The 72,089-nt window shown below is 46.7% G+C and overlaps 1 protein-coding gene and 1 pseudogene across 1 annotated transcript; both read right to left on the bottom strand.

Annotated features, from left to right (window-relative positions):
- Window positions 1-15,328: 15,328 nt before the first annotated feature.
- LOC136453189 (receptor-like serine/threonine-protein kinase SD1-8) lies at window positions 15,329-18,867 on the bottom strand. The gene is made up of 7 exons (XM_066453769.1): window positions 17,333-18,867; window positions 16,846-17,222; window positions 16,532-16,742; window positions 16,187-16,424; window positions 15,939-16,089; window positions 15,551-15,852; window positions 15,329-15,447 (listed from the first exon to the last, which is right to left on the bottom strand). The coding sequence occupies exons 1-7, from the start codon at window positions 18,648-18,650 to the stop codon at window positions 15,417-15,419; spliced, it is 2,628 nt and encodes an 875-aa protein (XP_066309866.1). The 5' UTR covers window positions 18,651-18,867; the 3' UTR covers window positions 15,329-15,416.
- Window positions 18,868-19,428: 561 nt separating this feature from the next.
- LOC136450534 (G-type lectin S-receptor-like serine/threonine-protein kinase B120) lies at window positions 19,429-25,906 on the bottom strand (annotated as a pseudogene).
- Between the last annotated feature and the right edge of the window lie 46,183 nt (window positions 25,907-72,089).

Here is a 72,089-nt window from a genome sequence, read left to right on the forward strand (position 1 = left end):
TAGCCGTAAGGGTATAGGGGTTAATACCCCCACACCATTGAAAACACCTAAATAATGAGACATTAGTACATGAACACATATAGCTCAAGATTTGAACACATACACTTTGCACTTACTTCATGCTTGTTTGGACACATAAACTCCAACGTATTCTCAGGGTTTATCACAGCTCGATATCCGCAATCGCACAGAGGAGGTTCCTCGAGTCGTCTAACTACGGTTAGGTGCTTCTCCTTAGCCGTCATTGGCGGAGGGTTAGGGGGGATGGAACCCACCGCTTGAAGTGCTCACGTGGATGTCTCCCTCTAAACCAATTGTCGAAAAGGAGGTACCTAAGATCAAACTTGTCTGCACCATCGATCCACTGAAAGAAAAGCACCTCTCATGGTCCTACACAATGAGATTCCAACAAAATAATAGCATACTTACACAAGTAAAAAAAGGATAGTGGAAACAATTTCTTACATTAAAACGACTGCATGTGTAGAAGCAACGCGCCGCTGTGTCCGGATGTTTTGATTAAAAAACATGGGCCAGGAAACCACAGTCACAGTTAGGGACAGGGAGGTCAGGAGGGACGGGGGCATCTTTGCTAGACGTGTCGGGGTATAATTCTCAAGGACGACCCCGTTTTTGCCAAAACTCCTCCCGAAACATTTCTTGCATCTAACAAAATGGATGTAATTTAACAAACATAAATCAAAACATCACAAATAAATGCCAATGAGAACCATAACTACAATACAACCAATTTCGTTCTAAGAACCGAAAGCAGTTAACATTAAACCCTAAACCTAGGGTTTCCTATTTGATGGACAACAATGAACCAAAAGTGATGACGATTATTACGTTCAAAAATTCGACTAATATATACTGAATCGATGCGAAAAAAACTAGGAGGGAAGAGATGATACCTTGCTCTCAAAGATCTACGGATCAAATCAAGGTTTTCAAGGTCCAATATGCCGATTCGTGAAGTGGGGAGAGAAAAAACCCGAGAGGTAGGAGAAAGAAGAGGAAGAACGCTCGGGCAGGAAGGTTGGGCCAGGGTTAAATGGCAGGGAGCTCGGCGCCAGTGACTCTAGCGCTGAGCTCGGCGCCAAAATCTACGGCGCCGAGCTCGGCGCCAGAGTGACTGGCGCCGAGCTCCCTGCCATGTCATCCACTGAGCCCAGGACCTCGGCGCCAGGGACGCTTGCGACGAGACGTGTTAGTTCGGCGCTAGCATCAATGACGCCGAGCTAAGGGTTCATTTTCTGAATTCTTTCCACCAGAGGTCTATTTGTGAGAAACTTAAAAAAAACCTAAATTGTAAAAAATTCGGATCAGACGAGGAACAAGCGCGAGGAAGAGAGAACGTCCGTGCGGACGGGAACGGGAAGAGGCGATATCCATGTGATTTTTTATAGGTGTGGGTCCGATGCATGGAGCATGCTCCCAGTTCCAAATATTTCTGACAATAAAATAAGCTCACGTGAGACCCATCTAATGGAGCTGTGCGATCCTATGACCCAAAGAGCTTCGGGTGTGTGTGTGCAGGGGATCGCCAACGTGAATCCTTGTGCTCTGATTGGATTGTAGCATGTGCGTCCGGATCCGGCCATCTTCGTTGCTTCTCATGCTCATGGTGTTCATGACAAATTTGTTATCGTCGCTGGTGGGCCAGAGTTTAGTAGTGTCCCTGAGGATGAGTGTGTTCTTCTTTATTTCCGAGCACACCTGGTTCTGATTTTCTCTTCTTTTTATATATGTCAATTTTTTGTGTGTCTTTAAATCCTTAACCCTCTCCTAATAAATAAAGATTCTCACCACTAAATTGTTATGTAATTTTGATTGGAAATAGAACTTATTTTTATTAGAATCTGGATGAGCCAATAGTCCCGTGAGCGGTCCAAGTAATCTAACTGTAAACTCAAATCTTGAGCAATTTGTTATCTAATCCAGTCTAAATAAGTATCGTCTCTAAACTAAGCGGATGTTTTTTGTCAAATACTAATGGTGTGCTCCATTCTAGAGAAAAGTATGTTATTTTTTTCAACCATTTTTCGTTCCGTTGCAATGCACGGGCATTTTTGTTAGTACCTAATATTTGTTTATTCGAGAAAGGTCAAGGTTCAAAGAGTCATAATAAAATATTTATAGTAAATTGTGTATGTGTATTGCAATCGAACCTACAGCTTATGGTGTAGCTAGTCACCTAAACGACTTGCGGTTCGGAGATTTGTTTAAGAATCACATCATCTATCTCAATACATACCGGAGTCGGACGTTTTAGCATTGTTGGACACATCTTGTAGTCGAACACTATGTCATTATTGGACGCATGTTGTTCTAATTCATATGAGCATGTGGTTGTGAGTACAGCACATGCGGGTCGGAGTGGAGATTCAGCTTCGTTGTTGGACGGGTATTGTTCTAACTCATATGGCATGTGTCCAAATCACGAATGGGGTAGAGAGAAGCACAAAGGTATTGTGAGAAGTAAGAAAAGACATGATTTCAGTTCACGACTTCATTAGTCAGACCATTGATTGATCCAAGTTGTAATAAAAATAATTTTTATTTCTAATCAAAACTACATCAAAAATCTAATGACGAGAATATTTATTTAGTAGACTGGAGATAAAAAAAACTAAAGATTCAAAGGCTCATAATATTTTTTATTTTTTTATGTTTATATGTGTCGGTACAGAAAGTGACCAACTAGTGAATATTTATAGTTTTGCTGTACGTTGTGATCAAAGGTGGCCTAGAACTCAATGACACAGGATTTATACTGGTTCGGGCAACGTGCTCTACGTCCAGTCGGGGTCGGTCGGTGACTTTATTCCTGAGCCTAGATGCTCAAAGTTTGCTGTGGGGTTACAAACGAGAGGGAGAAAGATGGGGTGTACAAGAGGTCCGGTCGGCTCCAACCCGAAGGGCCGAGAGTGATAGGAACTTCACTATGAGCTAAGTATTCAAGCGGATACTTGAGGTCTGAACCTGGTGGTTCTGTGGTTGTGAGCTATCGATCTAAGGAACTCTGGCCTACTGAAATCGGTCTCCTTTTGTTGGAGGAAGCGCACCCCCTTTTATAGATGAATGGGATGGCTTTACAAGTGAGAGGGTGAGGGTACGTATGCTGCCGAGCCTTGTTGCCCACGCCTATCGAGCCTTATTGCCCACACCGGCGGGTATAAGATAGTGGTAGGCGCCTACAATACTGTTGTTGTCGCTGTAGAATGTCAGATGCACACGGGATATCGTGCTGCCTTTTTCAGGGATGGTGGACGTCAGTACCTGCAAATACTGTTTGATGCCTAGAGGCTTGTGAGGAGTTGCGCTATGTTCACCCGGTACGGTAAATCCTGATGCTCATACCGCTATCGATGTCCAGAGACACGCGGGGGGTCTTATCGTATGGGAGTTTTAGCGGCCCCTACAATACTGTAGAGGGAGATGTCGGCGCATACAATACTATTTGTGTCGGGTGGTTGCAGAGTACTGTTCTGTGTAGGGTATGGTCCCTGATACAGTGGTTTTGACTTGTGAGCCTTACCTTGCCTTTCTCTGCACGTCTTCTGGTTCCTACCAAGCGGGCGTCCCCAGTCGGATGGCTCCAGTCGTCTCTGAGTGCGCCGGTCGAAGAAGAGCGGTGAGCAGAGTTCCTACGAGCCCCGGTCGGAGGGACGTGGGGTCGGAGTCGGAAGTAGGGCTCGGGGCAGGCCTTCCGATCGGAGGGGCCGTCCGGAGACGGCCGGAGCCTGAATTGAGCGCTCCGGTCGGAGAGGTGGGCCGAAGTAGCTGACGAGCGGGCGTTTCTCTTCTTGGGCCTAGCCTTTCGGTCGGTTGCTGGATCGTTCCTTTGCCCTGTTGTTTTTAGACTCTTGGGTCGAGCCTTGGCGCAGAAGCCGGTCCCCGAGGGACCCCGGGTTTATGAACCCGACAGGAGCCCCCGAGCCCCTGGGTGATTCGGGTAGAATCGTCTAGGGGAATTTTTGTCTTATCGACGGGTGCGCGCGAGCGCACCCGTCGGTGTAGCCCCAGAGCCCCTGGGCAGTTCGGGCAGAACCGTCTAGGGGGTATTGTTTTAGCGGGCGTGTGTGCGTGTTTTTTAGTTTGAGACATATTTTTGTCAACCAAGGCGTCGCTGTGCAGCCGAGGCGTTTTTAGCCGCGAAGATTGGATTGAAATAGAATTTACTGATCCCGACGTCGATGCGCGCCGTAGATCAGGCGAGGAAGTTAGTTTGGACGCGAGAGAGCTCATTGATCCTGGCGTCGATGCGCGCTGTGGGATCAGGCGAAGAAGTTAGTTCGGACATGAGAAAGCTCACTGATCTTGGCGTCGATGCGTGCCGTGGGATCGGGTGAGGCAGTTAGTTTTGGATGAGATAGAGCTTACTGATCCTGGCGTCGATGGGTGCCATGGGATTGGGTGAGGCAGTTAGTTCGGTCATGAGAGAGCTCACTGATCCCGGCGTCGATGCACGCCGTGGGATCGGGTGACGGAGTTAGTTTGGACAAACCCTGGCGTCGGTGCGTGCTGTGGTTTCTAAATAGTTAGTTTAGGGGTCGGACGAGACCGAGACCGTGGGTCCTGGCATCGATGCGCATCGTGAGACCTAGCGGGTCAGAGTCGTGGATCCCGGCCTCGGCGCAGCCTGGGCGGCCGAGGTAGTTAGTTTAGTTAGTTTTTCACGCGAGTTCGGAGTTGCGGTCCTTGGATTTTTGGAGCGCAGTCAGAAGTGAAGCCATTATGCGAGTTCAGAGTCGCGGTCCCAAGCCGTAGCCGGATGTCGTAGATCCTATCGACGCGAGTTCAGAGTCGTGGTCCCAAGCCGTAGCCGGATGTCGTAGATCTTGTCGATGCGAGTTCGGAGTCACGGTCCTAAGGTTTTTGGCTGGTGCCCCCGAGCCCTGTCGGGCCTTCGCGGGGGTCGATGTGAGTTTGTGTGCATTACCCCATCCGGTTCCTCACAACTGGAGGGGCTGAGTTTCGTCGCTTGTCCCGATCGCTTGGGCTCGAAGACTAGCTCGATGAGTTCGCTAACGGGTGTGATCGAGCGGAATCCAGGTTCGTCGTTCATGATGGGGTCGGCATAGCCCTCTTGTGACATTCCACTACTCCTTTACCTGCAACCTGGCATATGCCTAGGTTGTTCTAGAGACCGACCCTTTACGTGCGATGCTTAGTTCCCGAGCCCTCGGGCGGTTCAGGGTCCAAATCATCCTGGAGGCGCGGGCGTATGGGATGAGATGCACGTATGGATATATGAAATGATTTATAAGGAAATAGAGGGGTTCGGTAGTGCTCACCTTGATGGCTTAGGTGACGGGGTTCGGAGAGCTTTAGTCGGAAATGTCCGACTGGGACCTGCGCTCGTCAATCGTGGGTGAGTTGTGTGAATAGTTTTTGTATTAATGAACACATGCTTACCTTGATGGCCTGAGTGACGGGGTTTGGAAAGCTTCAGTCGGAAATGTCTGACCAGAACCTTGACGACCTAAGTGACGGGGTTCAGAGAGCTTCAGTCGGAAATGTCTAACCGGGACCCGTGCTCGTCGTTTGTGACGGAGTCGGCATGGCCTACATGGGGCGCCCCTTCGCTTCCTTACGTGTCATTCGGTGTCTATCCTGAGTGATTTGATCGACTCAGGGGGTCAGATGGTTTCTTTCGATGGAAGATTTCGCTTTGGGTTCTTCTAGGTCTGGCCTGGGGAAGCAGGGAGCCACCCGCGTGCGGTGGCGCTTCGGTTCCTGTGCCCGTCGTGTGGTAGTGGTTGATCATGTGGTAGTGGTGGGCCATGGCCAGGCCACGTCCCTTTTGATCAGGAGCCGTTCCGTCGGGCAGAGCACGTATCATCGGTCAGGGCACGTCTTATCTGCATTAATGGAAAAGAGAGAAATTCTTGCTCCGTCATTCCGGCTTCCCTGATCGGCGCGTCCTTCCCTAACCGTTGTTCCCATTTTCCTTAAGTAGGAGAAGGGAGAGGGTTTTTCAGTTCCGTTCTTTTGCCTGTTCTTCATCTGCCGCCGCCTTCTCTCTTCCTTTTTGCCGTGAGCGTTCCTAAAAGTCACTGGAGGTTTCTAGGAAAGAAAGGGGAGAGAGCGAGGGAGGAGAGAGGAACTCACGAAAATGTCGGACTAGGAGGTCATCCACCGTGAGGACGTCAGGTGCTGGAGGCTCTCATCATGAAGGGGTTTCTGCTGCCGTAGGAGGTGGCGCACTGGAGGGTCCCTCAGGAGGGAGGAGTTCCCACAACCTAGTCCCGACGAGGTGGTTTCTTTCCTTACCTTTCATGAGCGCAGATTAGGATACCCCAGCGCACTGGTTCCTGCGCGGGCTCCTCAACGAGTAGGGCTCTAGAGCTATAGCACCTCAATCTGATGGGGGTGCTTCACATTGCTAGGTTTTAGTCACCGTCTACGAGGCTTTCCTTGGGATGGAGCCACACACGGATCTCTTCTGGCTTTTCTTCTCCAGGGAGAGCTATGACGGTGAGGAATTCGGCCGAGACCGCACCGGTGGGAGGGTTCGCCCTGTACAGAAGAAGTCGAGCTGCAGGAGGTGTGTATCCCACATACACCCCATGTGACTCCAACCGGAGATGGCACTGGGGAATGGTTTTACATCCGAATCCGTCGAAGGCGCCGTTTCCGGCGTTCATCCGGTGGGAGGCCGGTGAAGCAGAAAAGTTGGTCATGGGGTTGTGCTCTGCATAGAGAGGCACAAGGTAGAGGTCATCAAGGAGGAGCTGTAGGAAGCTCGTAAGGCTCGGCCTTGATGGGGTGCGAGGTGTTCCACACCCTCTTCCACCGCCGGGTTGCGCTGTTGGTGGAGAGGATGCGGTCGATGTGGATGTACGGTGGCCGGTCGGACCCGGACCGTGCGTCGCTGGAGGACCTACCAGACGATGAGGTCTAGAGTCGCCTTGGCCGGGTGCTGCAGTTGAGGTCCAAGGATACGGTTGTGGGGAAACTCATACCGTTCAATGCCTTGGTCGTGTCCAACCTGGTATGATTCCTTATTTTGTTCATGTTTCTTCCTCTGCTTTTGCTATTTCTTGATCCCGGGCCATCCATTCCGTAGGGGCTTGAAAGGTATAAGTCCCGGCTGCACCTTCCTAAGGGACCAGAGGGTAGGGCCCAGTAGGCCACCAGAAGGAGGCGGCAGACGCCCGAAAGAAGAAGAGAACCAGGGAGGTTCAGCAGAAGGAAGGGAAGAAGAAGGAGGTCGCCCGACGCGTGAGGGCCGGGGAACGTAGGAGCGATGTTGAGTCAGAACTCGCGTCGGCTGATCCTACGGATTTGGATGACATGGTCTTCTCCAATGAGGAGGAGAGTCAGGGGGTCGCTGTGACCTCGGCGGAGCATCGCGACCCTACGACGACGTCCGCTGGTGAGGAGCAGGAGGCCGCGCGGCGTGTGGAGGTTCCTGTGTCGAGGAAGCGTGCGGCGAGCGCGGACGCTGTCGGTGGACGGGCGATGAAGCGGACGCGGTCACCACGCCCCTCGGTGGTGTCGCCGGTCCCATCGTCGCCCGTGGTGGACGCGGCTGAGCGAGCCAGGCGGTCCGAGGAGCGGATTGGCACTCGTGCGCTGATGGGACCGGTGCCAACGCCTGGCTCGCAGCCAGAGGAGGCCCTGCCTGCCGTGGGTGTGGTCGAGCAGTCCGGGTGGTCTGAGGAGCAGACTAGCACCCGAGTGACGCGCATCTTGCAGTCGGAGGACGCTCCGTCCACTGCTCTGGTCGGGGAGTCCCGAGCCGAAGGTCATAGTGACCCGTAGGCCGGGCAGGAGCCGGTTGGGATGACTCCACCCCCATCTGAAGTGAGGGGACCTAGGTCGCAGCCTGGGAGCGGTCCTCATACTGCAGGCCCATCGACATCGGGCCCTACTTTTAGAGTCGTGCCACTCACCTTCCGGTATGTTTTTCTTTCTGTTGTTTTTTGATATTCCGCTGGTTGAGCTTTTTCGGAGGGTGACTTACCTGCACTTTCTGTTAGCGGGCCAGGGATGCTAGGGTTGAGCGTCGCTCCGACCCCCGTGCGGGAGACTTGGAGGCCTACCCTACAGTGCTCCCTCCTAGGGGTGGTGCTCCCTGGGGCGACTGCTGATAAGGCGGTAGCGGCGGCGTCGGTGTTAGCGGCGATCCCAGTGCCAATGGTGGGGGTTGCGTCAGAGGTAACTCTTGCGGCCCCTCCTCTGCCGATCGCGGTGGAAGAGACGAGGGAGGGCGAGCTCCCTATCTCACCGGGTGGAGGGCCGCACGGCTTATCCTTGCCGTCGGAGCCGAAGGCGCCGGAGGGAAGTGCGGCCAGGATGGTGTTGGGATGCCTGGTGGCGTTCCATGCGAATGAGGTGGTGGACATCCCGTCTGACGATGAGGCGGATGTCACGGTGGAGCCGCCGGTGTCACCATAGGAGCTGGCGGCATCACTGCGGGAGCTGGCGGTGGTCCAGTTGGAGGCTGGGCCCTCCGGTGGTTCACCGAAGGGTGACCTAGAGTGGCCCTGCCCTAAGGACCCATCGAAGGCATGGTTCATCCTCTGGGATTCCCAGGAGTGTCAGCTCTAGGACATTTTGGGGGGGGGGCAAGGGCATGCCGTGGTGTCCGAGCTCACCAAGCTATCTGCAAAGCTTGAAAGCACCCGGAAGCAGGCTTAGTTCGCTTAGCAGTTGGTTGAGGGCGACCTGTAGCTCACCACGAAGGTGAGTTTCTGGTACTTGTCCTTGCCCTTTGAATCTTTCATCAGTTGTTTTTAGCATGCTTGTTTTTGTAGGATATAAGGAAGATGTCTTTCCGCAAGTCTTACTTCCTCCGAGTGGAATACGCCCGAATGGCTGAGCTCGAGCATCGGGTAGAGTTCGCTCGCCGCGAGTCCCAGGACTAGGCGGTCGAGGCGGCCACGGCACGGGCGGAGTGGCAGCGTGCATCGGAGCGGGCGACTGCCGCCGACTAAGGGCTCGAGACAATGAAAGCCTGCCAGGCGGAGACTGAGGCGGAGTTGCGGGCATCCCTGGCGAGCATCGAGATGGCACTTCAAGAGGCCTTGGCGGCCCTTGAGATGGAGAGGAGTGCTCTGGCGTCGGAGTGGGCCACCCTGGAGTCAGCGTGGATGGCCCTGGAGGCGGAGCGGAGGGCCCGGTCGGAGGCGGACCAGGAGGTGCTCGTGCTCCGAGGCCAGGTGATGGGGACGGAGGAGGCGAACACCCGGCTGTGTGTGTAGGCGACTCAATAGGCGGAGGAATTCTCCACCCTTGAGAACTCTCGCGCTGGTACATACCCTTTCTTGTTTTTTGTTGTGTTGGTTTCTTTCTTCAGCTTGTTCTTGAGCTTGTCGCCCCTCCTTCAGAGCTAGATGGAAAGGTGAAGACGCTGGAGCAGGACCTAGAGACAACCAAGGCGACCCTCAGCCGGAATGCGGAGGAGCTAGCCAAGTCCCATGAAGAGCGATGTGCTCTTGAGGGGGACCTTGACCAGATCCGCAATGTTGCCCAGCTCATCATCTCGGAAGTCTTCGGGTCGGTGCCAAGCACTAGCGCGCCTATTGTCTAGCTAGCGGAGGTCCCAGACACAGTCAAGGACCTTGTCAGAAGCGGACTGTTTTACGGGGCGTTGGGGATGCTGACCTTGGTGGTGACACACCACCCGAATCTGGACTTCGCCACTATCTGCAGCGGGTATGCTGAAGGCCTGAGCATGGAGGACATCCAGTATCGGGGAGAGCTTGCTGCCGCACACGTGGTTGGTGTCGAAGCAAGTTCCCGCTGAGTGGGTGATGGACGTTCACCGTGAAGACATGGCCGGAAGCATGCGTGGGGAGGACGCTTTAGAGCCTATGGATAGCATGGAGCCTGGTTCGAGAGGGAACGTTGCCTTGGCCTCGATCAAGCCGAACATCGTGCTGCCGGGGAGTGAGCAGCCTGCGCCTTCATCGGTCGCGTCGTCAGCAGATGCCGCCGGGCCGGTTTAATAGCTTACATAATATAAGTAGTTAGTAAACGTAAAAATTTTAAGTTCATGGGGGAGCCCTTGTGTAAAATGTTCATGTGTGTTTTAATGACTGCAATCGGTTTTTGTTTTTGTGATGGAGTTGCTCCGTTCGGGGAAGCTTGTTCTCTCTCGTTCCTTAGTTCTCCCTTAGCATAATTTTATTTTTTATTTCTTTCTTTCTCGTACCTGCCCATTTGTCCCATAGGCTGCAACCTTGTGAGCCCGGGGTGTGGCCCGCGAGGCTCGGCCGCTCGTAACCGTAGGAAAAGGCAGGGTGCGATCAGTCAGAATGTTTTAAAGCAAAGCTATGTAAGGTAAATCAAAGGAATGAGCTGCCCTTTTTGTTTGGGTGGGAAGGAGTTTCTCCATATGAAAGTAAAAGAGTACTTAAAGTAAAAACAAAATAGAGGGGTAGTAGAGCCCCCTAGTGGAGCCCCCGAGCCAAAAAGTGTTCTAGTCGGAGTGCTCTTATAGGAGCGTTCGCTAAGTAAAAAAAGTTAAGAATGAAACTTAGGAAAAGAAAGAATGACATAGCTGTTCCAAGGTGCTCGGAGAGAGCGTCGTCGTCGTTGTCCTTCAGTCGGTAGGCATCCGATCGGATCACTTCATCCTTCAGTCGTCTAGATCCTTGCCCGCTACGCCCTCTTCTTCGGTTGCTGCTTCCTCGCCTTTTTCTTCCTTTGGCCTGCCAGCTTACCCCAGTAGGCGCTTGAGGAGCTGGCAATCCTTATAGAGGTGTTTGATGGAGTAGTCGTGGTTGGTGCACGGGCTCTCCATGAGCTCGTGAAAGTGACCCGAAGGGTCTTGCTAGGGCTGCATGCCCACATGATCGGCCACGGCGACCGACACGGAGTTGGCCGGTCGGCGGCGATCCTTTCTGTTCTTTTTTCCCTCTATGAGGAGGGGCCCTCGTCTTGATCCTAGCGCTTGGCCTTACCTTTGCCGCGGCCTCCATTGAAGCACGGTGGGAATGACGCTTGCTGGAGGTGTTGGACAAAGGTTCATGGTCCTAGGCTGTCAGGGTTGGGACTCCGATCGATGTTGCGCATATCTCGGTTTGGCCTGAGCTGCGCGTGGATAGGCGGTCGACGCGGAGCGGTCATCAAGTCGAGGTGAGGTGCCATTGCGGCTTCCTATGCCGCACTCTGTGGTTGTTGTGGGTATAGGGTGTAGCACCCCATCTACTGCGTCCCTGTTCCCCCAATGGGGAGCGAGGTCACGAGTCGACGTCGTGATACGGAGCACTCCGCTTGTTGAACGGCGGTGGTCTCCAGCAGTGCCCGGAGGTTCCGGTGGATCACCCGTTCATGAGGGTCGTTCGGCTCAGACAGGTCACGCAGGAGCATTGCCGCGGTGGCAATGTTCTGACTGGCCTGAGCGAACTGCGGGGGATCGGTCCCCCTAACCGGGATGTTGCGCTGGGGCTGACGGGCGCGACCTCGAGCACCGTTCACCGGTCTATGCGCACAGGGCGCAGTGTGGTGCGCCGAGCGCGCTGGTGCAGTCGGTGGCTGATGCGGCCACTATCGTCGTAGATCCTCCCCGTGCTCACATGTGAGCTCGGGGGTCTCTGTGTGAGGGCCCAGTGGGGCGTGGGTCCGGAAGGACTCTGCTTCCACTGGTGGGTGTCCCAGAGGATCCGCCATGGCGCACTCCCGGGACGGACGGTGGCTAGGTGCCATGTCACCGATGCTAGAGCCGTCACTCTCGCCATCGTCATCTAAGAGGTCGAGGAAACAGGTGGGAGCATAGCTCGCCATTCCCACGAATTCAGATGCGAGAGGGGCGGCGCAGGCATCCTTTGGAGCCCCCGGGCGTATGTGTCCGCGGAAGACGTGAGGCCGTAGGGGAACCGGCCATACGGCGGTTGCGTTGGGGACAACGGGGTTTCGCCGGGTAACCGACGGAAGATAGAGAATAGTAAGTAAATAACAGTGTGTATATTACTCACAGCGGGGTTTGAGCAGAGAGTTTGCTCGGAAAGAAGCGCAGATGCCGCGCCATCGAAGTCGCGCGTCCCGGAGTCGATGGAGGACGTCTCTCTGACGGGTGCCGGGTCGCGAGTCTCCTCGCGGAGGTGGAGTACGCCGAGCCAGTCGGCGACGAATTCTAGGCTTCTGAAGAGGAAGGCCTGGGATGGCTCGAAAACGGGTGGAACCCGCATCCCAGCGGGTGAGAGTGCGGGAAACTCCAGCGAGCCGAAGCGAATCGTATCGCCCGAGCCCGCCACGGCGAGGGTGGTGGAAAAGTGGGCCATCCGATGACCAAAAAGTGTTGAACGTACATCGTCTTCCCCACGGACGACGCCAACTGTCGGTGCAGAAAGTGACCAACTAGTGAATATTTATAGTTTTGCTGTACGTTGTGATCGGAGGTGGCCTAGCACTCAATGACACATGATTTATACTGGTTCAGGCAACAGTGCCCTACGTCCTAGTCGGGGTCGATCGGTGACTTTATTCCTAAGCCTAGGTGCTCGAAGTTTGCAGTGGGGTTACAAACGAGAGGGAGAAAGATGGGTGTACAAGAGGTTCGGTCGGCTCCGACCGGAAGGGCCGAGAGTGACAGGAACTTCGCTATGAGCTAAGTGTTCAAGCGGATACTTGAGGTCTGAACCTGGTGGTTCTGTGGTTGTGAGCTATCGATCTAAGGAACTCTGGCCTACTGGAAATCGGTCTCCTTTTGTTGGAGGAAGCGCACCCCCTTTTATAGATGAAGGGGATGGCTTTACAAGTGAGAGGGTGAGGGTACGTATGCTGTCGAGCCTTGTTGCCCACGCCTATCGAGCCTTGTTGCCCACATCGGTGGGTACAAGATAGTGGTAGGCGCCTACAATACTGTTGCTGTCACTGTAGAATGTCAGATGCACACTGTGAGGTCATGCTGCCTTTTTAGGGATGGTGGACGTCGGTACCTGCAAATACTGTTTGATGCCTAGAGGCTTGTGAGGAGTTGCGCTATGTTCACCTGGTATGGTAAATTCCTGGTGCCCATACCGCTATCGATGTCCAGAGACACGCGGAGGGTCTTACCGTATGGGAGTTTTAGCGGCCCCTACAATACTGTAGAGGGAGATGTCGGCACCTACAATACTCTTTGTGTCGGGTGGCTGCAGAGTACTGTTCTATGCAGGGTATGGTCCCTGGTACAGTGGTTTTGACTTGTGAGCCTTGCCTTGCCTTTCTCCGCATGTCTTATGGTTCCTACCGAGCGGACGTCTCCCGGTCGGATGGCTTCAGTCGGCTCTGAGTGCGCCGATCGGAGAAGAGCGGTGAGCAGGGTTCCTACGAGCCCCGGTCGGAGGGACGCGGGGTCGGAGTCCGAAGTAGGGCTCGGGACAGGCTTTCCGATCGGAGGGGCCGTCGGAGATGGCCGGAGCCTGAATCGAGCGCTCCGGTCGGAGAGGTGGGCCGAAGTAGTTGACGAGCGGGCGTTGCTCTTCTTGGGCCTGGCCTTCCGATCGGTTGCTGGATCGTTTTTTTGCCCTGTTGTTTTAGACTCTTGGGCCGAGCCTTGACGCAGAAGCCGGTCCCCAAGGAACTCCGGGTTTATGAACTCGATAATATAAAAAACAGGATATAATTAAGAAAAGAAAAACAGCAGAAAAAATTACAAATTGGACATAGAAGAAAAGGACTGAAGATACTCAAGAAAAAAATAGAAAAAAGAATGAGAAAGAAGAACAGAAAAAATCAAAGAAAAAACAGAACGGACATGGGAAATAGAACGAACGCCAAAAACAAACCTAAAGGGACACGTGAAACAACGAAGGGAAAAGCCATTGCAAACGAAATAGAAAAGGGAAAAAATGAACGGACACGGAAAAAATAGTTGGACAAAAATTACCATAGATGAGCGAACACGTGGAAAACTGGACTAAAAATTATTATTAAAAGCAAGTTTTTTCAACTTTTATGAGGACGGTTCATGTGTCCGTGTCACATACATGGCTCAATACATCTTGGAATCGAACTCCATATCGCACTAGACGCGAACTATTATAACTCGTATGAGCACGGATTATATATATAAGTTCGGATAAAAAAACTCTCCATTGTCCAGTAATTAGAGGGGTGACAGACGAAAAAAATGGATGGATGAAAAAAATAGTCGAAAATTTTCCTCTTTATTATTAGGTATAGATATAGATATAGACGGATGCGGTGGGACTTACCATACCGTGCTGGTACTGTATGCTGGTACTGTATGGTCCTCTTGTGTTTCATATCAGATGCAGACATGCGAGATAGGTTGCGGTATAACATGGTAAGTCTTTTCTTGGGTCCATGATCCATAGCATGCTGGCACATTTATGTCGAACTGCCGGTTTAAGCACAACTTTCAAAATTTTACTTATTTTCTTTATTCGTTCATGACATAAAAAAGAAAATATTTTGTATGTACCATTTTCATTAAAAAATTTGATACTATTACAATCTATTTAAGAATTTAAATAAAATCCTATCAGAATAGTAATAAACACTATGAAATCGCGTTGTAGCATTGTAGGTGTGCTTGCGTGTGATTTTCATTCCGTGCTGGTCTAAGTACGGCCCAAAGTACAGGGTCAGGTCAAGCAACCCATTGTGTCGACGTCTTAGGCACGACATGGTACTTGCATTCGTATCATGCCGGTATAGTCCAAAATATATCGTGTGGTACGGTCCAAAATATTCGTGTTGTGCCGTGCTAAAAGATCGCATCGTGCCATGATCTGCCGTGAAATGGCACGATCCTACTCCAACTTGTGTCACGGCTCTGTGCTCTGCCAGCACAGACTGGGGATAGAGTTTACTTTCATCTACTCCATGCACTTAGACTGCATTGGCATCAGAGTCGAATTTAAAAAACGTGCATTGGATCTCGATACGTCTGTGGGACTCGAGCTTGCTGATTTGCATTCCCCAGCAACCCCAAAGTGGGAAAGGTTTGACTCATGGATTGTTAATTTACTCTAATCTGTACCATCATCGTCTATACATTGCGATGACCACATAGTTGAAGTCGAAGAACAAAAACAAGCTCCCGACGTTACCATCATCATTTATCACTACCAATCTCCCATCATGCTGAACGATGCCTCGCCAACATCGACTAACGGGGACCCAGCACAAAGCAGCTGCCGGCGCCCAACCAGGACATGCCAAAACTTCCTGAGACGCGCGGTGGATAAATACTATTATAATTTCTATATGCATGTATTATTCTTTCAGCTATTTGTTTTACTAATGTGGCAAAGGATTTATTTGAAGAGAAAATGAAAAAATAATAATAAAACCTTCAAGTTGCATGTAAATCTGGGTTTTAACCCTCATCTAGAAACCGGATAACAAACACCCTCCAATTGTTCAAACTAGATAAATTTAGTCTTCGGATTGGTCTCAATGCAGGAGCTTCTCAATGCAATATGTACTCTTTACAAACTGTGCAAACTTTACAGGGAAGAGTGGCCAGTGGACGTGGACCTGAAACAAACAACAAACAAAAACGAACATACGTTTATGCACAGTTTCAACCTTCGCAAGTTCGCATTTCGAAACACAACAAATGTGTACAGTCCCAAGCTACCTCGCCTCTAATCTGGTGAGCGTCACGTAGTTGGCGGTCGCGCTTCGGGTCCGAGACGACTCCGTGTCCGACGACGTGCTCAGCCCTGGGTTCACCCCGGGCTCGTTGGGCTCGGGGAGCACGGCGTTGTCGCTGGCCAGCATCGTGACCACCGACGACATGAGCGGCCGATTCCTCGGCTGCGCTTCGACGCACAGGAGCGCCACCTGGATGCACCGCAGCACCCTGCTGTGGTGGAAGCTGCCGCCCAATGCCTCGTCCAGTAACTCCATGCTCCGCCCTTCTCTCCACAGCATCCATGCCTAGAACGAAGATCAACGACGACAAAGTTCGTTCAGAATTCCTTCTGAAGAATTGCTTGTGACAAGTGTTGCTAGCTGCTACTTACATATCCTAGGAGGTTGACATCGAGGTCAGGTTCGTAGGAGCCTCGGTTCCTCCTGCCGGCGATGATCTCCAGCACCAGCACGCCGAAGCTGAAGACGTCGGATTTTATCGAGATTTGGCCGTGCATGGCGTATTCTGGAGCCATGTAGCCACTGAAACCCGTCTCACGAGTCAAGAGAATTAAGGTCAATTTTAATTTTACAGTACTGAATATACAACTGGCACAAGGGCTAGGAAGTGGACACTCACTATGTTCCGACGACCTTTCGGGTGTATGCAGTGGTCTGGTCACCCCCAAACATTCTTGCGATGCCAAAATCTGAGATTTTGGGGACCATGTTCCTGTCCAGCAACACGTTGCTAGCCTTGAGGTCCCTGTGGATGATCCTGAACCTTGAATCCTCGTGTAGATACTGCAGACCCCGTGCAATCCCCAGAATGATCTCGAACCGTTTCTGCCATCTTAACAGCCTGCGCTTTGCTTCGTCTGCGTAAGTAATGCATGGAGTAGTGGCATATAAATTACCTAATCACCTCATACGGATTCAATTCAAGGTGCTCTTCTCAAGCATGTAGAAGTAGAAATGGACTAACCAAATATAGATGTGTCCAAGCTCTGGTTGTGCATGTACTCGTACACAAGCATCCTCTCATCGTTCTCGATGCAACAGCCGAGCAGCCTCACAAGGTTTCTGTGCTGCAGCTTCGCGATCAGTTTCACCTCGTTCATGAACTCCCTCACCCCTTGAGTTGATCCCTGGCTCAACCTCTTCACAGCTACTTGCTGTCCATCCTCAAGAGCTCCCTGCCATTGGAAATGATTCGTTGCAGTTACAGTTAGTAATAATTACATAGAACAACCAGCAAGATCAATTACAGTATTACTAGGTAAATTGTGTGTTTTTTACCATATAAACAGGGCCAAATCCACCTGCTCCAATCCTTTTGTGCTCCCCGAAGTTGTCCGTGGCGGCCAGAATCACCTCCAGCTCAAACAATGGAAGGTCAACATCTTTGTCGGAGTATCTCGTTTCCTCCGAGACATCAAGAAGCTGTTTGTGATCCCGTACTGGGCTCAACGAAGGCTGGCTCCTGATCCTGTACGGAAGCGCGAAATCTGCAGTACTTGGAGGCAAGGACGACATATCCTCACCTTCACCTTTCCTGCTTGCCTTCTTCATCCAGAAACAACGGCATCCAACCGCTGCTAGCAGAAAAAGTACACCGGAAATAGTAGCGACAATGATGATGATCAGCTTGCTCTTGTTTGAACGCTGATGGTTACCTGTAATCAAGAACAAGAGGTGTGGTCAAGCATCAATCAAGAAAGAAAATTACGTACAAGATTTTGAACTGCGGAATCAAAAGAAATCTAAAAAAAATCAGAATCAGAACCTGCTGCTGCAGCCTCGAGGGCGTCAATGTCCGACTGCGCGAGCCGTATGTACACGTCCTGCACGACGATCGGGTACTGCCGCATGTCCAGCAGGTCGACGGTCCAGATGACGCACCCGACGCCGACCCCGCCGCTGTTGTTCGCGGCGGCGTACGCCCCGCAGCTGCAGTTGCCGAGGCACGCCTGCCTGCACTGGTCCAGCGTCATGCCGGCGTACACCGTGGCGTCCGTGGCCTGCGGCAGCTTCATCCGGTTCACGACCCAGAACCCGTCGCCGCCGCCGCCGTCGCAGCTCAGGTTCGTGCTCCTGACACAGCCTCCCGACCACTCCCTCTGGTTCCACTGGTCCGGCGAGCGCGGCACGAACCCCGGCAGGCAGCTGCACGGCGGGGAGCGGTCGGTGTCGCAGTACCCGAACGGCCCGCACTTGGCGTAGTAGTCGCACTGGTCGGTCGGGTAGTACCAGAAGCTGTTCCACGCGCCGTTGTTGAGCGAGAACCGCTTCAGCTGCGTCGCCGCGCCGTCCACGACCAGCCGCGACAGCAGTGACGGATCGCGGATGAAGTAGCTGTAGTACGTCTCGTCGGGGCTGTACACCACCTTGAAGGTGAAGGCCTGCGCCTTGAGGTACGGCACGCCGGTGAGTATGTCTCCGTTCCACGGCCCGCTCGTGTACACCCTCGTGCTGCCCCGGAGGAGGAAGAACTGCGGCAGGCCGCCGATGACCAGCTTGAACGTGACGTCGCCCGGCGACGGGTCGGACGCGCTGCGCCACGCCGTGATGTTCCGGGTGATGCTGGCCCTGGTGTCCACCCCGAGCTTCATGCCCGGGAGCAGCGTGTCCGTCGGGTAGTCGAAGCTCTGCCACGCCACGCTGGGCCCTGAGCCGCTGCCGTCGGCGCTGAGCACCAGGTTGCCGGTGTCCAGGAGCTGCGCGGCGGCGCGCGCGGTGACGTTCCCGACGGTGGGCGCCGCGGAGGACCACACGGTGTCGTTGTTGCCGTCGAGGATGACGAGCCGGCCGCCGGCGGAGAGCTGGAGAGCGGCCGGGGAGTTGACCACCGGGTCCCTGCGGTTGGCGACCCACACGACGGTCGTCGGGCCCGGGATGCTGGCAAACCAGATTCCGAGGTACGTCCTGCCGTCGGCGCCGGCCGGGCTGAAGAAGCCCAGCGCGTAGATGCCGCCGGCCGAGACTAGCGTCTGGTTGCCGATGAGGGACGTGCTCCGGTAAATGGTGTCGGTGGATGTCGAGGGGGTGAAGGAACTGGCGGCGGCGGCGAGTAGGAGGAGGAGGGAGAGCGTGCGCGCCCTCATGGTACTCGTCCCCTCGACCGAACTGGGCGCGCGCCGGAAACCAGCCGTTGACTTCTCTCACGACATGGCCTTATGCCTTGCGTGATCGCCTGCACGGTCAGCCGATCGGGTGGTGGTGGCTGTCACTCGTGCCAACAACAATCAGCAGCAGGAAATGCCCGCCCGCGGCGGTGTGAGAGTGCGAGGCTGTTCGCGCATTTGTTACGCCCACAGGGCCACGTCGTCGCCGGCTGCATATGGAGCAGCGGCCGCAAATGGATGCGGCTCTTGTTTGCGGTTGGGAACCCGGTCAGATGCTCTCGGTTCCCAACTTCCAACTGGATGCAAGTGCAACTAGGCATACCATATTTTCGCTTGACCACATGAAGATAAGATATACTACGAGTATACGACACGGCAAACCTGAAGAAAAATGGACTTTTGGGTGTTTGGATCTCCCTCGGTTCGTAGCTGGATGCAAGCTGTTAACTTGCCCAACAGCCCTGTTACTCTGAATAGCTAAATGCACGGTCTTATCTATACCATCGTCATGTTGTAAATTGAAATATGCACCATAAGTCAAAGTCAAACAGGAACTAATCAAATCTCACCAACCGCCATCGTTGTCATGCATGCAACGGACAAAGATTGTTTGGGCAACTTGCACACATTAGAACGCTTATTTTTTTTACAACTGTGTGCCACAAATCAAACACCCCTTATATAGGCCTTAGCTCGCCAAACCAATCAAAAGTCAAAATGAATGAGCCATGCATATGAACATGCCGCGACTGACATTGTCCCCATCATCTAGAGAGGGAGAGAGAAGGCAATCCTCCACCGATGAAATATTTATGCCAATTCGTTTGTCGCTCAATTGTGTTGAATTTTGACCTAACAGACTAAAAACTAGCATATAGTTGCCTTTGGCACCAGCTGAAATCAGAAAGTCATAATGTCAGGTTGGCATCAGCAACAACCATATGTCCATATGTTCCTCTAAGGACTCTTTGTAACGATCCTAATATATCATTAGCCTCGATGAGAATATGTTATGACTTATGAACAGGTTAAAACTTTGTAAGACGTGCTAAATTTCAGGTTCCCGCAATATAACTTTGGGAAATACCATGCAAATTCATGCAATGGTAACGTATGCATTGACCAAGCAAAGAACAGCAGAGATTTGTATTAGTACTATCTTCCGTCAAGGATGGTGACTGAGAGACCATTCAGGGAGCATGTTTCTTCAGCGATATCAGTTTCATTTGGGACCAACATGGAGAGGAAACCAGGTTGCTTTGGGTCTGGTAAGGTGGCACTTCCATTGGTAATCATTGAAATGACTTCAGTCATGGAGGGTCGATCCGCAGCTTGCTCCTGAACACACAACAAGCTGACATGAATGCATCTTAGCGCTACATTCTCAGGACACCTACCGTGTAATGGTTTGTCAATGAGCTCATGGCATCTGCCTTCGTTCCATAGTTCCCATGCCTGCAAAGTTCAGTTCCAGCAGCAACCAAGTTAGAAGTGCTCCACTTACAAAATAACATACTAAGAATTTTTGTTATCTTTATAACATGCTTACGTAACCAAGGAGGCTAACAGAGTTGCCATGTCTTCGAGATCCAGCATTTCTCATTCCACTGATAATCTCCAGAAGCAAGACTCCATAGCTAAATACATCGGACTTGGTGGAGAAATTGCCTGCCATAGCATACTCAGGAGCCATGTAGCCACTGGAAGAATAGAAGTCATTTAAAATCAATATCCATTTTTCAGTCTAATCAAAATTAGCTTCATAGTGTTAGAGTGTACCGAGTCTTAGTGCTATAGATAGGGTTAGAGTGTACCGGGTCTTAGCACTATAGATAGACTAGGTTGCTCTTAGCCATACATCTTAGCATGTAGGCATGCAGGCACTCTATATGTACCGAGAGTCTCATTGCAATACATCCATTCATACCTTTGTTCACATTCTTACATGGCATCAGTCGCGTTTTGATCCTAGCCACCACCGCCAGCTTCCGCAACTGCGCGCCCCCGGGGAGAGATCGATCTTCGCCGGGGGCAGCGCCCCTGTTTAGGCGCCCGATCCTATTGATCGGGTTGCCATCCTTGTCGTCGTAAGCAGCAAATCGGGCCTTCTCGCGATGCCGCACCACCTCGTCGCCCTCTCCGCTCTCGCCGTGGAGGACGCTAGGTGTCACCTCATCCCGCGCCACCGTGGTGGTTGCCCGGGCCAGGTCGACCCCAACACCGAGCCGCCATGGTGGCGACCGGTCACTATGAGCCATCCTCGTGCGACCCCAGGCAACCACGACCCGCCGTGCGCCCCGCGTCGCGCCGCCCCGTCCGATTTCGGTAGCTCACCCCGCCGGCTGGGACGAGCCGCGCCGAGGCGCACTGTCGCTGGGGGCGCCGCCCGATCGGGCTGCGCCGCTGCCGTTGTGCTGTCTCGGTGGGTACACCCGATCCCCTATTGTTGTATCACCCGATCCCTTGCTGTTGTATCTTTTTAGTTTTGCCCGATCACTGATCGGGGTTGAGTCGCCCACCGCCTGTCGACATCGCGCGTACTACTCTGGCATCGGCATCGACTTCACCAACATCTACATCTTCGACTGTGCGGCTTGGTCGAGGCTTGCGATGCCGAGGGGACGCCTTCCTGCATCGCTTCTTGGTTATTCAGCCTGCACGTCTACATCGTCGGTTCGTCATCGCCACCATAGATCGGCTCCTGTGACGTCCACAGCTGAGTTCTACGCGCATCTTCTCCGAGCAACAGAGCTATTGGCTTGTTGTTGTGTCGCCTCGTCGGGCCATAGCACCGCCGCCCGTGTCAGCTTCGCCGTTGCATCTACATCGCCGTCCCCTGTGCATCGATGATTGTGCTGCACAATCTTTGCCGCGCCATCTGTCTGCACAAGGTCTTCGTCCCACTGATCAGGTCTTCGTCATCGAGCCGCCGCTACTCGCGCCGTCGCTGAGCCCTGCTCGTCGGCCGCCCCCTCGCATCGTCGTTGAGCCTACTCGCCGATGCATCCCCTCCCGCACTGCTTCTTCTTCGTCCAGCACAACCACAGCATCAGCATCGTTATCTCGTCCCCACCTACTTCGTCTACTCTGACAACCGTGTGCTGCGCCTTCTACCCCACTGCTCCGCGCACTGCAACCGTCGTCGAGACCTTCTCTGCTAGTCCCGCAGACGTTGATGCATGGTTGGGGCCCTCTGCCTTGTACGTCCGATATTGGCAACACCGGTGCGTGCGTTCGTCCCTGACATGTTGCTAGGTCTAGCAAACCCAGCCACGCCTCGTCTCAAGCGGCTTAACTGCATCGACTTTGGCATTGACCCTCCCATTCCCACCTAGTCTAACCCTAGTCTATCTATAGCACTAAGACCCGGTACACTCTAACCCTATCTATAGCACTAAGACTCGGTACAATCTAACACATAAATCAAATGCAAAGCACAAAGTAAGCAAGAACTTACTATGTTCCGACAACTCGTTTCGTATTAGCTTGTGTTCCTTTGGGATCAAATATTCTCGCCATCCCAAAGTCCGAGATCTTAGGGTTCATATCAGTGTCCAACAAAATGTTGCTTGCTTTCAGGTCCCTATGAATAATTCTAAGTCGAGAATGCTTGTGGAGATAAATAAGACCCTGTGCAACCCCTTCAATTATGTTCATCCGCATTTCCCAGTCTAGCAAAACTCTTCTTGATTTTTCTTGACAAGGGGAAAAAATAGACTCACTGGTTCAAGAAGGCAGCTGAGAGAAAATAGGAAGAAATAGGAATAAGAAACGAAAATCAAACATACCAAATAAGAAGAAATCCAAGCTTTTGTTCGGCATGTACTCATACACTAATAACATCTCTTCCTCTTCAATGCAGCAACCTAACAGCTGGACTAAATTGCTGTGCTGAAGCTTAGCAATAAGCAGGACTTCATTCTTAAACTCAGGTAACCCTTGCCCTGAATTTGCTGCTAGTCTCTTAACAGCAATCTCCCGCCCATCTGGTAAGTGGCCCTATAGAATGGTTTTCAATGTAGATAGAAATCAGATAGTATTGCTGCACACAAAATGTGACTAATCGTCTTGAACTCCTTGAAATGTCAAATGGTGTGCTAAACAATAAATAAACTGAAAGTGAATGCAGACGTAAAGGACAATAAATAGACTAATTGTTTAACATAGGTATGAATAATGATACAACTAGTACGTCTAGATGCCAAGCAAAGTCAAGATCCATTGTTTAACATAGGTATGAACATATATAGTAGCGTACTTATGTAGGTAAATTTGAAAAATGAAAACAGCGCCTTCATCTCCATGTCATGACATATATCCCTCATGTCTAATATCCCCTCTTTAGTTTACCTTTTCCATGTAAATTATTTGAATTTGAATTATATGGCAACAACAAGATAGGGGTATAGTCCTGTTCTTCTGGAGCAGTTCGAAGGAAAGGAATGATCTGATTTTCAATGGAATTCAACCCAGCACGCAAAAATGCAAGCACAACTTCAGGAAGGAACTTCACCACTAAATGTGGAGGATCAAGAAGAAATCTGAACCATCTTTTGTATCATGGATGCAGAACACTTTTCATTAGTTCTTCTTCTCTTTATTTTCTTCACCTCCTTTTTTTGTTTCTTGAACTTTCTCTTGGTTGTAGCTTCTTGTATTTGCTTTTATTCTTTTTAATATATTTCAGTAGGGCTCCTGCCCCTCCTCAAAAAAAAAAAAAAAAAAAAAGGCAAAGCCATTTGCCATCCTTCCAGGAAAAAAAGATAGGGTACAGCCATAGATACGTAACCTCATGCTTCCGTACCAGCATTCTTATCTAGTTTGTGAAATGCTGACAAGTATGTGAAGCAGAGGGATTGAAGAACATATGGTACCTTGTACACAGGGCCAAACCCCCCTTCTCCAAGCATGTTTTCTGTTGAAAATTTGTCTGTAGCATTTCTTATTTGTGAAAAGGAAAACGTCGCAAAATAAGAGCTTGTCTCCTCACCCTCCCAGAGTTTGATAGCATCCGAAGTCATTACGGAGTGATGACCATCCTGTTTTCCTTTCCCTGATTCATACACAGACTTATTGTTATGTTTTCAACCACACTGCATATAAAAGGTTGGAATTTTGTTTAGCTATCAAAGAGTTCTCATGGCTTTCTAATAGTTACCTTTATTTTTTGATCTCCTGATCCAAATAAACAAGATTACACAAAAAATAAGAAATCCAACTGAAGGAAGTACACCAGCTATCCAAAGTAATTTGTGACCTGCATAAGAAGAAAGAGAGTTTGCCACTTGACTTCATGGTTCATAATACACTTTCCTTTGTGAAAATTTTATCTTTTGGAGAAACAGTTCGTACTTCATAGTACTTTCCAAAACAGGGATTGATTACTTCTCTTTCAAGTAGCTATACTGTCCAAAATATCACTAATTTATCTTAGAATATATTACCAATTGTGAAAAGCTTTAATACCATATAAAAGGTATGCGAAATATGAATCTACTGGTACAATTTTTACACACTGAACATGCATATAATTTGACTACTTGTTGGCCAAACTTCTGGTTGGACCATTTCATATCCTAATGATAACCCCTACATAAAGAATAGGAGGGAGTACTTCCTTATGGTACACATTTCATACCTGAACTATTGGTTGATTCTAACTCAGATGCAGCAACACGAAGATATAGAGTTCCTACTCCACTCCCATTATATCCGTCCTGCATATTTGTTAGATTGCCATACCATAGGCTGCAACCATCCAATACAGAATATGCAGTACAGGAGCACTTTGTCATGCATTCCAATTGGCATTTGCTCTCTCCGATAGCAGAAAGTTTAACACTGGGGTCAGGGAGTCGTATACTAGACATATTAATAAACCTATCCCCATTACACTGCATTTGGATTTGCCTCGTGCAACCTTTCCTGGTATTTCCTGGAAAGGCTTGTGCGAAGCCTTTTGGACAGCGACAGGGGGATTCATATGCTGTACTGTCATATGACATACTGTTGTTGCATATACCAAAAACACCACATAAGTTAGACACCTCGCAGCTAGCAGGCTGTCGCCATAAGAGAGTCCATGACTCAGTTCCACGACTAAATTGGGCAATGTTCAATGAACCATCCGGATCCAACACAATCTTTGTCATTGTGTCTCTAGGATTGGGAGTGTATGTGCATGTAAGATTGCCACATTGAAATGAAACAGGGGTGATGGGAATATTTGTTAGCTCTGGAATCAGAGATTTCATAGAAGCGTTCCAGGGTCCAATAATTATTACCTTTCCACAAGATAATGAGTTGAAGCGCATTAGTTTTGTCAAGTCCAAAAGAATAATCCCCGACTGATGGGTCATCATAGCTCTTCCATGAGGTCAGTTTACTACCAAGAATGTTCATTTCAGGGAGCCATGTATCTGTAGGAAAGTCAAAGCTCTGCCATATGATCTTATCTTGGTTCGTGATGCTCCTTAGGACAAAGTTGCCGCTATCCAGTATTGCAGCCTCCACATCTTGCACTCCTTTCCCATAAGCCACTGTGAATGAGTTGCCCCTCCCATCTAAAACAATCAGATTACTATTGTTATCAAACTTAAGTACCCCAAAAGTATCTTGTAATGGATTATTCCTATTAGCAACCCAGACAGCTCTTCTTTCTGAAACATCGTTGTGCCATATACCAACATACCGGTTGCTCGAAGCTCCAGGGCTGAAGAAACCGAGCACAAATTCTTTTCCCATGGACACCAGGGTCTGCCCAGGGGTCTGCCCATCTGAAATTGACTGGTTCTGAAAGATGATGTTTGTTCTTGCCGAGGGAGCTGACAAACATCTTGTTGCTAATGCAGATAGAATCAGCAAATCAACAAGCATGCAGTTCCTCCAGAAGCTTATTTTCCCAAACATGGATATCTGCTTAACTCCGATTATCAAACTAGGTTAATCAAAACAAAGTAGTAAGAGAGATATACTGACATAATGATGAGGAAAGGGCATAAGCATTTCTCCATACCTCTCTGAATTCTCCCAGACAAGTGAAATGTTTCCTGCAATCACTGTGTTGGGGGTGGGGAAGCGATTGTGTGGTGGGGAGTGCCATGTGGGGAAATTGTTCGTGCAGATATCTCCAACATTCCGCGTGTTCGCTGTTCTGAAACTTGGCTAAAACTGACTGGTTTTATGAGAGGAAACACTGTTTGGCTGGTTTTGATGAACAGTGAAATGAGTGGGCAACCAGCTGGCTGGTCTGATTTTTTCAGACCAGCGAACACGCATTATGAACATTCAAAGTTACCAGTTTTGAAAGTTCCATGATAGAACTATGAAGAAGCCAATTTTCTAGTCGTCGGTCAATACTGGCGTACTAAGCTCTATGCACTGATTGGCAGCCAGGTCTTCCACTTGAGAAGGATATTTTGACAGGGAACTGACTATCTCTCAACTCTTGCAATCATGCTCCACATTTTCCATCTGTTAGACTTTGACCTAACAATAATCAACCCTATAAACGATTCAAGAAAAAAAAGTGTAGAGGAGAGCAAAACATCAAAGGGACACAGTGCAAGTCCAGCTTCCAGGCAAACAAATTGAGTATGCTGCATATATATTACAAGAACAAAATTAGTTTTTATTAATTCCTGCTATGTGAAATGATGCATCTGATAGCAATTAGTAAAGTCTAATCACTTACATGTATGGCCCTGGAAAAAATATATCTTCCTTGTATGGCCCTTTTTTTCTTGGACTTACCTATATGGCCTCGAAACGAAATTTCCTTCCTTCTATAACCTTCCGTCCGTTTTTGCCACTTGACGGTGTTAAGTCAAGAATAAAATGATCGTTTTACCCCTAGCGAAAAAATAAAATGCATAGTTTTGTTTGTCTGTTGTATATTTGGAGTAATATTAAGCAAATAAATTCACACATAACATTACATAATAGGACACATAATCAAGTACACAAATATAGTACAATAAAGTGAGCTTATCAAATGCATAAAATTTTTCACAAATGCATATAACCATAGGTTTACACAAAAATTGTTCACAAATCCACCATATTTTCCGTCTCACATAAATAAGGTCACATAAAAGTGTGAATTCAAACATACATTGGTTTCACATACAACGAACGAACAGGTCTTTGTTTTAGCTCTTCAGCAGAAACGTCACAAAGGGCGGTGAAGAATTCAACAATTGAATCACTTGGCAGTTTACACTGTTTACAAAGATTTGTTCAGCAGGTTTTCCAACCAACTCTTTCAGCGATTGGACTACAGAATCCCTCAATATTTGATTTGATCCCAGCATTACAGTTGCATAAATTGAAGGATTTGAAGTTGCCAAGCTCCTTGAAGCATCCTCTTCACGAGATTCAACAATGCTACCTTGCTTTGAGGAATCTCTTTGAAGTTGCTCCCAATCATCCAATGACTTCAGAATACTCACCAAGCACTGCAATAAAAATCTTCATGTCAAATTAACAATAAATAAGAAATCATAAAGGAGGCTCGAGTAACCTGAATCATAGTAACCTGGAGAGACAAGCCTTTTACAGAAACTGTTTGGGATAACGCAATGAAGTTAACATCAGCAATTTGAGATCCTTGTGCTATTCTTGAGAGTGCACTAACTTGGTAGGAGACATATTATCAATCAGATGTGTTACAAGCCAAAGAAAAAAAGACTAAGAAATTCAGAAGCTATGCTTTGTGGATATTTGAAAAAAACATATAATTACCGTGCGTTTAAAAAGATTTGGTCCCTCAAGATCAGTCATAGTTCACAAACACGTATGCTGGGTGCGGACTGGCCGTGGGAGGGGCTGCCTGGTGGCTTGTCGGGCTTGCTGCTGGAGGGGCCACCTGATGGGGCGCCGGGCTGGCCACATCGAACCTGCCTGGCCTCGCTCGCGTTACCAGTCGGGCGGCGGCGCCTCTTCCACGCGGAGCTCGCCGGTTGACGACGGGAGAGAGGCTGGTCGGCCCTGGATCCGGTGGCAGAAGGGCCGGCGGCGACGTCCATCTCCCCTATGTACGCGGCGGCAGCGTTTTTTTCTCGATCCTGGTCGGGTGTGGCGGAAAGGAACCAGAGGATACGAAGGAAGAAAGTAGAAGGGCATTTCAGTCATTTAGCATGTCATCCAGTGGGGAAACTAATAGTACACCCTAACAGATACGACGGAAGGCCATATAAGGAAGATAAATTCGTTTTGAGGCCATACAAGGAAGTTCGAAAAAACGGGCCATACAAGGAAGATGCATTTTTTCTAGGACCATACAGGTAAAAGCTCAATCAACTACCTGCTGCTGCTACATACTATCAACTACCTCGAAGGACAGGATGCCCACCTTGCCGTCGCCAGCGGCCGCCGCCTTGACGCCGCTCTTGGCGCTCGCCATCGGCCACACCTTCTTGGAGGAGGATGACGTCGCCATAGAGCACCTTGTGCACCAGTGGCTCCACCACCATGTGTCTGCCTCGTCGTCGAGCGCTCAACTCAGAAAATCTAGGAAGGCCTAGTAAATCCTTTTGCTTTTGCAGCAAAAACACAGCCAAAGTCAGCAGGGACGGACAAAGGACATGGCGAGTAGCAAAAGAGCAGGGGCAGGAGGGACATTTCACATGCCCTTGCTGACTTGGATCCGCACTAGGGCGAGGGTTGTGGTGCCACTCAAGCAAAAGTATTTTTTTCGTTTTCTTTCTCGCGAAAATGAGGATGTGCCAATCGTTATAATGATACAAAGTTAATAATCCCTTTCCATGAGATCAGTTTACTACCAAGTGTAATGTTCATTTCAGGGAGTGTAGGAAAGTCAAAGCTCTGCTATATGATCTTATCTTTGGTTTGTGATGCTCCTTAGGACAAAGTTGTCGTTATCCAGTATTGCAGCCTCCACATCTTGCACTCCCTGTCCATAAGCCACTGTGAATGAGTTGCCCCTTGTCGATGAAATCTAGTCGGCAGTCTACCGAGGGATATGTCCACGGTAGTAGATGAATCGGTGGAGGTGCGCGTGAGGGAACCAGACAGTGACACAGAACGCAAGAGACAACGATTAGGCAGGTTCAGGCCGCCGACTTGTTGTAATATCCTACGTCCTGTGTCTTTCAGTGGGTTGTATTGCGTATGATCAAATGATAACGAGGGGGGTCCCTACCCACCTTATATAGCCTGGGGTAGGGTTACAAATCGGTTGTTTCTATCCTAATCAATTTACAAGATAGGAAGTTACAGATATTACGGTATCTAGCATATCCAAGTGGGTTTCCTAGATCACCAAGAATCTTCACGTAGTCTTGCGAGGCACACCGACCTGTGTCATGCTTCACGCGGCGGTGTCTTGTAAGCTGGGCCTCCACTAGTAACGCGACCCATGCGTAGTCTTTGTGGGCTTGGCCTCCCCTAGCGGCTCGGCTATGGGTATCGGGGGTCATACCCCCACAGCTAGTCCCCGAGCACCTTGCATCCTCTGAGCAACACCATCCTGAGCTTGTCCGAGCTGATCAACACGCTGCTAATTGTCAGGAAGAGGCTTCTGACCTATCTGACTGGGAGCCAAGCTATTGAAGATGTCCAAGCAATTAGTTAGGCGTCCGAGCTGTTGAGTCAAGCGTCCTTCTTGAGCCCTAGCTGCTCTAGAGATCTAGCAAAGAGGATGTTGAGGGCGCTTCCTCCATCGATGAGGACCTTCTGGAAGCGCACATCATTGATTATGGGATCTAGGACGAGTGGGAAACGCCCTGGGTATGGGATGTCCGACCACTGATCGGCCCTAGAGAAGGTGATCGGGTGCTCCGACCAGTCGAGGTACTTGGGATCAACAACGAGGCCGTCATATGTAGCGACCGACATGACACACTGGGCTACAAGCTTCTGCTCCCACTTGTCTTTGGAGATAGCTCTCCCACCAAAGATGGTGGCGACGATCTTGGTGGGGTCCTGGTAGGTGGGGGCCTTGTTCTTGCCTTGTTCTCTGCCTTGACCATCTTCGGTCTCATCGTCATCACGCCGTGGCTTCTTCGATGATTCGCCACTGAGCGTTGTCTTTAGGCATCTGCACTCTCGCATGGTGTGCTTGGCATCCTTGTGGATAGGGCATGGGCCATACAGCAGCTTGCCGAAGTCAGTGTCTTAGGTGTGCTTGTCACAGGTATTGACAGTGTTGATCGAGCTATCAGGTCAGTGACGGCGGCCTTGTCTGCCTCTCGAGCTATCCAAGCGGTCGTCACGCTGGGGCTCATGGTCATCTTGGTGGCGGTCGCGGTTGTCGTGGCAGTTGCGGTCATCGTAGCGCTTGTCTTCACGACGGTTATCGTCGCGGCGCTGGTGGTGAGTGGAGCGGGAAGCCCGTTTGACTTCTTCGGCATTGGCGCATCCGTTTGCTGTTTGTATTAGTTCATCGATGGTTGTGGGCCTCTTGCGATACAGCTTGCCACGGAGCTACTCGTGCTGGAGCCCTTTGGTGAAAGCGGTGATGGCCTCGGCGTTAGTGATGTTGGGAACAAAATTTCTTGTCTCCGAGAAGTGCCTAATGAAGTCACGCAGGGACTCCTCGGAGGACTAACGAAGCTTCTCCAGGTCATACTTGGTGCCGGGTTGCTCGCACGTAGCCATGTAATTGTCGGTGAAGACTTTCTTGAGGTCGTCCCAAGATCGGATGGAGTTCTCCCATAGGCTGAGGAGCCAGTTTGTTTGCAGACTAGTTAAGCATGACGAGAAGATAATTCGCCATGAGGTCCTCGTCTCTGCCTGTGACTTTCACGCCGATCTCATATAGAGTTAGCCATTGAGCGGGGTTGGCATTTCCGTCCTAGGTGTTAACACCAATAACCTTGAAACCCATAGGACATAGGACGGCTTGGAGCCTTTTCATGAAGGGGCAAAGTCCTGATGCGCCGGCAGGGAGTGGTGCTTGATGGCCAGCAAATCCCTCTTGTTCGGCATCAAATTGCTGGCAACGCTCCATCTCTGCTTCGTAGTGCTTGGAGCTACTGTTTTTGATGCGGCCGCGGACATCTGCACCGACGTTGATGTGGTCACGAAGGTCGTGAGGGAGGGGTTGATTGACGTCATGGTTGCAGTTGCCGCCCTGACCTCTCTAGGGGTGTGGAGGGTGGTTGTCATGGCATGAATGAGCTTCATAGTTGCCTCTAGATCCTCTATAGAGGTAGGGACCTCTAGCCTAAGGTCGGGGGCCCTTGGCATCGTGATGCTGGCCTCCTCCATCACGGTGAGAGCGGCGGCTATGAGCTGACGTGGTGGAATAAGATGGGGTGTCATTCTGGAACTCGTTGACTTGGACTTGCGCGACTCTGATATGTGCTCGAACCTTCTCGACCTCTAGAGTGTGAGGGAGTTTGTCGAGTTTGTTGAAAGCGATGGCTAGATTGGAGCTTGGAGTCTGGTAGACTGGCTGGTCAACCACCATGTCAAATGCCTTTTCCAGATTACGTTGATGGCAGGGCGGGCCGCGACCATCCTCGTCGACCCCTTGGGCCACTTCTGCATCTCGACGACGCTGGCGATCGACGTTCTTCGCTAGACGAGCTTCGCGCTCTTCAGCGGTTTCACCGTCCTTGGTGATGTTGTCGTGGCTGATGTGGAAAATCATGCCCCCAAACCCCGGAGGGAAAGTAGGCAGCTTGATGCGGTCCTGGTTGAGCCCTCAGAATAATTGTCGGGGCTCTTGTTCAGAACGTTGTGGAGGGATTCAGCCGGAAGAGGGGAATCATCCGAGAGCTGGAGAATAGCCACCATGTTGACCACGGGCACGGGCTGACCGGAGTCAGTCGAGTCGATCATGTAGAGGTTGGTGACATGGTCACGCTCGATGTGGTCGACGAAGAGGTGGTGGATGGCGTTCTGTTACGTAGATCCCACACCCTCTAGCCCAAAGGGATAGGGCCTCGACGGGTTCTCCATTGAGACCTCGTAGTCGGCCAAGTGCAGAACGACAGCGGGAAGTGGTCGGCGCCATGCCGTGCGCCCCTCTAGAGCAGCCGTGATCATCATATCAGAATCTGGCCACCTCGAACGGTGTGGCCGAGCAGGTCGCTTGGTCGCAGCGGCTTAGTGATCTTGGAGTGTAGAAAAATCGTCACTCGCTCTAGATTGATCTAAGACCAAATCCACGAGGAGCTGACATTCCGTTAAGCGGACTGTGACCCGATCGATGGATGCGATCAAATCATCATTGCTGATAGATCTCCTAACCCAGTGGCGGGGCGCCGGGATTGGAGATGTCGTTGCAGGTGTTGGCACGATCGGCGTAGGGTGATCCTGCACCGCCTCCACGATCTCCCCGTTGCGGTCGGGGCCGATGATCCAGGTCATGGATCCGACCGTGAAGATCTGGCCTAGCTTGGGAAGGGCCATGGAGCTCGGAAAGGTGACCATCTAGCTCACCATGAATTCAGCATGCACACCCCCTACCTGGCATGCCAGTGTCGACGAAATCTAGTCGGTAGTCTACTGAGGGTTATGCCCATGGTAGTAGATGAATCGGTGGAGGTGCGCGTGAGGGAACCAGATAGTGACATAAAACGCAAGAGACAACAACTAGGCAGGTTCAGGCCACCGACTTGGCGTAATACCCTACATCCTGTGTCTTTCGGCGGGTTGTATTGTGTATGATCAGATGATAACGAGGGAGGTCCCTACCCGCCTTATATAGCCCGAGGGGTAGGGTTATAGATCGGTTGTTTCTATCCTGTTCGATTTACAAGATATGAAGTTACAGATATTACGGGATCTAGCATATTCGAGCGGGTTTCCTAGATCACCGAGGATCTTCACGTAGTCTTGCGAGGCACGCCGACCTGTGCCGTGCTTCACGCGGCGTCGTCTTGTAAGCTAGGCCTCCACTAGTAGCACGATCCATGCGCAGTCTTTGTGGATTGGGCCTCCCCTGATGACTCGGCCCATGTACAACCCTGTGGGTATCGGGGGTCATTACCCCCACACTCCTCCCATCTAAAACAATCATATTACTACTGTTATCAAACTTAAGTATGCCTGAAGTATCTTGTAATGGATTGTTCCTATTGGCAACCCATACAACTCTTCTTTCTGAAACATCGTTGTGCCATATACCAACATATCGCTTGCTGAAAGCTCCAGGGCTAAAGAAACCGAGCACAAAATTTTTGCTCGTGGACACTAGTGTCTGCCCATCTGAAATTGACTGGTTCTAAAAGATGATATCTGTTCTTGCCGTGGGAGCTGACAAACATCTTGTTGCTAATACAGATAGAATCAACAGATCAACAAGCACGCAAAGCTTATTTTCCCAAACATGGGTATTTCCAAGCATCAAATCAAACTAGGCAAATTGGAAACTAAAATAGTGAGTGGGAGGGAGAAATGGAGAGATAGATCTTATGGTAGAATGATTAGTAGAAGAGTGCATAAACATATCTTCATACCACTCTGAACTTCTCCAAATAAGTGAAATGCCTTCTGGAATTGCTGCGGTGGGTGTAGAGCAATTGTTCCAGCAGATATCTCCAGCACTATGAACATTCAAGCTTCCAATTTTGACCAATTCCATTGGAAACTTATGAAGCTATTTTCCAATTGCCAGTCAACGGCAGCAGTCAATGCTTGAAAGCGTGACTCAAATATATATATGGCCATTGGGCTGGCCCAGCACGCCCCGGCCCCCGCATGGGCCAGGCACGGCCCGCAACTTCTCGGGCCGGCACGGCACGTCGTGCCTGCGGGCCGTGCCAGCACGGGCCTCGTGCCTAGCATTTGGCCCAAGCATGGGCCTGCGGGCTGATTTTCGGGCCGTGCCAGCCCGACCAGCCCGGTGAAAATATCGGGCTATGCCAGCCCACAGCCCGCAATTCTGTAAACACACCAGCAAATTCAGCTCTAACTTCAGTTTTTAAATTTGAAATCAAATTTCACAGAAAACATAAAGGATAAGAGATCACAGATTCACAATCGCAAGTTCACAACTAGACCGGATTTAAAGATAACAATTAACAACTAGACCAGTGACCAGTGACCAGTCACAACTCACAAGTATGAAGTATCTTAACAGATTCACAACTCACAATCACAAAATAACAATGCACAAACAAGACTTAAAAAGATAATTGAGCTGTGTGCAATGCTGCCTCATTAAAAACCTTTCTAGGTAAAACTCACCCTTATGAGAAATCCTAAAAAGAAAAAAAGAGTGCAGCACAGCTCTTATAATGATAAGTTCAAAGTTCAGATACAAATGTCACTCTCAATTTCATCTGAACTCTCATCTCTCATCTCTTCTCTCAATCTCAAATTCTCAACTCACTCTCATCTCTCATCTCTCAACTCTCTCAGAATAGAGAACACTAAGTACCAGCAGAAGTAGATGCAGAAGCCACTAATGTACTAGCCGAAGGAGCCCCAGATGCACTCTGAATTTCTTCATCAAGATATTGATGCTCGAAGTAGCTTGCCAACTCTTGGTTGTCTGTTGAATGCTGCAGTCTTCGTTCTCCCAACTCCCCATCCTTGATGCAAGCAAGCATCTCCACATGTTCTGGCAACAAGCGTCGGCGCTGCTCTTCAAGTATCCTTCCTGTCAAGCTGAAACATGATAATGAAGACACAGTAGACACTGGAACAGACATTATATCTTTTGCCATTATAGATAAAACAGGAAAGGTTAGTTTGTGGTCACGCCACCAGAGAAGCAAATCAAAGTCATTTTCATATACAGTGACATTGTCACTGTCCAGGTAAACTATGAGGTCACAACCAACAGATGCAGTAGATGAAGTTGGGGTAGAGGATGGACCAATAACACCAGAGGCTCTAGGGCCTCCAAATATTCTTCCCCAAGCCTGTTTTCTCTTACCAGTTTGGCATGCAGGATGTGCAGCCCTTCTATTCTTAGCTGCACCAAACTTGCTGTCATACTTGGCAAACAACTTATAAAGTTCAGTTTTAACAGAAGCATAATATGAACTGTAATCAACACCAAGGTTTTCTTTTAGAATTACCAGGACATTAAACAAACCTCTCATCTTAGATCTTGGATCAAGAATGAAAGCAAATGAATACAGTAGAGGTATATTTTCCCAGTATTTAAGAAATTTTAGTTTCATCGGATACACAGCAGCTATCAGATTTTGATCATTTTCACTTTCATGCAAATGAGCAGAAATCTCAAGCAGATGATGCAAAACAAGAGGGCTAGTTGGATAGTACACACCAGAAAAAACAACAATTGATTCATAAAATACTTCCAGGAATTCCAATACCTTTGCAGCTATATGCCAATGCCTTGGAGTTAACAATTCAGTCCCAAAATTAGCATTAATGAACACAGAAAAAACTTCCTTATATGGCAGCAGGTGTTTAAGCATAAGGTATGTAGCATTCCATCTAACATCCATATCCAAACCAAACTTCCTAGGTCTTAAACCTTGAGCATTGCAGTAGTTTTTAAACATGGCAATTCTATGATTAGAAGAATTCAAGAAGTTAATAGCAGTTCTAAAATCTTCTCTGTAAGGTTTGAACCTCTTTAAACCAGATTTAATAATCAAATTTATGATATGACAAGCACAACGTTGATGAACAAGATGCTAAGTTCTTTTATTAGGATCAGAAGGTGTAGGGGCTGGATCAGAACCCAAGTATCCTGCAAACAAAGGTGTCAAAGTTTTCATTGCTTTTGCATTAGAAGAAGCATTATCTAGAGTAACAGAAAAGATCTTGTCAATCAAACCAAATTCCCCAATCACAAAACCAATTTTTTTTAGTAATGTTCTGACCAGTATGCTTCACCTCAATCAATCTCAACCCAATTACCTTTTTCTGTAGCTCCCAGTCAGCACTCACAAAATGAGCAACTACACTGATGTAGTCCTCCTTAGCATTACCAGACCAAATGTCAGATGTCAAACCAACAGATGAAGCACCACACAAAATATGATTCTTAAGCATATTACGACGTTCAGTGAATAACTTACTTAGGTCTCTAGTGGTGGCCTGCCGGGAGACCCTAGTAAAAATAGGGTTATAAGCGACATAGCTCCTGTCTAGCTACATTAGGTTTATAGTCCCAGTTGCGCAAACCATCAGGATTAAGCGCAAGCCTAGACTGAACAGCAGCACATCGATTAGTTTTTTCCATACATGATTTCTGGTGCCTCTTCAAGTGCCCAGTTCTAGAAACAGATCTAGCAGACAAAGTAGCCTTACACATTTTGCAAACTGCTTTAGTGCAAATTCTACTGCCGTTCACATCCTCATAGATCTCATCAAAGTCAGCCCAGACAGGAGATTTGCGCTTACCAACTCTGGTTGCATTACCAGAAACAGATGGAGCAGAGCTGTTGGTGTTGGAGCCAGTCCTAGCCGTCATCGCCCCTTCACCACCGCCGCCATCCAGATCGATCGGAGCCTGGCTAGCTCCGAGATCGACACCAAACAAGGCAGCTGCGTCCTCTCGAAGGTCGTTGTCGTCCTCGCCCTCGGGGGCCATGCCCGGTAGGATGACATCATCATCCGCCATGGCAGTGACCGCTCCGACCCCGTTCCTCGACGGTGTGGGTGGCCGCCGAGCTCGCTCTACGCCGTAGCTAGAAGAGGAAGCATCGGCTACCGACCTGCAGATCAAGAAACACATCAGATGACAGAATCAGATCAAGAAAGAAGATGCTAGCATTAGGGTTAGGGTTAGGGTTTACCTGCGCAACCAGAGCCCGGTGCCGGAGAAGACGATGACCCCCACAGAGAAGACGACAGACCGTTAGCAAGGACAGCGAGCGGCGGAGGAGGGATGACACTGATAGGAACACGGACTCACATATCACCAAGAGGGGAAGGGAGAAGGGGAGAGGAAGGAGATCAGGGAGGAGAAGGGAAAGGCTAGCCGGTGGCGGAAGGCAGATCAAGGTCACAGGAGTCGATGAGGTCGGACGCCGAGGAGACGGCGGCGCGGCGAAGGTGAGGCAAAGACGAGAGCGGTGTGGGCGCTGCACGGCGGGTGGAGTCGAATGGATTAGCCGATTAGGGTTAGGTGAGGAGAGGGGGTGGCCGCGACGTGTCCCTTATATATGAAGGGATGGGCCGAGTGTGGGCTGATGATGGGCCAAAATGGCCGTTGGGCTGGCGCTGGCGGGTAGCAGTTGGGGGGGGGCTGGCTGCCTTGGGCCGTTGTCGGGCCTCCCTCCATTTCTCGTGTCGGGCCGTGCTGGCCCACGGGCTTGGGGGTCAGCCCAAGCACGGCCTGAGCAGCGGGCCGGGCCAGCCCGGGCCTGAGTTTCATCGAGTCGTGTCGGGTTCGTGTCGGGCTTTTTTTCGTGCTTCGTGTCGTGCCGTCGTGCCTCATGCTGCATGGCCAAGTATAAATACAGTAGATACTCACTGCAGATGTTGACACACACGACACGACACAAATAATTGGGCAAGCAGTCCTTCCAGTTGAGACCGAAAAAAACACAGGGAAATTACAAAATCGAAGGTAAAATAGGTAATCCTAGCTTCTCTCTGAATCAAATTTGAGTACGCTTGCAGGTAGTACAAGGAGGAGACAAATTTGTGCACCCAAAAGAATTACTGCAAGGAAAAACAGATCAGTCATGCTAGAACTTCGAAACAATAGCTGGATTCGATCGGTAAGTGGCCGAATCACCACCGCTATCTAAGTTGAGGAATTTGTCTCCCTGTGGATCAGAATCCAAAGCATCCACCTCATACCGGACGTACGAGACTCCATTGTCTGGAGATGGACAGCTAACGGCACTTACTCCACCAGGTCAGCTTATAGGATAAAATTCAGAGGTTCCTATGGGGGCTTCCGGAGCAACCTCATCTAGAAAGCTCATGCAGAGAACAAGTGCAAAGTGTTCGTTTGGATTCTAGTGAGAGAAAAAATCCTCACGGCGGATAACCTGCAGAAGAGAGAATGGCCCCATCAAGACCACTGCGCTTTGTGCAACAGACCGCTTGAGACAGGACTGCACTTATCGCTACTTTGCCCATTCGGCGTAGCAGTATGGAGCCTCATTCTATCATGGGAGCACTTCGATGCCGAGTCGATCCTACCATCTTAGGACCAATCCATTTAAGCTCATGGTGGGAGGAGGCCGAAACCAAGATAACAAAGGGGTGAAGAAAACGTTTCAACGGAATGGTGATCTTCACATTATGGAATCTATGAAAGGAGAGGAATAGAAGATTTTTCAACAATGCTTACGAATCGGCAATCCAAGTGGCTTCTAGAGTCAAAGGGGATATTGAGCAAAGGAAGAGGGCATTAACTTGGAGGGGGTAATCAGCAAAGAAAATCTATAATCATTTATTTTTCTCTCTGAGGTGGGCGTGCCCCCTCCACCTGTGCATAAACTTCTATTTCCATCCTTAAAAGACAGAGCTCCTCAACTAGTCTGGCATGGACTCAGTGATGAGTCAATGCCTGTACGGCTGATCGGCTGCACGACTGGCTGACCGAGAAAGGACGCCGAGGGCCTTGGCTTGTCCCAACTCACAAGGAGCCTGTAGGCCCATATTGGTTTGTGAAGTTTGTGGCGGAAGAAGGATGGTCCAGCTGGCTAAGCCGCACTGGATGTACTAAACTCTAGAGCCGGTCCGGGCGAGCGAAAGATGTTGGGCATTCTACTGGAACGAATGGATAGACTGGAAGTCCCATACTTTTTTGAAAGAAAAAAGAAAAAAGTGCAAGTCCCCTAAGCTCCATTTAAAATAGCTATACATTTTTTTGAGAAGTCAAACTTCTATGAGTTTGGTTAAACTTAGAGAAAACATCGTTAACATATGTGTCCTATTTTATTATTAATTTAGTGTTATTTATTACATATTATAAATAAATATTAATATACCAGTGGACATGCACGTGTGACACGCACTTGGCTATGATTTTTTTGAATTAATAATAATAACTTTCTATATCGTATACTAACAGGATTAAAAAAACAAAGTTTTACTGTTCAATATAAACTTCATAAAAAATGTTGTCAACATCACTCGTATAACAGGGGATCATCTAACTCAATCTAACCTGCCCCGCCAAATTTAAAGAACTTGGAATTGTACTGTTCCTGTAGCATTAGTTACAGAAATAGACTTTAGACAATATGATAGTAAAAGTTTTTGAAAAAGTACAGTTCTCACTTGAAATAGAACCAGTGTTATATTTTACTATTTTACCAAAATAATTCAGAATTTTTGTACAATTTGCCCAAGGGGTTGGTACATATTTATAGGGAGAAAAACTTCCCACATCTACATCAACTAGCAATATGGTACTAATTGATGTTGCACCCTTCAAATTTACTAATGTACCTAAATAATCATTAAAGCCCATTAGTAAATAAATGCATGGGCCTTTGAGATTTATTAGGATTATTGCACATGGGCTTTGAGAGTTGGTTGGAGAATGAAATATATTATTTATTTTTGAAATTAATTAATTTCGTGAATAAAATAATTCTAGAAAAGTCCATAATTGATATTTAAGCCACGAAAAATACTCCGAGACCTCCGAAAATTTAGGAAAAAATTTCAGAGACACTTTGGAACATGATGAACCCAAATAAAGTATTTAGGGCTCATGAAAAGATTGTTGGAACATATAAAGATTAAGGTGAAGGAGGTAGAAATTAAATTCTAGAAAGAAGCTGAAAATTCCTAGAGATAGATATTCGTCTCCTAAACGTATTTTAAAAAAACACATTTTGCACATAGAAACACAAGGTGCGACCGGCATGAATGCAACAAACACGTTTCTACCTTAAGATAAATTTTAATCAAATGAAAATTTATTATTTTCCCATGTTTTCATGAGTATAAAAATATAAAATTAAATTATTTTAGCTCTATTTCAAGAGAAGCAAATTTTAGAGTGTTACATATGTCTGGGTTTGTGTTAGGAATAAATTTTCAGCTGGTTGAAATCGATTCGAATCGCTGTCTCTCTCGGACAGTGAGAAACTTGGCTAGCTCCAACATCGTAGTAACTGTGTTATGAAATGATGGTTATGATGAACATGGAATTACTACACCGGCTATGGTTACTATTGTATGCTACTAAATGATATCCCACATGTTTGGCACAGGTTAGTTGGTAATCTAGAGATGAATAACTATAATTAACTTGATGACCGAATTATAACCGTATACTTGAACTGGTAAGCTTTTTATTCAAATTGTTGTCAAGTTAGCTCCACTTATAAAGCCTTGCATAATCCTTGGAGTCACTTGATTTTTAGTTTATGATGGGTAAGACTAGCGGAGTACCTTCTCATATTCAGGGTTTTATTTCTATTGTTGTAGATGGTACAGTTTATCATGGCTATTGCAAGAACTGCTTCTGTCCTGCCATGGACGAGGAGTGAGCCCTGGGCAGGCATCTCTTACTAATACTTCTCATATGCTTTTATGGATGTGATCATGAGCTGGCACTGTATTTGAACTATGAGGGCAGATGTTAGTTTCAAATTTTAATTTGCTTCCACTACTATTTTACTGAACTTGGTTTGTAATAACCTTAATTCATACGCTGATGGTGAACTGTATTTGTAAATTTTATATAACGTGTGACATGTATGTTGAATCATGTACGATCTTGGTTGTATGTTAATGGTTAATTGAGACCCTTCGTGGTACTCAACGGACTACCGGGTTTATATGGACTCAAGTATGACAGTGCGACCGCTTGCGGGCTGCCATTGTACTTGTGCTCTTATAAATTGGTCGGTTCTGCTATAGACTTCGCAGAACAAAATCATCAATTACTCAGGTAAATTAACTTATCTTCCCTCTTAAGATGATATTTAACTTCTAATTCAATTCCTTTCTTGTAGTCATCGACTATTGCATCTCAATCTGCTTTGGGTGCCGAACTACTGTCCTAGACACTTAAATCAGCATCTGCTAATCTTTCATCGACTAATCCTCCTGAGGAGCCAATTACAATTAAAGCAACTGATGTCCCTAACAGATACCAGACAACAGAAGATGAGAACCTCTCTACTTCACCACCTGATACTACCAAGGTATCTCCTCAAGCCTTCAATCTCATGCAGTCCTCACTCTTCTCTGATCCTTTTATTTTATCAAACACCACCTAGGAAAACATCTCCACAAGAGCAAAGATCTGACAACTCACCAGTTGAAGAGGATCTTGTTGACACTAATACTCAAACTATCGATTCTCTAGCTCGGCAAACAATCGATGGTAAGAAATTCATATGCTTATTTTATCCGTCTATAGCAATCACAAAATGAAAAGCTTCTTGATGCCTGCAGACACTAGCATTGAAAGTCTAGAGCCGATTCAACCGGATGTTGAAAAGGATGTTGACACATCATCAGCTATTCCTTCTCCACAGCCAGGATCTCTTTTAGAAAAGGTATTATCTCCCTCTCACCATCCATCTCATTGTTAACTCATTTGCTATTTCTAATAAGACTCCTTTTGTTCACATATAGGCACTTAACTCTCCAGCTTTGAGCTATTCTTTCAACTTTGAGGAATATATAGATAAAAGCAAGATAAGGTCATCAGCCATTTCTTCTCAAGAAATCTTATCAGATGAGACCAATAATTAGCTAAAAGATATACTGCCAATGCTTGAGAGGAACATAGCCAATTTGCTCTAGGATGCAGATACAATGAGAAAAATCTTCTTAGCCATTAAGGATGATATGCCCCCAAATCTTGCTAAAGGCTTGATACCTCTATCCAACATCGAAGATCAAGCTCCCAAGCTAAAAAAGGCTCAAAGAAACCTGACTGGCCATGAAGTTTTGATGGCTAAGAAGAACTCTAACAAGCAGGAAGCCAAAGAATTAGCACAATTGATCGATAATCTGAAGAATTCTTCTTCCAAAATTGAACCAGAACTGACTCAGCTGAGAATTAGGCGTGTTGAGCTCGAATAGGAACTAGAAAGTGTGAAAGCTATCATTGACCGTCATGAGTCTAACTTGACTCAGATCCCCAAGGCCATCAAACAGAAGAAACAAGAGATGTTGACCAAGGTTAAGGAAGGCAAAGCTATTCGCAGCAGTCTTGAGAGCATTCCTAGATCAGCCGAAGAAGACAAATAACAAATTGTAGAAGTTGATGTTGTTCAACTGAAAGCACTAAGAGCAATTCATAATGCTCTTTACTTGTAATATATGTTCTAGCATCTGTAGTATATATTCTGTGTAAACATGATGATAATTGTACTCTTTTTGTTGGTCTACTGTACTTCTTGGTTTGGCTAGAATAGCCAATTTAAATTAGTCGATTCCTGATTCTGACTTTACTTTGACTTAACTGAATCTAAAAATGGCCCTTATTGCAAAAACCCTTCAAATTCCTTCTTAGTCATCAACACCTCGTTCCCCTTTTTATTAGCGAAGCGGCGCTTTCCCTTCCATTAATTGGGGTTGCTTCCACACATTCCAAGATATCTACCATCTTGCCTTCGTGGCTATGAATACCAGCCAAAGGCCTCAGCCTCAAACACATCTATATCTGAAACTATTTCTCATTCTCTCACATCTTTCTACCTTCAAGAACCCTATAGCAGTTTCTTCTTCCCCTCTCAAGATCCAAACCGAAACCCATGGTTGGCGAAAACAACCATGGCAAGCACATGGCGAAGGAGGTCCCGAAGGAGAACATGCCGATAAGCCAATGCCTCCACCGCATGAGGTAAGATCAAACACCTTCTATTCATGACAACGAATCGTCTTCTAACTTGTTTACAGGTTCATCCTGAATGATAGACTCCAACCTCTTCCTCCTAGGGCCGATGGGCCCTCTAATGCTGCACCTGCCGCCACCCCTACGCTGGACTCGTCGTCGGACTCCTCTGACTTGTACACCGACGATGATGCCCGTTGCTTCCTCTAGGAGTGGAGGGCTACCAAGGACTATTATTCTGAGGCAACTCGAGAAAACGGTCAGCTTGAGATCCATCTTGAGGCCTCCTAGGCCGTCCTCCTCGCTGTAGAAGAGGAAGCCAACGCCGCTCGGGCGAGGTTGGCCGAGTCCGATGCCATGGTGGTGGGTAAGCCTAGTTCTAAGAAAACCCTAATTCTTATCTTCACTGCCCCTTTCTTGACAATCTTCTTGCCTCTTTGATTGCTAGCCCTGATGGTACAGTTGGAAAACCTCCAACAAGCGACGAACGTAGCTACGGTGGCTGTCAATGCCTAGGGCCCTCTGCTCTTCAACCGTCTACACAACATCACGGCGTAGCGGTGGCTCTGGCCACAGCGCTAATCTAGACCGGGCACAACCTCCGCACCATGGAGCCGGGCTTCCAAATGGCCGATGATCCCAACATGCACCATGAGCTGATTAAGGATTTTGACGATGCCACGGTGGCCACACCAGCTCAAGATGTTGTGAACAAGGTGTTCGATTAGTTTGTACTAGGAGCAAACGATGAACGAATAAAGTTTTTGCCTTTTCCTTATGAATTCATCTCTGAAACTGCCATAATATGAATCATGATTGTCCTTGTGTGTGTTTTTACTCTATAGGTGATACATATCGTATCGGCTTTTACCTCTTCGGTTTAATTTTTTTTGAACTAAAGGCAATACCCTCCTGGTACCGGCTATTAGAGCCGATGACTAAACAAATCGGCTATCAAGTATTAATCCAAATGCTAGGATAATACTTCTTTAGAAATTTTCCATTGATTGCTCTATCAAACCCCTCTTCCCCTTCTAGCGTTTTCAAAATATAAGCATTGTCAGGCGCACAACGTTTAATATGATAAGGATTTTTCCAATTAGGCGACCATTTGCCAAACCTATTGTCTTTAGACCCAATCGATAATCTTACTTTTCAAACTAACTCTCCTTCACAAAACTATTTGTTCTTGACCTTTTTATTATAATGCCTTGCAACCCTTAATTTATTAGCCTCAATATTTTCAAGAGCGCCCAGGCAATGACAACTTAAGTCCTCCAAATCATCCATCATAAGGTTTTTATAGATTTCAGTTGTCAAATCATTTTGTAATGTAACACGTCTTGATCTAATTTGAATCTCCCAAGGAAGAACTACATTATACCCATATACTAACTCATAAGGTGATGATTTAATCGATCCATGGCAAGCCATCCTATATGCCCACAATGCTTCATTAAGTGTCAGGTACCACTTCCTTGGTTGCTCTTCAATTTTCTTCTTAATCAACTTAATCAAAATTTGATTAGTCGCCTCTGTCTAGCCATTAGCTTGAGCATAAAAATGAGAAGAATTTAGTAATTCAATTCCCATACTGGTAGCAAAATCTCTGAATTCTTCTGATGTGAACATTGTCCCTTGATTAGTAGTAATGGTTTGAGAAATCCCAAAACGATAAACAATATCCTCCCTGACAAAATCAACCATATTCTTTGAAGTTACTGTTTTCAAAGGAATCGCCTCCACCCACTTGGTAAACTAATCTGTTGCTACCAATATAAACTTGTGCCCTCTACTTAAGGTGAAAAAATCTAGCCAATTAAATCAATTTTCCAGCCTCGGAATGGCCATGGATTGATTATTGGGTTCATAGCTGATGTATGAGATTTCTGAACATTACTAAAATGTTGACAATCCTGACACTCTTTGTAATATTAAAACAATCTTCTAATTTTGTTGGCCAGAAATATCCAGACCTACGAATAACCTATTTCATTTTATAAACCGATTGATGAGCTCCACATATTCCTTCATGCACTTCTCCTATCAATACTCTTGCTTCTTCTTGACTTAAACATTTAAGCAAAACTCCATCGACTGTTTTGTAATAAAACTGATCATCTAACAAAACATACTTAGTCGATTTATATCTCAATTTTCTGGTAACCTTCTGTGATGGATTCTTGAGGTAATCGGCTATTTTAACTCTCTAATCATTAGCTAAGGTCTCACTACTTAAGATTTCTTGGAACACTCGATAACCTGACGCATTCTGAGCTAACTGATTGGCCTCTTGATTTTATGCTCTTGGAATATGCTAAAGAGAAGTAAGATAAACTCCTCAAGTAACTTTTGACTTTCATCATAGTATCCCTTCATAATATCATCTTTACATTCATACAGGCCGATCAACTGATTTAATAACTAGCTGTGAATCTCTAAATATTTCAATTGACTCAGCCTTTACTTCCTGAAGAAGTTGAAGTCCCTTAAGAATAGCTTTATATTATGCTTGATTATTGGTGGTCATTGGTTTGGTTTCAAAGGCAAACTCAAAACTTGCCCCTCGAGGCAAAATAATAACAATACCAATGCCACCACCTTGCTTGCACGATGATCCATCAAAGAACAATGTCCAAGGCATATGTTCCACATAGCCGATGCTTGGTTTATGGCGTTGAGTAATAAAATCGGTCATCACTTGCCATTTGACTGCTTTAGCCAATTCATACCTCAAATCAAATTCTGATAATGCAAGAATCTACTTTCCCATTCTCCCATTTAATATCAGCATTGACAACATGTGTTTGATCACATCAGCTTTAGACACAACTGTACACTCAGTCGATAATAAATAATGTCGCAATTTAATGCAGAAGAAATATAAACATAAGCATAACTTTTCAATAGGAGAATATCTTGTTTCTAGATCTAAAAATCTTATACTTAAATATAAAACAACCCGTTCCTTTCCTTCAAACTCTTGCATCAATGCCGATCCAATCGTTTGGCTATCGACCGACACGTATAACTTGAAAGGCCTACCTTGCTGAGGAGGAACCAGCACAGGTGGAGATTTCATATACTCTTTTATCTCCTCAAACGCTTTTTATTGTACGTCAATCCATTTAAATTCTTGATCATTTTTCAACTTCAACAAAGGAGAAAACAGCAAAAACCTTTCTGACATATTTGAAATAAAACCTTCTGATAAAATTAATCTTACCAAGCAGAGATTGTAATTCTATTTTATTAGTTGGAGGTACTACCTCATCAATTGCTTTTATACTTTTCTAACCAATCTCAATTCCTCTCTCGTGGACCATAAAACCCAAAAATTATCCAGCTGACACTCCAAAGGCACACATATTAGGATTCATCTTTAAACCATATTTTCTTGTGCACTCCAAAGTCTCCCGCAGATCCGCCAGATGTTCTTTGTACACTTTGGATTTCACCACCACATCATCAATATAGATTTCAATAATCTTGTCAATCAACTTATGAAAAATATAATTTATTGGCCTTTGATAAGTTGCACCAGCATTCTTCAATCCAAAAGTCATCACAACCCATTCAAATATGCCGATTGCGCCGGGGCACCTAAAGGTTGTTTTTGTTGTCTTCTTCAACCATAAAATTTTGATTATAACCTGTATTACCATCCATAAAACTAATTACCTTGTGCCCGGCTGCTACATCTACCAACATATCAACTATTGATATCGGATAACCATCCATCAGTGTAGCCTTGTTCAAATCTCTAAAATCAATACAGACTCCCAACTTCTCATTTTTCTTATACACAAGAACTACACTCGATATCCACTCTGCATATCGGCAAGGTCGGATAAATTTTGCTTCTAGTAGTCTTTCAGTCTCCTTCTTAATATCATCAAGGACATTTGGATTAAATCTTCTTGGAGCTTGTTTAAATGGCCGATATCCAGGTTTGATTGGCAAACGATGTTCAACAATTGATCGATCTAAGCTAGTCATTTCATAATATTTCCAAGCAAAACAATCTTTAAATTTCTTTAACAAATCTATCAATTCTTGTTTATACTCAGGATCCAATTTAGCACTTATATACATCGGCCTAGGCCTATCTCTAGGACCAATATCTATTTCTTCTAACTCATCGGCTGACGCAAAGCTATGTCCTAGTTTACCATCTATACCATCTATTAGATTATCCATTAAAAGAAACTTTTAGAGACTACTGCTCGGATTGGCTGTTGGCCTTTATCATTGATTCTAATGAAGCCTCCTTCCCATCGCTTGCTAGAAAAACACTCAAAATCTTCTAGTTCCCAATACATTAGATTAGCTATTGCTATACTCATAGAATCATCAGCATGAACTAGCTCAATATTGTCTCCATACCACTAAATCAAGCATTGATGCATAGTCGATGGTACACAATAATTGGCATGAATCCAATCACGACCAAGAAGTAAAATGTATGGACCATTTCCATCAATGACAAAGAATGTTGTGAGAAAAGTCTTACTTTCAATTATCAATTCAACATTTATTGCCCCTTGGTCTTGGACGCATTGCCCCCAAAATCCTTAAGCATCATGTCAGTCCCAATCAGATCTTCTGATCCTTTACCATTCTTGTAAAAAGTAGTATAAGGCATCAGATTAATAGATGCACCTCCATCAACCAATATTTTACTCATCGGCTTCCCTTCGACAAAACCTTTCACATATAAAGCCTTCAAATGCCGATGCTTAACTAGTTTATCAAATATAGCTTGATGTATCAATGTCAACTAGGCTACCATCTCTTCATACTCTGATTCATCAAAATCTGAATAGACTTCTTGATCTGCTAGAGCTTTAAATTCAGATGGTAAAAGAAAAGCCATTCGAATGTTAGCCGATGGTTGACCCTTATCGGTTGTTTGTTTAGCACGCCATAATTGAGGTTTACCAAATTTTTGAGCCTGTTCTAATTCTCTGCTCCTTAGGTGTTGTACTCTTCTCTTCTGACTTCTTGTTAAATCTCCTAGACACCACTGTCCTTTCTGCCAAACATACTCTTCATCATCTTCTTCTTCATAATCGGCCTAGTTCTGATCAACAACTCGCTTTTCAAGCCAATCATGAATGCTTCTATTTTTCAAGCACCGATCCACATGATTATGTTGATATTCAATTCAGTCATGGATAGACCGATGGTTGACTTGAGATTGTCCAAACTCCCAATATTGTTCGCTACATTCTAGACAATTATTTCTAGTAGGTAATTTCAAACCTTTATTCCAACAATGTCTGAAGAAAAGGCAATTCCAATGTGACTCAGTTTGTTCTCTTTCATATCTCTCTTCTTCTTGTTGACATTGATATTCTTTTTCTTCTAACCAGCATCGATAATCTTTCTCCTTCTGCCATTGCTATTTATTCAATAGAATTCGAGATGTAACATGTGGTCTCATTGCACATCTCTCGACGTTTCTCCCTGCTCATATTGGCTCTTTTGTTGGTCACGAAGCCTCTTAATTTCTCTATATTCATCAGTCGATATTTGTATCTCCGGATCAACTGTTCTAGTTTCTCTTGCCCCAGCTGATGTCAAAACTTTAGTTTTCCCTTTGAACAACTTAGCATCAACCATGTTCTAATCCTTTGGGAAATGATTATCATCAACTTTTATTTTCCGAGTTGTATCAAATTTAAGCTTCCCTTGTTGAATAGCCCTCTGAATATGCTGCCGAAAAATCCTGCAATCATTAGTAGTATGAGAAGTAGTGTTATAGTACTTGCAGAACTTCTTATTCTTCAACTGATTGGGAGGTAATATAACATGATTGGCAAGCCGTTTAATCTGTCCCTTCTCAAGCAAGAAATCAAAAAGTTTGTCTGCTTTTATAACATCAAAATCATAACTTTCTTCAACTTCTTTTCCCCAAGGATTTGGAACCATTACTATCTTTTTACCTCAATTCCATTCAGCTATGACAATTTCCTCTTCTTCATCATCATCATCGACTAAATATGGATTATAAGCTTCAGTGATTGCAACATTCTTCTAGAATCGGGTATCTCTGAGCATATTCTGGAATTAGCTATTAAGTGCTGCCACTCGTTGAGCCAATTGACCTAAATTATCAAATTCTTGCCCAAACAACTTTTCTCTACATGTTGGCAACATTCCTAGAACGACCAACGTAACTAGCTGATCATCAATCAAATTCAACGAAAAGCATAAGTTTCTTGTTTCTCAGAACCTCTAAAGGAACTCAACACCTGATTCATTAGCTCTTTACTTTATAGTTGTCAAATCTGTGATCTTTCTTTCCCCTATCCCAGTGTAGAAATATATATATAATTTCTTTTCAAGATCACTCCAATTGGTAATAGAATTAACCACTAGTGATAAAAACTAAGTGAAAGCTGGTCCTGACAGGGACAAGGAGAAGAAACAAACTCGATGCGCTTCTTCAACAGAAGCTTCACCCAACTGAGTAAGATATTGACTCACATGTTCTATTGTACTTATGCTATCTTGACCAGTGAACTTAGCAAATTCTAGAAGCTTGTAGTTCATAGGAAGGGCCACCAAATCATACCACTCTAGATATGGATGTTTGTACGAAAAGGTCTACCCTTTCGATTTTAAACCAAACTGATTTTTCATCATTTCGATTACTCTAAGCAACAATTCATCAGTATTTGAGTTTGGATTTTTTGGCAATTGTTGATCCATCTACACATTGAAAGTCTGAGTGCCTTGATATCATGGATTTGAAATTGTATTGATGGTATTATAATTTAAACCGTAATGATATCCTTGTGGAATATCTATCTATCGGGCCCCTTGTTTATTTACTATTTGAAATCTCTAATTGAAAACATTAGGATTTGTATCTCTACGAATCTTTTGAATCGATGGTGCTATTTTTTGAGCCGATGGTGGTATTTGGCCTGATGTACCAAAATTAACCATCTGATTCTGAACTTGCCCTATCGGCTGTTGCACATGCTGCACCGATGATCTAGGATTATATTGCGTTTGATTAGTAGTAGCACCTGAATTCTGAATTGCATATGCATCATCACACTTAGCTAGTGTTGTTTCTTGATGGCTAGTACTGGTTTGATTAGTCCCCTGAGTCAACAGATGCGGAATATTGTAATAAGCCAGTCCAACCTGATCAAGTGGAAATCCATGAAACACCTCCTTCATGATATTGTAGAATGTATTCAAGAAAGCTGTATTATGATTCAACATTGCATCATAAACTGATTTGTTGATAGCTTCTACAAAGAAATGTCTATCATCAGCTTCGTCTGTATCTGATCGTCCATGCATCAAAACTCTCGACAATGGATATTTCTGAACAACTTTATTGTCATATGTTTTGGTGTATGATAATAAGCACTTGTTCTAAAACTCCTCTATAGCCTTACCAATGACATCTTTATCCTCATTAGGTAAGTCTTCATAAGGTACCATAAGAATGTTCTTATTGTTGTGAACCACCATGACGATTGTGGTGCCACTGGGTGTGCCAAAAAGTGTGTTGACACAAAAATATAGCAATGTGATCAACACACAGCAAGCCGGATGATCTAAGTGGAATGAGACCAGAGATCTGCTTGGCTTCAACACAGAACCAGCCGATTCTGAAAACCCAACGACATGCCAGTTAATTTGACCTGCAATTGACAAGGAGAGAAAATCTTATCAGTAATTTAAAGTGAAACATGTCGGTGTTGCACCAGACAGTTCCAAATGTATGGCTAGATAACCGATTCAATAAAGCTATCAACTAAATAGTCGATATCCGATGAATCCATAAAATGAAGACCTTTAAATCAAGGATTATCGACTAATATTAAATAATAATGATATGAATCAAAATAATCGATGCTCATAAAACATCAGAAAGCATCATCGGCTAAATGGAACATGATCGATATAAAGCGTCAAGCCGATAAGTTTGATGAAAAGAGTATAACATGCGAACAAATCGGCTGTCTAAAATAAATGAATCTACAAACAGTTTGAATCTAATCAATTATCATCAACAGTGAGGTTTGATTGGATCGATGCAGCCATGATAATGATAACAAACTAAAGCCAAAGAATATATAAAACCATCTATATGTTGACAGATTTATGAAAACATACTATATGCGAGTATAGGCAAATCGGCTAAAATAGCCGATGCAGTCATAGCAAACAAACAGAGTACATTTCTTGATCATGAACAAGACCACTAATCGATAATTTCTAATCTAAAGTCTTACCAGTGAGGTTCGACCAGATCGATGCAGCTATGGTAGTGTCATTAGATTAGATCTCATTAACTTGTGAGTTTATTCAAGATTGAAACATATCTTTGGATGCATAATATGTTTGATTGGAATAGAAATAAAATAGCCGATCTAGCGGAATTAAGCCATCAATTATAAGATTTAAAGCATGACCAGATCAAAGGACGACCAATTAAGATGATATGATGTCGATCTATCTCTATCTCAATCGGGTGATTTTGTTATAATTAATAAAACATTAATTATAACAAGATCGATAACTAGTGAATCAACCAAAAAATAGCAAGGAAACTCTTACTAATCTTAGCAGATTCGATAACTGGTGATATTGTATTAAATAAGTTATTTAACACAAGATCGAAAACTTTGATCTATATTATGATTCGTAAGAGAACAATCAGCTGATGCAGCCTTACAAACTACGATACATATCGATAACTAACTTATATTATGGCTCATAAAAGATTAATCAGCTGATGCAGCTTTATAAGCACAACACAAGTCATGACGGTACTCACAAGCAAGCTAGAGGTTGATCAGTCGATGCAGCTCTGTTTGCTGAAGAACTCATCGAGATCTACAATACTCCTACTCCTAATACAATGGCGAAAGCCGGAAAGATTGTATTGATTGAGTGTTTGTTTTTTTACAATAACTAGGGTCTAATATTTATACCTAGAATCTAAACATGAATCCTACTCAAATATGACTCATTATAATTCTTAGAATAAAAGAAAGCTTCCTAACTTAATAATAACTTGGACCCTAATTTTCCTTATTTGTAGAGTCCGACACATCTTCCTAGTGCTATTCAAGCATAGACCATTGACGCCATCTGCTGACATCATCTATAAAATAGCCGATTCTGACATCGTATCTAAATGAGCTGATACCGATTCATGAAATACCGATGACACAATCCTAGAAGCTTCAAATTCTCACGTTCTTCTTCCCAAATTTTGGTGTAAACGCATACACAATGGTAGGTAAGCATAGGACATGAGATGGCCAGCCTCCAGCAACAACAGCAACAACAAAATCAAAATTGGGAGGCTCTATTCCAGCACCTCTACATTCGGTCACCTCGTTGAGCAACCACAACAACAACCAGCTTGGGGGAGAAGGCATCCTCCATATATCTAGATAAGTATTTCTTTTCCTTTTATTATTATTCTTAGTTTGCTTTAAACAAAAGATGAATAACTAGAAATGAAATAAAAAAAGTTATCTTTATAGAAATATAGTTATAATGTGTGGTCTAAAAATAAAAACAAAATAAAGAGAGTGTGTCTAGTTTGCTTTAATTTGTTTTTAAGAGCTGAATAAAATAAAAGGACTCTAAAGATAATCGCTTAAAATGAAAATGATGAAAAGTTACTCTGTTGTAATTCTTTTCAAGTACCTAGTTTTCAGCCTTGAATTCTCCCGATTTTGGATAAGATTGTTTTGATATAAGGATTTACTCTAAACTTGAAACTCATGGGTAACATATGCTTGATCTAAGTCTAGGTAATTGATAGATATGATATGAAAAGGTCTGAGCTGTTGTTTATCTTGTTCCAAGTGATACTAAAATTCTGGAGATTTTTTAAACATAAAAAAATGCTATGATGAGTTCCTGTATGACAAAGCTTGAATTCCCACCAGAGCCATACATGTTATTTAGGCTAAAAAGACTTCCACATATATGTTGCTTGCTTTTACATTGAGTTTTGTCAAGCTTTGTTGACCCTTATGAGAGATTTATCATGCTCTTAAAATCAGGATCACGTACACCACCCAAATATGCACTACTCCAATACTGGGGGTAGGCGCAAAAACATTCCATTCCATCTAGATCCACACAAAAATATTTTTTATTTTTATAGTTTTTTATCCACCAAATATATGCTTCAAGTTCTTGTTGCTATCTCTCAAAAGTTTTACTATAGAAAAGAGACATGGGCTATGCAAAAGTTATTCATAAAAATGATAAAAAAGAAGAAGAGAAAAAATAGATAAGTGACCAAGACATCTAAAATAATGGGTACTTGATGCCCGTTTGAAAAAAGAGAGATGAATAAGATAGCCCCTATTTTCTTGTAGAAATATTTCCAAGTTTCAAAAGAGATAAGTTTTAAGGGAGCAAAGTAAAATTAGGATAGCCACCATATATATCTACCATATATCCACACACATGCACATCTTGATTTGATTGAATGACTCATTTCTCTTTGGATCCGCTGTTTGACTTTACAATATAAACATTGCAAGTATGCTCTACCTTTGTCCCTACCTATGAACTCCACATAAGCCTTAGTGGTAGGAAGAGAAAAAGGCATAACATATTTGTTGCTGTTGTGAGGATCCACAAATACCACATATATTGAGAGACTTGAGAGTGTCATATAATAGAATCTCTGAGTTTTATTTTCAAAACTTATGAAAACTCTAGAACAATGGTGGAATAAAAAACTTGAGACATAGTGCTTGACTTGATCATTCTATCTTTCAATTGCTCAAGACCCAAGGGAAGGCTAAGAAGCCCCATGATTAAAGGTAATATGGGTAAGTTTGAAAGTCAGATCAATTTATTCTAATCTGGAGGAGAATTCTTGTTTGAACGCATGTGTACTTTTGAGGAGTGAAAACATTGTAGCAACTCCTGAGCCTTTGCTGAGTTTAGCTTTGCTCAAGGACTAGCAAAGGGTAAACTTGGGGGAGTTTGTTGACAGTAGTTAATGTTCATCATAAACCATCAATATAACTTATATAATTGTATAAATATGATCACCAACATAGGTCTAGGGGTTTAAACTAATAAATTTCACAAATTTTGGTGAATATGTGAATGTAGGAGGATTTATCTAGAAAACAAGCAAGGTGGACCCAATCGTCAAATCAAATCATGTTTATCTGCGACGAAACCTACTTAGGAAGACTCTAGAAGCATCTAGAAGACAACTCACCGAAGATTGGGCCAAATGCTGCCGATAGTGGGCCGGTCGGCCCAACCCCTAGGCCGGCCAGCCTATGGGACCCGCCTATCAACCTCTTCTTTATATGTCGGTTGTCCACCGCCTCCTAGGTTCAATCTATGCCGTTGTTTTAAGCGGTTTGATCCAAGGGCTCAGAATTGATGGTTCCCCCTATATATAGCAGCCCCTACACCCTCCTAGAAGACATCCTAAAACCCTCATTCATATCTCTCATTTAGATCAACACACACCAGAAGGATTAGGTCTAAAACTCTCCAATGTAGTAGATTAATAGCTCGGGAGTGAGGATCGAGTTGGGCTCATGCTCAAGTTTCGGATCTAGTCTTGGAGGCTCGGCAAAGTCTTGTATCTTCACTTCTACATCTTATAAGACTTATTATCAATTTATCATATTCCTATTTACATGGCTATGCTTACTTTGAATATATATCTTGCTTAGTTAAGGTTATCATTACTTTTGTGTGCGGGTTCATAGGGCGCTTAGCCTGCTAGTTTATCGATTGGGCTATGTAGCTGAGTCTCGTGTAAGCATGGTGCTTATACAATGCTCTGCCTGTGATTACACCCTATTCCCTAGTTGTGTGGTAGCAGCAGGAGGTGATAGCCCCGTCTATCCTCTATAGACCACTCTGAATTGAGCAGGTTCTTAAATTATAGAGCCATAGTCGTGTCAGTAAAGTTATCTTTTGTTGTGCTCTATCGTCTAGCGGCGTCCCGAAGTGCACAAGAGTATAGTAAATCTTAATTACAGTTGGGTATACTTTGACCATGTAATAAGAACATCAAAGGAATCTACCCCACCTGTTGTTCTTCCGAGTTAACTAGTTATTTATCTTTAATGATCAATCCCCTAAGTGTCATTATACATAAATTCATATCATTACATTAACCCCTACTCTAGTTATGCTGGTATGTTGATTAGTACTTACGTCTTTGTTATTTAATAATATTTACTCTATTGTTTCTCTATGGTAAAAATATAAATAACGATATCTAGAATACTTCTGGTAAAATGCTTGTCGGGGACCTAACACTAGGGTACCCCAGGAGGTGGAACCGATAACCATCGAACATTAAAAACTTCTGGACGGACAAGGGCGCTGCTGCATTTCTTGTCCGAGTGATGGGAGTTTGGTTCCACCTCGCCCGATGCCTTTGGGCCAGCCCCACCTCGCCCGAGGGTTTAGGGATAGACTCCGCCTCGCTTGACCCCTGAGGGCCATGCTCAGTCTCGCCCGAGGGATAAGGGCTAGCTCTGCCTCACCCGAGAGCTTAGGGATTGACTCCGCCTCGCCCGACCCCTGAGGGATGGGCTCGGTCTCGCCCGAGGGATAAGGACTGGACTCTGCCTCACTCAATGTCTGAGGACGAACCTCGCCTCACTCGATGTTCGAGGACTAGTTTTGTATTGCCTGACAACCTCTCCCCGTTCCCTCATGATGATAGGTGCAGGGTAGGACAAGACGCTTGGGTCAACCGCGGCTTCAAGGACCATACCCTGTGCCTCAGCAGGAAAAGTACTGCTAGGGAACGATGGGATGGGTGCTCTAGACCCTCCTGGACATAGCAGAGTCTAAAAAGTGTTGCGGGTGTGTGCTCTTCGCCCTGTAGAGTTGTAGGCGCCGCCTTCAGCTCTAGGATAGGGAACCCAACGTAGATATGCGACAACCCCTATGGTCTAGGAAAGGACTCGCGTCCACCACAAATGACGGATGCATGGTCACCATGTTATGATCATAGGGGAGTGGCGTCCGCTTCTCGGCCCCTCAGGTCCACCAGATCGGAGAGCTCGCTTTAGCCTCCGGACGCCCTCTCCAATCGGAAGACCTTGCCCACAGCGCTACTCCGGACCCTGACCCCGCGTCTCTCCGACAGAGACTCATAGGAACCAGAAGGCGTGCGGAGCAAGGCTGGGCTAGGCTCATAAGTCAAAACCACTATACCAGAGTCCATACCCTGCGCGGGGCAGTACTCTGTAGCCATCCTGACATTCTACAGTGGCATCGATAGTATTGTAGGCGCTTATCATCCTTTCACACCCACCGGCATGGACAACAAGGCTGGGTAGACGTGAACAACAAGGCTAGGTAGCGTACGCACCCTAGCCCTCTCACTTGTAAAGCCGTCCCCTTCATCTATAAAAGGGGATGCGCTTCCTCCAAAAAAGGGACCGACTCTTGACAACACAACACACATCACACACAGTCAAGCAGCTACCAAGCTCTTGGCATCCTTTCGACCCTTCCATCAGAGACTTGGGACCAGTCCCTCTCTCGACCATTTGTACCCCCTACTATGAACCATTTTTCGATGCTAATAACACGAGCAGCAACAGACTGAATGTAGGGACATTCAGCCCGAACCAGTATAAATCTTGTGTCCTTTAGCGCACCATCCGGGCCTAACACGCATCACTATAAATTTACTTGCCGGTGCTTGTACGAAACACCGACAATGCTACAATGGTATTCTATGCGCTTGCAGAATCCTTCATATTTTTTTGCGTTAATAAATACCAACAATAGTTATAGTCATGGGTGCCTCAAACGGTAGAATGGTCGACATTTATAGGACAAAGCACAGACTGAGTAGGCTGAGACCCCCGCACCACGTGGCGAACCATGGGAGGTCATAGCCAATATCAGATGCCCATGTGAGGTCAAAAAAATCAAGACCTTCTCAAGGACAGGGCCGGTACAATGTCAACGAGACAACTCGGCACCGTCTGGGTCACGAACCCTGAGACACAGCACACGGACACAACAGGGCTGAGCGGTCACGTACCACATCGTCAAGGCATCTTTATGGGGCAGAGCACAATGGCCACCTACCGCATTGAATGCACCAGCCCGCAAGGGGTCGAGTGATAAAGCTCGAACAAGCCATGAACTACAAACCCACATTCGATATGCATGCAACATAGCGCTTTCACGATCACTTTGTGATCACAAAAACGCTCGGGGGCTACTGTGGGGGTATGACCCTGGATACCCACGGCAGACCACATGGGCTACGCCCTCAGGGGTGGCCCAGCCCACAAGACAAAGCCTTGTGGGGCATGACTCTGGTCGGCACCTTCCGCAAGACATCTGAAAGATATCATGAAGATACTACGAGATCTATTAGGATATGTATGATCCCAAGATTTCTGTAATCAGTTATTACTTTCCGGTTATCTCTCAGATCTAACCGACTTGTAACCCTGCTCTCCGGACTATATAAGGCGGCCAGGGAACCCCTATAAACTTACGCAATATCATACGATAGCTAATACAAACCAATAGACCACAGGAGTAGGGTATTACGTCATACTAACGGCCTGAACCTATCTAACTCGTGTGTCTCTATTACCTTCTTGTTCTTGAACTCACGCTCCTCTGCCGATCAATCTACCTTCGTGGGATACTCCTCGGAGGACTACCGATGATATTCTATCGACAGTTGGCACGCCAGGTAGGGGACTGCATGTTGTTTCCTTGTCGAACAAGATGGTTTTTTCTATAGGCTCTTTGACCCTCTCGTAGCCCGGCTAGATCTTCACGGTCGGATCGATCTCCTAGATCATCAACGCTGACGGAGTCAGAGAGCTCCTTGAGCCAGCGTAGATTGTTTCTACGCCGATCATCCCCGCACCTACGACTACAGATCCAATCTTGGAACCACCTCTGAGGTCACCTTCATCAACAATTCGCTGCCCGCTTCCTCGCTACTAGAGAAGGCAGATCAACAACGATGATCTGATCGAGTGCATTGATCGGGTCGGTCTGAAGCTTGCCAATTGCCTCTCCATCACCGAATCAACCTTGGACACTTTGGTTCAGCGTCGACCACCCTCCGATCCAAATCTATCAGAGGCTGCTCGGAAAACTCCAGGAGCTGTGGCTCTACCCTTTGGGCTCACCAATGTCGTCGCTACTTACCAAGACGCCCTGAGGAGAAAATTCGCTGACCAGGTGGGAGACGCCCATCCACTCGTAGACCAGCTCACCATCCAGCCTCTACTAGCCGTCAACATGCTACACATAGGCCGGTGCCCTGGAGTGTCCCTCTAGATCATCTTAGAGGAAAATCCAGGCTCTATGGAGACCCTCGCCGAAACCTTCACCGAGCAACTCCTTCTACCACCCTTCTAGGGTCACGTGATCTTCAATGTCAGCGTTGACAGCCCTCCTCGGAATGGCGAAATCAAGGAGGAACATGTCGCTCATGAGAATCGAAACGTCAACCGCATGCAGTGTTGAGAAAATGAGGCAGCCATTACGAGGGCCGAGGCTGCTCAAAATAATCGGCTCGACTCACAAGGAAGGCCACTCCCGCTCCACCACGACCTCGATGAAGAGTTTCCACGTTGATGGCCACGACGTCTTCAAGACTCTAAGCATCAATTTGGCGGTGGCCACCAACGAGCTCGCCCGCCTCCCGCAGACGCCCGAGCTCACCAAGGTCACCGCCATGCTTAAAGCGGCACACTGTCAGGTTAATGAAATCCATGAGGATCAGAGACCTTTGTGCTCTATGAGCACGATTCGTTGATCAGCTACGCCAAGGTCCAATCGCCACCCTAGTCAAAGCCATTTCGCTGACCAATCACTACCACTCCAGGGGGGAGCTAGGGGCCACCACGTCGAACACCATCACCAACATGACCAGGAGGTCGAACAGGATGCTCGAGTACACCTCAGCAACCTCCAGGATGCACGACGGCGTATCGAGCAATGTCGCTTCAGTCGCCATGAAGATGAAGTACGCTGCCGCTAGGAGTACAAGTAGGAGTACGGAAACCCAGACTTAGCTCTCGAGCCAATCAATGCCGGCAACGCTGCGGCCGATGCCGACCACAACCCCGAAGGGCCCCCAACATTTATGAGGGCGCTCCAAACACTTTAGTGGCCCTATGGTTTCAAAATCATTGGGGTCGAGCCCTATGAGGGAAGGATGAATCTAACACAGTGGCTACAGGCTTACGCCACTGTTGTCCGCTCCGTCGGAGGAGACACTAGTGTCATGGCAAACTATCTCCCCGTCATGCTCACTCCACTCGCCATGAGCTGGTTTACTAGCCTTGCCCTGCACTCCATCGGATCCTGGGAAGAGCTAAAAAAAGTTTTCACCGACAATTACATGGCTACGTGTACTCAGCCGGGCACCAAGCATGATATCAATCGCACCAACTAGAAGCCATCCGAGCTCCTCCGCAGCTACATTCAACGCTTTTTCGAGATGAGGAATTCTATTCCCAACATCATGGAAGCTGAGGTCATCACCGCCTTCATCCGAGGACTCCACCATCGCGAGCTTCGCTCTAAGTTCAACCGCAAGCCACCCACAAGCATTGGCGAGATGATCACTACTGCTAACCAGTACGCCAACACCGAGGAGGCCGAGGTGCGCTTCAACAAGGATGCGGGCACTCATCGCCCACCTCACTGCTACGACGACTGCCTCGATGACCAATGCCACAATGACCGCTGCTTCGATGACCGCAGTTACCATCATGACAGTGGTCGTGATCGAACAGAAGGACCCAAGTCTAGCCAAAATCACCGCCGTCGGCCAGACCACATCATCGTTGCCGTCAGTCAACCTTGCGCCAAGTGCAATGTCATAGAACCAACCAATTTATAAGAGCACAAGTACAAAAACAATCGCCGAAATGATCAAATTCTCGAACTTGAGCCCATATAAACCCGGTAGTCAACTGAAATCTCGAAGGATTTCAAACCAACTTGCATACAACCAAGATCACAGTAGTTCAACATAACATATCATATGTTACAACATTTCACAGACGTTTGCAATTAGATTACATCATCACAGAGTCATCGTTATTACAAAACAAGTCTTGTAAAGTACGCGGAAGCAAATAGTTTAACTTACACACCCGAGTTCAAATACAAATACTAGTTCGCTGATCACAACCCGCAAAAGCATTCAGCTAAGAGAAACAGAGATCATGCCCATGATCTAGTCTTCATCACCCGCCGGGTGGAGACAATACTTACAGAATCCCTGATATAGGAGGTCATCTGCAACAAGAGGGAATAAACCCTGAGTACGAGAATATACTCAGCTAGACTTACCCATCGAAAATCAAAACAAATGACACCAAGGATTATGCATAGCTTAATTTAGTGGATCTGGCTGGCACTTTCTTTTTGCAGAATGACCCACGGCAGAAAAGCATAAGTAATACTGATCAACTCTTAACCTGAACTAGTAGTGACTTTTAGCCATTAACCTATCATCTATATTAGCATCTATACTAAGCAATCATTTTATTAGGGTGCAAACATTAATAACCATATCAAGTATACATTGTGGCAACCTTATCATCATCACTCGGGCAACTCCTCCGTGGTGGCTGCTTCGTCGGCTTTCTGCACCTCGGGCTCCTCCTCCTGGTTGGCTCCCTTGAACTCCAGCAACGTCACTCCCTCCGGCACACCTATTGCATGAATGCGCAAGATAAATATCATGGATGCACATGAACGAAGTCAGGGATGCTCGGGGAATGCACATGTTCGCTGTAGTCTGCATATTCCACTTAAGCTCTATTCAAATCACTTTACTTACCAAGTTTATACAACCTAATGTACAATTGCGCATCTTCAGTTAATGACCTAGCACCTGCACCTAAGCATGTTCTCAAGTTAGGCTAGCCCTTAAACAATCAACGAGGGCGTAGCAACGAAGCATACACTCAAGCATTTGTATTTCAGCAAAATGGAGACTATATAGCGACACAGTAAACTGGCCATAACTGGAGATTTATAAATCCAAATGACATGCAACAAGACAATTTGGAAAGCTTATGAAATTGTGTACAATTCATTTTCAGACCTCTAAGCATGATTCCAACCTTTACCAGGTTGAATTCTTTAATCAACAGAACTATATCCTATAAGACAGAGAGTAGACAAAACTAGAACCTAACTTTAAACAGCTGTAGTTCCTAAACTACTGGGCCAAATGCCATCAAATTTTGACAGGAGCTAGATACATAAATTATCTACAACTTTTGTATTCATCACATTCACAGCAAACCAAAATATCATGGGGAACTTTATAAAGTCCCCAGATCTGTCCAGAGGGACATAATGCCAACAAATAATTATTAACTTATGATGTAACCACACAATTGGACCAAACTAACTTTACTCATATATTACACATATCACAAGAACACCAGAAAGTAGGGTGTTCATCACCAAAACATTTCTTTTAATACTTTTCTTAATTTATTTAATTAATTAGAGGAAACGGTAAACATATATGAAAACTACACTATTAAATCTACAACAATTACAGTAGATACTACATGCTCTAAGTAGACCACTATAAAAATTTCACACCATTTGAGCAAGTATAACAGCCTACACAAAAATGATAAGACATAATGTCTTAAAATGACATAATTAGGAAACCTTAGTAAAAAGTGTTAAGTAACAGATTTCATATTTTTCCTAACATCCATAAGGTACTAGGATACCCCCCACAAAGTTTCATGGTCAAAGGATTCTTAGATAATTTACAAAAAATTATAAAAGTATCAATCAATGATAAAAGGAAAATCTATAACTCAAAAACCATACATGCAATGACTCTCAAATTTTTACCAAAGCTTCTACTAAGCAAGAATAGCTTACCCACAAAATTTCATAATTTTTGGATCACAGAAACTCAAGATATAATTTAAACAAGTTTGCATGCATTTAAAAACACATTTCAAGTTTCTATTTAATTCATCCAAAATTTCTACATCATGTGCTCATGTCATATTTTTCTTAAATACTAGACTTCACTGTGAGTCTACCAAAATTTGAATCACACCATTTGGATCTACACATTTGGAGTTACAAAATTTACAAAACAGCATAGAAATCTTTAAATTTGAACTATCCTACAATAGAACTGTCACTGACGCGTGGGACCCGTGTGTCAGCCGGGCCCGCTGGTCAGCGACACAGAACAGGGGAGACGGCACGCGACGGCGCGGCAATGGCGAAGCTTGCCGACGGCGGCTCCTCCGGCGAAACCGAAGGCACCGGCGTGCTCCCCACAACGATGCGCACCCATCTATACCCTCACCACCATCTTTACCAAACTCAAACACCGACGGCGACGTGCAATGGCGGACAGCGGAGGAGTCCGGCGACGCTCCGGCAGCGTCTGGCTGTGTAGGTTGCGGCTAAACTCGGTACGAGCTCCTAGGGCATGCGGGGAAACTTAAGGAAGCAAGAAATGAGGACGAGATGGCTCCTAGCTACCCTGACCACGGCGGCCTCGAACTCCGGCGAGATCACGCTCATGGCGGTGGTGGCGGAAATGGCCAATGTGCCCTTACCAAGACTCAATCGGCTCAGCTACGAGGTGGAGGAGGTAGAGGACGACACGGCGGAGCTGTTGATGAGCTGTGGTTCACGTTTTTGCGGCGGCGAGCAAGCTATGCAATAGCGGAGCTGCTCAGCAATGGCGGAGCCGGCGCTGCTCTGTTGCTGCGTGCGGTGGAAGGCGAAGGAAATGAAAAATGGCCTGGTGAGCTGGTCGGGCAGGCGCGCGGGGGTTCAAGCAATGGCCTACGACGCCAGGACATCTGCGACGCGTGGCTGCACGGTCAGGCGGCCGGCGACGAGTGTCACCCATGTGTCGGTCGTTTTCTAAAACCGAACAGTCACTGTAGCTTGCCATTCAGAGTTCCTTCGACGCCTGACGGTGAAACTTCGTCGTGTTGAAACGGCTAAGTCGTTGCTCAAAAGCGAAAACCGTCAAGATGAAAGTTGTAGCCCGTACTCCCATCTTCCATTTCTATTCAAGCACCAAGGACTAATTCTCAACATATACAGAGGAAACTCACGCCAAAGTTGAGTTCATGAAACTAAAACTCAGTTACAACACTTAGAAAATTTTCAAGTGTTGAATCAGCCTTCAATACTGACTTGTGGGACCATTTTGAGCATGTTGTGCACATTTTCATGACTTGGCTTCTAAACAAAGTTTGTTCCTTACAAAATTTGCTACAACTTTGTTTTAGGTTGCTCAGACATGCAAATACTCTAAGCTACACTTTTTAAATAGTCAAACAAAAGGGTTCAGGAGTCAAAACAAGTAAAACCCCTATTTAAAATCATAATTAGGCAACATGATCAACATGAACAATGTTCCAAATGACATTCTAAGTGTCACTAAGTTGTTTAATAGAATTATTAGCCACACCACACATTGGTCACACAAGAATCAAGCATCGTATGTATTGAAACAATGAAAAACCAATGAAATGTTACACTTGTTTCATAATCATGTTTCACATGTTTCATGATCTTGTTGCATGGTACTAACTAACTTTGTTTCACTAAAGTGAGTTGCACATGTTGCACTTAAGTGTTGCACACTATTCATTTCATAAAAGAAACAACACACATGAAATATGCAACATGTTGCAATGTTTCGAAATCATGTTTCATGTGATATAAGCTTATGAATGGATGAATGATGCTCATGTTCATGACATGCAAGTGCAAATGTGGAAGCCAAACACCTAGGGTGTTACATGCAACTACGACGAGAAGTACCAAAAGATCCTCGATGGCTCGTGCCCTTTTCACAAGAACGCCAAACACAAGATGAAGAACTGCCTCGGCTTGGCTAAGGAGTTTCTGGACAAAAAGCTAGAAGACGACGCGAACGACGGAGCCGGAGGCTGTCGACCACCTGGGGACAACCACAATGCCTTCTAGGACCACGACAAGGTGGTCACCACCATCTTTAGGGGCCTCGCCTCTACCAAAAGCAGAAGAGAACGGAAGCTCGCCGCACGGCGGGTGCTCTCCGTCACTACGGAAGACGCCACCACCAACCCCAGTTATCACCCATGGTCTGAGGTCCCCATCACCTTCAGCAGGGCCAACCCATGGGCGAACATCCTCTATATAGGGTGTTTCCCCCTCGTCCTCGACGCAACCGTCCAGAAGGTGCTTTTTAGAAAGGTGCTCGTCGACGGTGGGAGCGCTCTGAATCTCCTCTTCATCGGAGCCCTAAAGGACCTGGGCCTCGGGTTATCAGATCTCACACCCTTCGACTCCTCCTTTTGGGGTGTGGTACCTGGCAGGGCCTCCAAACCACTTAGAGAGATCACCCTACCAGTATAGTTCAGCACGGTAAGCAACTACCACGTCGAACACATCAACTTCTACGTCGCCGACTTCAACACCGCCTACCACGCCATACTTGGTTGGCCAGCTCTGGCCAAGTTCATGGTTGTACCACACTATGCGTATCTGGTGCTGAAGATGCCTTCGCCTACAGGAGTTCTGTCCTTGCGGGCCAACCTCTCCATCGCCTACGCCTATGAGACAAAGAGCCTCGCTCTCGCCGAAGCCACCGACCTCTCCATCCAGATGGCCAGCGTGGACACCGAAGCCAAGACATTGCCCGCCGACAACATGGAGATCCTAGAGCTAGGGCCTCCACGTGCCTCCACCAAGTCCAAGGATATAAAAGAGGTCGGCCTCGGCCTCGATGACCCCTCCAAGACCGTGAAGATTGGGGCTCACCTTGACCCCAAATAGGAAAGCACGCTCATCTCCTTCCTACGTGCCAACACCGACGTGTTTGCTTGGAAACCTACAGACATGCCAGGGGTACCATGGGAGAAGATTGAGAACTCGTTGAATGTCTCGGCGATCGCCAAACCGATCAAGCAGAAACTCCACCGATTCGTGCCAGACAAGAAGGAGGCTATTAGGGTAGAAATAAAATGGCTCTTAGCTACTGGATTTATAAAAGAAGTGTATCATCCTGAGTGGTTAGCAAACCCTATTCTTGTTCGTAAAAATAATAAAGAATGGAGAATGTGCGTTGATTACACTAATCTTAACAAACACTACCCTAAGGACCCCTTCGGTTTGCCTCGGATAGACGAGGTTGTAGACTCCATTGCTGGCTGCGAACTGCTCTCCTTCCTCGACTGTTACTCTGGCTATCACCAGATATCTCTCAAGGAAGAAGACCAGATCAAGACGTCGTTCATCATGCCCTTCGGTGCATACTGCTACACCACCGTGTCCTTCGGACTCAAGAACGCCGGGGTGACCTATCAAAGGCCATCCAGATGTGCCTTGATCAACAGATCGGCCACAACGTCGAAGCTTACATCGACAATGTGGTTGTCAAGTCTAGGACCACCGACAATCTTATTGCCGACCTCAAAGAAACATTCGCCAACCTGAAAAAGTACCGATGGAAGTTAAACCCTCCAAAGTGCATCTTTGGAGTTCCATCTGGTATACTGCTGGGCTACATCGTCAGCGCTCGTGGCATCGAACCCAATCCTGACAAGGTCTCTACCATCACCAACATGAAACGACCAACATGCGTCAAGGATATACAGAAGCTTACAGGCTGCATGGCTGCCTTAAGCCGCTACATATCGCGCCTTGGCGAAAAAGGGCCACCTTTCTTCAAACTCCTCAAGGCCTTCGAGCGCTTTTCCTGGTCAAAAAAGGTAGACACAGCTTTCGAGCAACTTAAGTTGTTCCTAACAAAGCCTCCGACCATGATGGCGCCACGGCCAGACGAAACTCTCCTGATCTATATCACCGCTACTTCTCGCGTCGTTAGCACAACAATTGTGGTTGAATGTGAGGAGGCTAGGCACGCCTATAAGGTGCAACATCTAGTATATTTCATTAGTGAGGTTCTTAATGAGCCCAAGACTCATTTTCCTTAGGTCCAGAAGCTGCTGTACGCCGTCCTGATCACGTCGCGTAAGCTCCGTCACTACTTCGAGTATTACAAGATCGCCATGGTCACCGAGTTCCCTTTGGGGGACATCCTCCAAAACATAGAGGCCAATGGCCATATCATAAAGTGGGTTGTCAAGCTCGACACTTACTCCATTGAATTCAGAAGCAGGCCTACGATCAAGTCTCAGGCGCTTGCTGATTTCATCGCTGAGTGGACCAAGATCCAAGAGCCCATCGTCGCCACCTGCCCTGAGCACAAGGTGATGTACTTTAACGGCGCCCTTAACATCAATGGTGCTGGTGCAGGCATTCTATTCATTAGGCCGACCAAGGATAAGCTCCGATACGTTCTCCGGATACACTTTTCGGCCTCCAACAACACCGTCGAATATGAAGCATGTCTCCACGGACTCCATATAGTTGTTGAGCTCGGCGTCAAATGCCTCATGGTATATGGGGACTCTGTGCTAGTCATCAACCAGCTTAACAAAGACTGGTCTTGCTCCAGCGAGAAGATGGATGCATATTGCACCGAAATTAGGAAGCTTGAAAGACAATTCTATGACATCGAGTACCACCATGTGGTACACGACCAGAATCAGCTCACCGACCATTTAACCAAGTTGGGATCTTCTCACACCATGATTCTGCCGAGGGTCTTCATTCAAGATCTCCTGGCGCCATCCATTAAAGAAGATATGGAAGTTCAGGAAGTTCCCCCCGCCGAGCAGCTGGTACTGGCGGTAAATTCGCCAGCCGCCGATTGGAGGGAATAATTCATCAAGTACCTTACCAGCACCAAAGTACCCGCCAATAAGACTGAAACCGAATGCCTAATCCATCGAAGCAAACATTACATGCTAGTGGACGACAACTTGATGAGGAAAAGTGCCAAGGAAGGGATTATGCAAAAATGCATCATCCAAGAAGACGGAGTGAAGTTACTTCTCGAAATTCACTCTGGTTCCTATGGCAACCACGCAGTTTCGAGAACACTGGTCGGCAAAGCTTTCCGAGCTAGTTTTTACTGGCCCATGGCCATCTTTGATGTAGAAGACCTCATCCGACATTGTGAAGGATGCCAATTTTTCGCCAAGCAAATACATGTGCCGGCACAAGAACTACAGACTATTCCAGCTTCCTAGCCCTTTGCATGCTGGGGACTGGACATGATTGGCCCTTTTAAGCTAGCGCCAGGTGGCTTCTAATATGTATACGTCGCCATTGATAAGTTCTCCAAGTGGATTGAGTATAAACCGCTCGTCTCAGCTACTACAAAGAAAGCAGTCGAGCTCTTCGAAGACATCATCCACAGATTTGGTCTCCCGAACAGCATCATCACTAACCTCGGAACTACATTTATTGGCCATCACTTTTGGGACTTCTGTGAAGACCATTGCATCTCTATCAAATACGTCTTCATTGCTCATCCTAGAGCCAACGGCCAGGTCGAACGGGCGAACGACATGATCCTTGATGCCCTCAAAAAGAGACTATATCAGAAAGAAGAAAAGCACCCGGGCAGATAGCTCAAGGAGCTACCAGCTATAGTCTAGGGACAGCATACTCAAGCTAGTCGTAGCACCGGTGTGTCTCCATACTTCTTGGTCTATGGCTCAGAAGCCATACTACCAGCGGATATTACCTTCCAAGCACCTAGGGTGGAAAATTATGATGAAGAGCAGGCCACAGCTGTTCGGACAGAGGACGTCAATAGGGCTGAGGAAGAACACCTAATCACCTATGTCCACACAGCCAAATATCTGGAAGGCTTACAGAGGTACTACAACCGCAATGTCAAAGGTCGTTCATTTGTTGTCAGTGACCTCGTTCTCCGTAGAAAACAAAAAACCAAAGGGATGCACAAGCTCTCCTCCCCTTGGGAAGGACCTTACATCGTCAAAGAGGTCACCCGACCAGGGTCTTAACGCCTATGTGACTTAGATGGAATCGATGTTCCCAACTCATGGCACATCGAGCACCTTATACGTTTCTATCCTTGAAACGCTCCAGATATGTACTCTCCACTTTATGTTGAAAAAAGTTTTGATCTCCATAATTTGTCTCCATTTTTTCTCCATTATGGTTTAAATCTCCACTTACGGTCACCGGGCTCTATGCCACTCCATGACGAACTCCAAAATGAAATCACCGAACACGTATTCTATGAATCGCCGAACAAGTTTTTCCGAATCGTCGAACACATTTTTGTCCAAATCGCCGAACATGTTTTCTCCAAATCTCCAAGATCTTTCACCGATCAGCGAGCAGCATACGTTCTGTTCTGTTCTCTATGGAAAAGACCCAGTCTCCAATCCCTCCCTACATGTGCCATGGGCTCTACGCTCTGCGTTATGGGTGGTCGGCTGTGGTTCCTTGGTCACGCCTATTCCTCCTACATGTCCACAGGCTTCGCGCTCGACGTTATGGACTATGGGCTAACCAAGGCCAAGAGCTTAGCATAGAACTAATTGCTCGGACACCGCTTATACTACCTATATCTCCAAGTTATTTCGATAACCACCGAGCAGCACCTGTTCTGCTCTATTCTCTATGGAGAAGACCCAGTCTTCGATCTCTCCCTACATGTGCCACGAGCTCCGCGCTCTATGTTATGGGTGGTCGGCTGTAGTTCCTTGGTCACGCTTGTTCCTCCTACACGTGCACGGGCTCCACGCTCGATGTTATGGACTATGGGCTAGCCGAGGCTATGGGGTTCAGTAGCAAACCAACTACTTGGACGCTACTTGTACTATGTATAATTGCGTTATGGTTAAAACTACAAAGATTTTTTTGCCGAAATACAAGCTAACTGCATACACATGCACCTTATAACATTTATCATATACATAAGTGTTTTTTGCGCTTTTGCGTGTTCTAACTACACTGTCTAGAAATTACAGGTGATAATCTCCAAGCATATCACCGAGCTTTGCCATCGCCGCTCGTCTCACCAAACAAGTCGATGTCGTCGGCCAGCTTTCTCGCCGCATCCTCCACCTCATCCTCCAGCTGCTGGGTCTCCGTCTCACTTAGCCCTTTGGCAAATCCGCCCCCTATCACCTGAAGGTCAACGGATTGATAGTGGGACTAGACCACCGCAAGGGCATGAGTAATGCCAGTAACAACGGTGTCACGATTGAAGTTCTTGAAGCTCTCCCATGCCGTCTTGCACTTTTTGATGTCGATGTCCGGGCGCGGTGGCCTACCATCGGGTTGAAGAGCCACCTCCAGGTCGATGCAGTCGAGCACTGGTTTGACTCCAGCAACTATGGCGTCAAACTTGTCCCTCTATGTTCGGGCGTCCTGCTCCAGCACATCAAATTGCGCTTTGACCCTCCAACAGTAGTCTGCAAGCATTACAAAGTCCTATCAAGAAAGGAAACTACTTCAGCATTAACTCTGACCAGGGAGTACTTACCGTTCAACTCCTCGGATAGTTTATCTGCTCACCCTATCTCCTTCGCCTTCTCCTCTCAGAGTTGTTTGAGGGCTTTGCGTAGCTGGCCGAGCTCCATGTTTTGCTCTACAAGCACAACAGTCATCGCTAAAAATATGGTTGTTCAGCAATACAAAGCACATTCGCCGATATACCATACCTGCTTTCTGCTTAGGTACACTTCTGAGCTGCTCGAAAGTCTATTCTAGTTGCATGGAGGCACTCGCCAGCTCTTCAGACTTGCTCCATAGTTGCTCGAATGCAGCCGCCAGCTGCTCGGATAGGACCCCCTTCTGGTGTTCTAGATCTCGCGTGTTGGACTCAGCAAGGTCTCGCTCTCACCGGGCTCTCTGAATGTTTCTCTCCATCAGGTTCATCGCCTCTCTAAGTTTTCCATTCTCTTCGGCGAGGGGTTCCATCCTCTTTATCAGCTGGTGCCGCTGCTCGGCAGTCCGAGTTATCCCCTGCAAATACACAATTATAATGATGAACTTTGATCTCCAACGTCAAAGATGACCACTCCAGATGCAGTACTGACCTTGATTTGTTTCATCACTCCGACGAGGGCGGTCTTCAATCTCCTCATCTCCCTGGTGGTATCTTCGTCCTCAATAACCACCACCTCGTCGCCATGCTTGTGGAGGATTCAGACAGCTTGGGGGTCAAGGTTTAGCACGCTTGATCTCCTCCACCTCGTCCTCTTCCGCTGCAGCTCTAGGCACCCCCGGGGGGCTCTATGGCCAGACAGCGGCTCTGACCATGCCCTGCGACACCTCAGGAAGCGTCATTTGCTCCTCGAACACCACCGGCTTCACCGCCCTAGACTCCGATGCATTGCCGGTAACTCCAGCCTCTGCTCCCGAAGACCCGGCGGTTCTAGCCGTTGCCTCGGGCACTACCACCGATCTATCTGTTGCCAACACCGCTCGTTTGTTGTTGCAAAGATCGCCAGCAGCAGCGGTTGACTCCTCTTCCAGCTACCGAGCCCTCAGGGACTCTGGGACAGTAGCTGCCGGCGTTGCTTCCACCATGGGATCAACCCTCGATGGTGTGGTAGTCTAGACTGATGGGGTCAGACCCTCTGCACATTTTGCTCTACATTAGATCAGTTCATCAAGCGCCAAAAAAGCTAAGAAATGATAACAAAGTAACTCCAAGGAAAGTATACTCATGGTTTGGTCTGCCGGAACAATTTCTTGAACCGGTGACGCCTACCCGAACACCGAGGCATGGCCATGGGGTCGACTCCCATACTCTAGGGTGGAGGTCCGGTTTCCTCCACCATTGGCCTCTGTGCTGCCTGCTATGCAGGGACTCCTGTCGTTTGCTGCTTGGGGACTCCCATCGCCTGCCGCTTGGGAACTTCTTCGCCTCTCGTCGCTTGTTCCTCCACGCGAATGCTGCGTGGAGGTGCTCCAGTGCTCGGTGGAGGAGCCACTGAAGTTTCATCATCGTCCGACCACTCGAGCACCGTGGTCCTCCGCTGTTGAGTGGTCTAGTCACCACCAAGCGAGATGTCGCCCAGTTTGAGGGGACCAGCGGCCGCCATCTTCCTCTTCTTTCGGGCCGGCTCATCTGCTGCTGCTCTTTTTCCCCGGACTTTCTTCGATACTGGGGCGAATTTTTTGTCTGACCATCCCCAAGCTCTGACGAAGCACTGGCCGCATCTGCCTCAGGCTGAGCTGGTGGCCGGGCGTCTACACCCCTCAGCCAATCACCCCTCGGCACGCCGGAGAAGTACACTGCTCTTTCCTACGAATGGATCTTTGCATAAGTGAATCAGTTCACTGCTCGATAATGCTTCACGATTAAAAGTATCAAAAAGAACAATCGAGATGGTTACCTGAGGGGGTGGATTTGTATAGTTGAAGGCCCTCGTTTGCTTTGGCTAGCTGAACGAGGCATTGGGAGCAAATAGCTCTACGGCTCGCTCTAGGACAATTTGTTTCATTAGCCGTTCCGTCCTCTCTCGGGTCCCATCGTCATCACCTCTGTAGTCAAAGCCTGGGTGGGCCTCTCCTTATAGGGCTCGATTCAGCGCACTATGAAGCTTGTCGCCACTAGTTCACCGCTAATCTCTACGCCTTCAAGCAGGTTGAGGAGCTCCCTTACTTGTTTCATGTCAGCACTGTTCGGTTTCTCCGACCAGCTTTTCTGGTTCTCCGAGATATGGTGGATGTCGCAGCAGATTGCAGGGTGACTCTGTTTCATGTAGAACCACTTGGAGTTCCACCCTTTCAGAGAAGTGTTCAGCGGTACATTAATGTACTCGCTGGCCATTCCATCTCGGAGCTGAAGATATACGCCGCCGACCACCTTAGATCCACCGCCGCCCTTCTTCTTCAACCAGAACATGTGTCTGAAGAGGTTGAAATGCGGCAGAACCCCAAAAACATCTCATAGAAATGAATAAAGATTGAGATGTGTAATATGGTGTTGGGGTGGAGATTGCACAGACTAATCACCTAGAACTCCAGCAGATCCCGCAAGAAAGGATGAATAGGAAACCCCAACCCACGCTAGAAATAATCCTCGAAGACTACAGCTTCATCCATGTTAGGCATCGGGAAGGGCTCACCATTGGCTGGCCGCCATCCGGCGGTGATGCGGTCAGGAAGCACGCCCGCCTCCACCAATCTCTCGAGCTTCGCTTCCCCCATGCGCGATGGCACCCACTCTTCGTCGCGACTAGCTCCTGCTCCTGCCTTCTTTGGGCTTGCCTTCTTTGGGTTCACAGCTCTCCTCTTCGGCGCCATCTCTCAGATATGGATGAGGACTGGCGTAGGGAGCATGCGTGGATGCGAATCTAGAAATGTGAGGGCTGAGAATGAAGACGGAATGGCAAAGTGGCAAAGGTATGAACGAGGGATGTGGTGGCGCAGTTATAAAGCACTTTCCCCACCCTTTCGCATTCAAGGGTTTTTGGGAAACCGTTCCCGCAATTTGCACCCCTCCAAATTCTCTAACGTGGCTTGTTGGGCTGTAACATGGGCTTTCACGCAATCGCATCCCTCGTCGCTAATATATCGCTACCGTTGGTTATCACTCGCCGAATAAATTGCCGACTTCTTCGCCATTTATTGAGGCTCGGTAACAGTTACTGTACAGCCGTTACTCCAGTTTTTTCTCCACAGTTGGGTTTTTTAGATATCTCCATAAATAGCTCGGGGATTGGCTGCTTGCTCGGCTGGTCTTTTATTATTTTTATGTTTCTGACCCTAGCACCACGTGACTGCATCACCTACTATCAGGCTCGGGGACTAAGTGGGCACACTTCACCTTGCGGTGAATGTGCTCTCTCTCA

Source organism: Miscanthus floridulus, chromosome 5 (genome assembly GCF_019320115.1).
Source record: "Miscanthus floridulus cultivar M001 chromosome 5, ASM1932011v1, whole genome shotgun sequence".
NCBI lineage: Eukaryota > Viridiplantae > Streptophyta > Magnoliopsida > Poales > Poaceae > Miscanthus > Miscanthus floridulus.

What these genes read in the sequence shown, in the direction of transcription:
- LOC136453189 (XM_066453769.1), bottom strand. Translation starts at nt 18,650, where the DNA reads ATGAGGGCGCGCACGCTCTCCCTCCTCCTCCTACTCGCCGCCGCCGCC. An exon ending in CTTGGACACATCTATATTTG is followed by an intron (nt 16,425 to 16,531) that starts GTTAGTCCATTT and finishes TTACTTACGCAG; the next exon opens with ACGAAGCAAAGCGCAGGCTG. An exon ending in CTCACCAGATTAGAGGCGAG is followed by an intron (nt 15,448 to 15,550) that starts GTAGCTTGGGAC and finishes TGTTTGTTTCAG; the next exon opens with GTCCACGTCCACTGGCCACT.